Here is a 72,089-nt window from a genome sequence, read left to right on the forward strand (position 1 = left end):
ATCTCCGCAAATGGGTCATTCGGGTCGCCCACCAAAATATGTCGGTGCGAATCCATCTTCCAAATAAAGAATTTAGGTCAAAACACAACAGCAGCCTAGAGCCAAAATATCATCTGGTATTTCTTTTCTAAATTTAAAACAATCAGAAAGTTCAGATAAATTTTAGACATTCTTAATTGCCAGGGTCTCCATGAAGTTTTGGGGCAAAATATGGCCATTTGACTACCAAAAGTGAACCAATTTCAATTGCAATACGAAATATTGCTTAGTTTGGTTGAAGTCCAAACCTCAAACTACAGTTTCTATGCAGAATACTTTCAAAAAGATGTTAAAAAAATTCTCTAGGCGCTGCTTTCCCAAACCATCTCCTACCCAGAGCTCGTAAAACTCATGTTTTTATCTAGCACCTAAGTGTAGTTTAAAAAAACAAAATCCTCTCTTGGTCCTTTTAGGAATGATTTTTTACTTAAGTGGTTTACACATCTGGCTAAGTAAGCTGTGTATGATTAGAGGCTTACTATGTGGGGGAATATCCCATTTTCTGACCTATGTACATACTCTTAAGTCATGAATTTTCTGGTATTACCCAAAAAAAAAATTCTCTAGGCACTTCTATCAAGTCTGCTAAATCTATACCACTAACATTAGGAGGAATGTCTCTTTTCCTACTTCGGGCAATCAAGGCAAATGGACTAGTTCTCCCTTTTCACGGTGCTATGTAAATCAAACATCACACCATTTTAGAGAACAGAGAAGAAGATATAGATGCTTACAGAGAGGAAGGGGATTGGCAATCTACAGGAAAGCTGGAAAGTAATTTCTTCAGAATCCACTAAGAAAGGAGAATACACGCTACAATCCTGTATCCTTATTTGGAGGGTGCAGACTCCAAGGAGCCGTAGCTGCAGGGGTGGACCCAGGATGTAATATTGGGGGGGGGGCGAAGAATGAAAGCCAGATAACCTTCCCGTTAGGGAAGCACTAATGTTTTTTTGTCACACATATTATATGGGCCCTTATAAGACTCATTTGAGGTCCTACTTCTAAATTATTTTATTGTATTAAATAATAGACCCACATATATTTTGTGGGGCCCACACATTTTTAAAAAAAGAGTAAATTATTAATAATGAAATTTTTTTTCCGACCAAATATAGGTAAAATTAAAGCAACAATATAGAAAAAATATATATACAAATGACTTCAACCCTAAAAAGTTAAATGCAAGCAGAAATTTTCTTTGGTAGGAGATGTAAACCAAAATTTTCTTTTAGGTAAGATATGCAAACCAATGACAATTAGTTACTTACTAACTATAGACATTTTATTCACAATACAAAATCAAATAACAAAATTTGCAAAAGAAATAAAGAAACATATAACATAAAATTAAATAAAAAGAATAACAAAAAAGAGAGAAAAAGAAAACGATAAATAAATTAAGAAAGAGAAACAGTACTTAATTGTGGAGTAGATTTTTTTCCGCTTATAGTAAGGAGAGAGAATAAATAGAAAGAAAAGAGGAGAGAGGAGACAGAAGAGAATAAATAGGGATTGAAGAGTTAGTTTCTTATTATAAATGACATTTTGATTTTTGAATACCTAATAAGATGTTTTTTCAAAAATTTCATTTAACCACGTTTATAAACAGAAGAGAATAAATAAGAAGAAAAGATGAGAGAGAAGAGTGGGGAGAATAAATAGGGAATTATAGTTTTTAATTAGGAATGACATTTGTACCCATTATTTTACCTTTAAAAATGATTCTCAATATTTGGGAGGGGGCCAAATAGGGACATTTCACATATGGGAAGAGAAAAAAGTGGAAAAATCAAGGGAATTATGGGCATTTGTACAAAAATTTAAAAAATCCGAGGGGGGGGCCATGGCCCCCCTCGGCCCCTTCATAGGTCCGCCCCTACGTAGCTGCAAGCCCGCAACTTGACCGGAGCTCGGAAGGGATTACTGAACAGCTTTCTTCCTCCGTGGCAACGATACGGAAGAGAATAAAATGGTTCAACTACGAAATATGGGTTCTTGAATCCATTATTTGTAGGAATTTTGTGTGTGTATGTGTGTGTCAAGAGTGAGTTCGTTAATAGACCCTTCCTCCCTTACAAAACATATTGGATAGACCCTTTCTCCCTTACAAAACATATTGGATTGTTATCAACATAGACTAAGATACACTATTGAAGATAGAGACCCTTCCTCCCTTACAAAACATATTGGGTTTATTATAATTCTACATAGACTAAGAGACACTATTGAAGATACAGACAATGTGTCAAATTTCCTAGTTTATCTCAAAGCTCTAAGGATAAAAGAGTTCAATTATACATGTAATAGGAAAGAGGGGAGCACTAAAGAGTATCAATTGTGTACTGAAACACTGTAAAACATACCTAACTGCGTCATTCAAAATTCGATATTGTTAATTAATTTTTTTGGATATGGGTTCAAGATCATTTACCTTTGAGATCTTGAATACAATAGATCTAGACATAGGATGTTCCTCTTCACGTTCTCGTTCCTTTACGTTTCTGTTCCCTTGATTTGTTTTCTCGTAGGTTATTTCCGCACTTTCAAATCGGCGAACCACAGTGATGGAGGTTCAGGATTAACTTCTCTCTTAGGAGAATTCACAGAGCAAAGGATTATATTTTTCAGTAATCTATTCGGTATTCTATCCCTCTATTTATAATGTTTTTCCTTCAACCCTAATTCCTTAATTAAAGTTTTACTTAGATTCAACTAAGTGAGGGGAAACAATATCAGAGTCCTGCTTAGACTCAATTAATAGAGGAGTAGTCATCCTAGACTACATGACCACATTCCCGCCACCTATGGTGCAAATTGTAATGAGACCCACCCACTACAATTAACATCTCCCACTCGCTACAAGGTGGCAGAGTTATCCAAATGCTCTCATCAACTCTAATCCTTTCAATGCAAAAATAGAACGTGCGACCTAAGATATGTATTTAGGGTAAGAGTGCTATATCAAGTCTCCATCTAACCAACATAGCACATCACTCGAAATGATCTCATTATACCCTAAACAATTCAATTATACCTAGTTCCACACTCTCGATCCCTCATAGTGAGCAATGTGAACTATCTTCATATAATGTACTCATGACTTTGTCAAATGACAAGTTGCCTAGGCAATGAGTCACATCACCGTTGGGTATAGAATGAAAAATTTTCTCATAGCCCTCATGCCATTTGGATTATCCCCAACTGCTTTCCCAGCCTTGTCTTGTGAGACCGCATCATCCATGATTCTAAGGAATAAGCTAAAGTAGCATCATTGGGTGTTCTCTTTGTGGCATAGTCTAAGGTGAAGGATACATGAGGATCAACAAAATGTGATCCCGATGGCTCACACAATGACGGCAGCAGATCCATTCAATCACTCTCATCATCAATCGATTTCAAAGACATACAACAAACCCACATGCTATGGCGTAACTCCCACTGATATGGGCATCACAAAGAAAAAAACATCATACAAATCTTGGATCAATCGCTACCTAAAGCACATAACCTGATTCTTTTACAACTAGTTGTCCAACAACCAATTGTAAAAGATTATCATTCGGCTTCAACTTAGGTAACATGGAAATGTGTTGTCTCCATGTTCGACTAGTGAGGTCTCATCTTAGTCCTTACTGAGGCACCCCTCATTGGTTTGGAAGCCCCCTAAAGCCTTACAAAATCATAGGCTCATCTTGCTAGCTATCCATAAGCGCCAATGTGAATTACCCATGTGAGTGGGTCAATTCAATATCTGGTGACATCTTTATAAAAAAATAAACGTGTACATACAATATCACTTTGAATATGTTCAATATAAGTGTCCAATTAAGAAAATACATATTTCATCATCTTCAATCCCAAGTTCCTCATATGAACAGGAAAAATATCTCTAGCAATAAGCTTCATCAAGAGGTTTAGCCAACTCATTTGTCAGTGGAGATATAAATTAGGACTACTTCATATTTCTGCAACCATATCGTGAATGTAGTGATATCAAACATGTTCGGCCATCCTTTTGAATTTTGGGATATCCTATTAGTGCTGCTATGCTTCCTTAATGCATAAGTATAGCATTGCTCAAGCGAATATCTATCATAAAGCATTGCTAATTAGCAACATACTCTGACTCAACCAAAGATGGGGCAATGTGGGTCTATTTCTTATCATATCAAGCAACAACCCTATCTCTCAAAAGTGGATCCTAATGTGGACTTACACCATCTCTTTTAGTGGCAAAAATTCTTTAACCTCTCAGTCTCAAATGTGAATCACTATAGGCGAGCCTGAGGTTTATAGCCCTTTTAAGATGTTAAAGGATTCTCTTTATTACTCATCAATGACCTAGTCCTAGATTGCTCTATAATGAATAACCATCCCAATTGCATAGCCTACATGAGTGCATATCATCACGTGCATCAGACTGTATATTGCATTGGGTACCTTGGACATATGGTTTCTATCTCTCTTCATTAATCTTGGAACATTGGTCTAGACTTAAAACACATGCCTTGTCCATTGGAGTGCATGTGGGTTTCAAGTTGCTCATATGGAATCGCTTAAAGGATTTTCCTTATTAAGTTTGGTAAGACTTACTATACCAAGGAATTTCCTAATGCATTTCCTTACCAACATTAGGCATAACACAAAGTTGGCCCCATCCATGTCCTTCATCTCAAGAAAATACGGAACAACCACTTCTTAGTGGCTACAAAAAATCTCCAATATATAGGATATCGTCAACATAATTGGATAAAGAAATATTAGTTTACTTAATAGAGGTATAGAATGTCACACACCACCGGCCGGTCTCGATTTCCCACCTGACAACCCTTGGGTGTGATTCGTCACAGGATCCACAATCTTACCCATAAAAAATAATTAATCCAAGTATAGATAATCAAGAGCAATAGCAAGTTCAATAATTAATAAAAAGGATTACAAGAGTCCAAATACTCCAATACAATAATCAAAGAAAAAATCAATGTTCAAAAAGAATAACGAGTTTAGCGGAAGCAATCAAAATAAACTAAATAAGTTTCTTTCCAATGTCTTTCTCTAAAGCTAAATACTGGTTTTCTAACATAGCAAGCAAGGGGGTCTCCAGTTCTTCTCCATACGATCTACAAAATGTCAAGCAATCTGCCTCCTTCGGCCATCAAGGGGTACTATAAGCACACTTCAAGCATCTGTAGGAGGCTTCGTGCATGATATCTCCATCTCCCATTGACGGTGCCACATCTTCTTCATAGGTGATGGTTCGATCATTTGAATCCTCTCCAATTGCGAATGATGTGTAACCATCTGTGCAGTTAGTATAACATACAAGAAAAAGGAATGAGTTCTGACGAGCTCAATAAGGATAACACATTTCTCATCCACATGTCAAAACAATCAATAATACATATATGATATGAATGATATGCAATAGTATGAATGATACTAAGATCTAACTATGCAAGTATCTAGATAGTTTACATGCTTTAAGATATAACACCAGCCCTCCTCTGGGTAGGTCTAGTCACTCTGATCCCTCATGGACTAGTTACCTCTATTGGGATCCTAGGTAAAGGGGTAAAGTCCTCATCAGGCATCCATGGCTGGGGATTAATTCAACACCATGACCATTGGCAATGAGTACTAGTGCATGTCGGGGTTTCTAATCCAATGCAAGTCATACTAGTAACACACTACATGAAGTCCAGATACTTCCCCTATTGCACCAACCAACTCGATTCTATATCCTTCGCAACCTAGGAATGAGAATCCTCACGGACTGGCTACCGCTGTTGGACTCTGATACAGAGAAATTATGATTAGACCAGGTTCATACCTGGTCCGACCCTCGACCCCGGTCGAGACGGAGGGAACCAACTCGCTCCCGAGCGAACCGGATCCAGAAGATGGCTTGCTGAAGAAGAAAGCTTATTCGGCTACAAGCGTGCCCTAATCCTACTTATGGATTAGGGTAATTACCCTAATGATGGCAGACTCGAATTGACGGCTGCGGATAATCATTATCGAAGGGATAATCATCACATAACCTAAAGGTTATCTCAGGAGTCCTCTACTAGTCCAAACTAGTAGAAGTCTATTGCTCAACGGATCTAACTATTAAGATCCAACGACTACCCGAAGAAGGCTCAAGTGCATCCAACGAAGGAGATTCGAAGGTACACTCTATATAAACCTCACTACCATACGAGGTGAGGGGACCGAAAACACACAATCTGAGACTCAGGTTCAGATACATACTGATAGACTTAAACTATCAGCGCTCTGCTATCTAGATCACCTTTCCCAGTTCTTCGTTCCTTAGCTCTGTGCTTCTAGCAGAGCCGTTTGTGATTAAGTTCATCAGCTGACTTAGCCTTCGGAGGTGGACTCCCGACCCCAGCGGTCGGGCCACATCTGACGCTTTCGTTTTGCAGGTCATCACGAGGAGATCTAAGGGCTGAGCAGATTTTGGACGCATCAGACTCCACTCCCTAACCCTATGGTCATCCACATATTGTTGGGGCGGAATGCTCTCATGACTCCTCACGACACCCGGTCCATTCCTTGGACGTCCATGAGCCCAACCCTAACATATGCAACCCTACCATTGCATGAACAATAGTGGACCACTGACTCTCTGCACAGACTGGTAACCGCTATAGGATGAAACAGAGTCACATCACCATTGTCATGGGTCATCTGGCTTAAATTCCCTACCGAAAGGGTAGTAGTATGTGCGGTACCTAGCCATGCAATTCTAGACTCCCTAGGTATGTCATTCAGTAATCATGATAGTACTAGAGGCATCAGTGAGCAAGTGTCTCATACCACAGCCCTCTAATATCTCAAGCCAAGATATCCAAATGGAATACCCTTTCCATCAGAACTACACTACATCATTCACCATCATACCATAACCAGTTGCTGAATATCATAAATGATAAAGTACATAAAAGAACATCACAAACAACAAGAATACAATAGTATTTTCATGCTTTATACAGTTACAACAAGGTACATGATTAGTAAATAGTAAAGAAAACAACTGATTCATCATGTACATGTCATTGCATATAGACAAGAATGTATGTCTTTACTTGTAAATAAGTAAAAGCTTCCTAGATTGTAAACCAAACACAATTAGAAGACCTTCAGTAAAGTCAAAGAACACCTAAACACAGAGTTACAAGATTATATAAGAGACATGAGTCAAATCGAGTAAAAGCCAAAAGTCACATTGCTACTCTGACCTAGCCGGTCGCTTGGCTTAAGCAACCGCCTTAATCAACTACCCCCAAAACAGACTACTTCCTACTTCGAAATTCAGACTTTTGATCATCCAATTTCAATCCGGTTTTAGGATGATCTCAATCCAAATTCCAAACTTAACAAGTCTATAACCAAGGAGCAAAAACATAACCATAAAATTAACACAGATCTATCACCCAAATCATCTCCCCTAATTAGATCCATCCTTTATTTGAATGCAGGGATTCGTTTTCGACCTTTCAAGAACGTTGAAAAGGGGATACAACCAATCACAATTAAGTTACCCTAACATGATGGAGATAGATCCAACACCAAACCAAAGTTGAAAGAAGAGAATGGGTGAATGGAGATTCGCATACCTCAACCAGATTCATAGAACAGAGGGGGAATGATTCCAAATCTCAATCCACACTTCGCTCTCCTTCCAGCACGTCTCCACTACCACCTAACCAGCCAAAATAGCAATCCTGAATACAATAATACGTTAATAGGGTGGGGGTTGCTATTTATAGAGAATAGGGGCAAATTAAGGCAATTTTCCACAAGCAGAACCTGGCGATCACTTGGGGCGGTTGATTGGCCCAATCAACCGCCTTAAGCAACTGCCCCCTAGTACATTGTTGTATTTGGGTGCTTTGCTCAAGAGGTTGACTCCCAACCTCAACCTAACCCTAATCAACACATAGGGGAGGTCTTACGTTCATTCTAAACATCTCCAAACACCTCTTGCCTTCTACCAAAAATCCAACTTCCCAACAAGGCAGGTTCTTCATCAGGAGAATCCAGGTCCATGGGTTCAGGGTATGGATTATGGACTTCTATCTAGGCACTACACAACTTAACCAGGCTTGACCTTCGGGTTATCGGACCTACAATACGGATTCCAGGTTAGAAATATGAGGGTTGTTACATAGAATGATTAAACTTCATACATCACCACCTAGACGATTGCTTAAGTTCAAAGAATAAATAAATGAGACAGCATGCTTTGCGCCCTTATTCCTTGACCACAAAACTCATTAGTCAAGCCATAAAGGACTTATCATCTAGTTCTCCACTATGGAAAAAATTATGAATATCCAACTAATAGATTTCCAAGTCCAATTTTGTGGACAAGCATAAAACAAATTGAGATAATTTTCACCACAAGGGAGAAGGTCTCTCATCTTTGTAGCCTACACGACGGTCTATTCCCTCTCTTTAGGCATATTCTTATGCCACTATGCACTAGGCATGCACTAGAAGACAAATCTCATGTTCCATAGATGATTATCTTATTTCCTTAGCTTAAAGTGAGTACTTCACATAATGAAGCAAACTCTTTCTCATCTCATGAAGCACGGCTAATAGCATTCTTTTCAACCTCAAAATGATGAAATATGAACAGGTTCTTATGTGCTTCTACCCACAAAGGGATCTTGAGTATTTGATTGTATGCTCACACTTGGTAGTGCACTCCCACTAGATTGATGATCAATTTCATCTTCTCTAGCGATTACAAGATGGGTTTTAATTCCCCACCCTCACCTAAACCAGATGAGGTACTTTTTCAATCTCTTTCTTATAAGTTCAAGATGTAAGCGTCTTTTATGATAGGAAATAAATCTCCAGAAAATGAACATTACAAGACTTTGCCTATGATAACACATTGTTATGGATGTCGGCTGTAGTCACAAAAGAAGTCCCCCCAGTAAGATATTGAGAGGTTGACTTGCGCCATTCCCATCTTAAACATATTTAGAAGTGAAAACTTTCTCTATTCCCTACTACATTATTATTATTTGTTACACGGAAGAAAGAATTTTTAAATTTCTCTCTCATTAATTGTTTGCAATGTCCACAAGGATAAATCTTAGATACCTTTCTTAAAATGTTCCAGCAAGCCTTACAAGCTAAACAAGGCCCACATATCAATTGATTGGCCTTAGCGAGGGGGTCAAGAAGACCTTCTCTAGCTAGCATGTAAATCTTGTCATGATTCATATGTTTAAATCTAGCATGCTCAAAGAATATACAAGATCACAATTAACATAGATCACAAAAGATGAAATAGAAAGAGTTAGATTAAAGAAAATCTTACTTGATGAAACCATTCTATAGTCACAATGTTCAAATAAACTGCCATTGGAACGCATTTCCAAAACAACTATCAAATATTAAGGAATTTAACAAAGACACAAGTGTGCCAAATTGAAACTAGATTACGTCAAATTTCTGATGCTTTTGGCAAGTCGTGGAGAAGTAATATGCACTCAGTGTGCAAATCAAGCTTGGGGTACCACCACACTGTACTACTTCATTCATGCTAATTCCCATACATATAGTTTGGGAGCCATCCAGAAAAGTTTTGTAATCTATAAGTCCCCTTCGATCTCTAACAATACGTCTTGTTGCTCCTATACAAAATCCATTCAAAGCCGAGTATGAGCAACAAAAACATGTATACACATAGTAATATGTAGAGAGAGAGAGAGATCATAATGGAACCTTCTTTGACTTTGTGCAATCATGAGCGAAGTGTCCCATCTTTTGGTAGTAATAGCATTTGACTTTGCAAGATTATCTATTTCTACCACGCTTGCCCCTTTGCTGCTTCATAGATTTGCCTCTACTTGGTACTAGGTTCAAAGCCTTAACCTGATTTCTTGCTTTGCCTTATCTCTTGTGCTTAGACTAAGATGTCTTGCACTGCTCCTTTTTGGTGACAAGGACTTGTTTTAAGATCACATCTTGGTGCTCCATCTCTAGTTCCACATAAGCGGCAACATCATTGAATGTTTTGATGTCATTGTTATGTGTGAGAACCATTTTTATTTGGGCCCAAGAATTAGGTAGTGTCTTAATGATTGCTTGTACTTGTTGCTCATCTGTAAGAGTGTTCCCAACATCATCCAATTTCCTAATCATGTCTTTCATAATACTTAGGAGCTCGAGCATGGTATGCTCGGGGTCCTTACAATACACATCTAACTTCAAGGTCATGGCCCTTAACCTAGTAGTTGACGTACCTCCAAACTCTAGTTTTGTTTGGTCCCACATAGACTTGGTAGTAGAGTATTTCTCATATACACTAATTAAGTCTTCATGCATACTACTAAACATGAAATAGCATATCCATCAATCCTTTTTAACCAAGTTTCATAGGCATTCTTCTGTTGACGTGTCAAGCAAGTATTATCCTTGTCGGGTTTCTTCATTTCAAAGGTCAGTAAGTCTAGGTAACCTTATTTATTGAGCACAGATAGAACCATACGATGCCATATGTAATAGTTGGTCTCATCCAATTTACAACATCTTTCAAGGTTAGCTACATCATATAGATTGACCATCACTACATTCAACAATGCACAATATGACATTAAGTTGAATGCGCAATAGGACATTTAATACACATTTTTATATTTTGTTCAAAAAACCCTAATTAAAATTAATAATTTTCACACCCACACTGTGAGACCAACAATTCGCTAAGCTCATAATCAAATATCACATGAGTGAATTGAAACATATAATTTCAACTAGTTTCGAACAAAAAGAGGAATATAAGATTCCACTACCACAGGATTGTACCATACATACAGATGCGCATGGATCCCACTAAAAGAACCCAAATTTTGGTACTTCTAATGACACACTGAGTTAATTCAAGATTGTGATGCGCAGTGTGGTGGCAATCCTTTACATGGCTTCCAAAAAATAATTAAAATTACAACCCTTTAATTACATCTCATGAAATCATATTACAATGCTACTAGGATGTACCACAATTTGCATCACTTTCAAATACTAACTCTAGCGTACATACATAAAAAAATGTGTCATTTCATAAGCACCAAATAAAAGGTCTCCTCCAAAAATAAATGAAATAAATATTTATGGTCTATTTGGAAGAGATAGATACTGCATCCAATAGATGGAGAGAATCAAAGGCCTAAACCACCACGGGAGGGTATAACATTGCCAACATAAAATTACACAAACATGGCAATATCCAAATCTCAAAAATGTAGTCAATGCATACAAAATAATTGCATCAATAAAATTTTAGATAGAATTTCCATGGCTATTGTATTCTGACATGTATTTTTCTTCCACGAAGTCGATCATCTCTATGAAAGGAAAAATAATTAATTGATTGAATATATATATATATATATATATATATATATATATATATATATATATATATATATATATATATATATATATATATTTATATATATATATATATATTATATTTGTTTATTTATTTGTTTATTTATTTTTAAGGTCTAATGCTACTAACTACATCTTATGAGATTGACAACTCTGATGGTGGAGTCCAAACCCATCACCTCTTGGTCAACTTCTCATAAAAGAAATGTTAATAAGTCAAGAGAAACTCAAAAATGATCCAGGACATTATGGAATTTCCTATTCATTAAATCGATAAAGGTTGTTAGTGCATTAGTCAACCCAAAAGGCATAACAAGAAACTCATAATATATGTATGTAGTCCTGAAAGCAGTCTTTGGTACATCTTCTTCCTTTAACCTCAATTGGTGATAGCCTAATCTCCAGTCATACTTAGAGAATACCTTTGCTTCTTGTAGTTGATCGAACAGGTCATCAATCGTAGGTAAGGGGTACTTATTCTTAATAGTCACTTTGTTCAATTCCCTATAGTCAATGCACATTCTCAACATCCAGTCCTTTTTCTTCACAAATAGGATTGGGGCTCCCCAAGGAGAGACACTAGGTCGTATGAATCTCTTATCCAAAAATTCTTGCAACTATCTTTCAATTCCTTTAGTTCTTGTGGAACATTCTACATGGGGCTTTAGATATTGGAGTTGTACTAGGGATAAGTTTGATGGAAAATTTCACTTCCCTTCTGATGGTAGCCCTGATAAGTCTTCTGAAAAGACATCAGGAAATTCTTTCACCACTGGTACTTCAAGTAAAGCCAATTACTTTCAAATCTTGCACATAAGCTAAATACCCTTGGCATCCCTGCCTAAGCAATCTCTTAGCTTGAATAGTTGAGATCATTCTTGTTGAAGAAGACTATATTTTCATTCTTGAGAATTGGATCTCAGGCTTCCCTAAAGGTCTTAGTATCACCTCCTCTCATAACACAAAATACTGGCATGGTTTGCAACTAGCCAGTCCATTCCTAAAATCACATAAAAATCCTTCAAATTTATAACTATCATATTAGCCCTCAACTTTCTTCCCTCATAGTCTAATTTGCAAGATTCTACCATTTCAGTTGCTTCCATCACCCTACCATGGTGTAGCTACATATAACAAATAATTCATTGGTTGAAGTTCCAGTCTCAATTTCAAAGCAAAATCATGGGATATAAATGAGTAGGTAAAACTGAAATCAAAGAGGGTGTATGCAGTCTCATCAACAATTCTAAGCATTTCTGATATTACATTAAACCAACATAACAAATTATAAACAACAAAGAAAACATTTCAGCCATCAGTCCATTTAGTATTTCATTTCATTAAACATAAACATTACTAACTAAATTAATAACACAAACATCATACCTGCCACTACCATCTGGGAATCCTCAGCCTCTTTTTGTGTCATAGCAAAAAGTTTCCCAGAGTGCTTAGCTCTCTGCAAATCTTCAATTTCCTTTCCTTTCCTTTTTGAGATACATGGATCCCAAAATTTCCATTTTATCCTTGTTTGGGCTGCTCCCTCGAAGTGGGGTAATCTCTAGCTAAATTGTAACAACCCCTATATTTCTAACTCAAGATCCATATTACATGTCCGACATACCCGAAGGTCCAACCGAAATAACTTGTTGAGAAAACAAATTGAAGTCCATGATCCATACCCTAAACCCATGGATTTGGATTCCACCGATAAAGAATCTGCCTTACTCGAAATCAGAAGAAGAACTTGTAGAAACCCAGATGAACCAGGAAAGTCAATCACCAACTCAAGCTCAAGTTGTGATTAAAGATGTCCGGGATCAAGGTAAGGACACCCCCACATGTTGTTTAGGGTTAGGTTTGAGTTGGGGATCAACCGGTTCAGCAAAGCACCCAAGTACTGGAAAGTATAAGGGGTGGTTGCTTAAGGCGGTTAATTGATCAACCAACTGCCCCAAGCAGCCCCCTAGGTTTGCTTGCGGGAATTAAACCCTATTTTACTCCAGACCTCTATATATAGCCAACCACATCTTATTTACTTAATATTATATTTGTGGAGGCTGCTATGGATGGTTAGGAGTCAGAGAGCATGTGTTGGAAGGTGAAGGACGTGTGATTTGTGAGGAAGATCCAATCCTTTGTCAGTTTAGTGAATCAATCGGAGGTAAGTTGATATCACACTCTCTATACCTATTTTCTCTTCTCCTAAATAGTGTGAATCCTTCCTCCTTAATTCTGTGGTAATTTATTTGTGATGGTTCTATTCTCCCATCAATGATCTTAATTGGATCATGTCCGAAAACGGATCCTTAAGTCCAAATAAAGGATTGATCTAATTGAAGGAGATGATGTGGTTACTAAATCATTTAATTTTAGGTTTTTAATTTGTGCTTACGTTGTAGGCTCTGTATAAACGAAATTCGGATATTTAGGGCATCCTGAAATTGGATTAAAATTGGGAGTTCAAAATTAGGAATTTGGGACTTGAGATGTTGTCTGTCATACGGGCGGTCGATTGCCCAACCAACCACCATAAGCGACCGTCTAAGTCACAGTTATCCCGTCAAGTTGGTTGTTGCTCTGTTTTTACTCCTATCTTTATTGTATTTTTATAACCCTATTCTAGGTAGTCTCTAAAGTTCTATGGACTTTCTAATTGTGAGGTTCGGTTGCAATTACAGTGATTTTTACGCTTCTACAGGTAAGGATACTTTCTTGCATATATGTGTTGACATGATCTATATTGAATTCCTGTATCATTGAATGCATTTGTGTTATTGTAACTTGTTGTAATAGTATGTTCATGTGAATCATAGTTAGTTAAATGTTGTGATGATCATTAGATATACTTAAATTACTATGGATGTTGAATACTTATTTATATGATGATGTGATGTAACTATGGTGGAGGGTATCCATATTGGGTATCCATTGCTTGGGATATCAGGGGCTATGGCATGGTACACTACTTACTGATGTCCCCAGCACTATCATGGTTGTTGGATGACATACCTAGGAGGTCTAGAATGCATGGTTAGGTACCCATACATGCTACTACCCTTTCGACAGTGATATTGAAGCCGAATGACCTATGATGTCGGTGATGTGACTGTCTCATCCTACAACGGCAACTAGTCCATGCGAAGATTCAGTGGTCCACTATTAATCATGCATTGACAGGATTGCATATGTTAGGGTTGGACTCATGGACATCCAAGGAGCGGCCGGGAGTCATGAGGGGACATGAGAGCATCCTGACACAACTTGATTTATCATGACATGGCCCAATTTGTTATGGGCCCAATGATATAATATGAGTGGGCCACACATGGCCTAGCCTAACTTAGCAAAAGTTATTAATGGGATACACTTAACCCACATTCTGAAAAGAACGGAGATTCTAGAGGACTCTTACAACTAGAAAATACCTTGTCTCTAGAAATGTCCCTAGAAATATCTAGATCTACTAGGATTTTCCTAACCATTAGATTATTGACACCTGTACATAATCATAACCATTCATTGTATCCTACTTCACCTATAAATAGGGGAGGGAATCATTTGTACAAACCATCAAACAAGTTATCAATACAAGTTCTCTCAAGGTTCTCTTTAAAGCTCTAAGCTTTCTTCTACTCTCTCTAGTTGGGTTTTTGGTTGACTTAGTGTAAGTAAGTACTAAGTGCTGGCGTGGTTGGCTTAGTCAGGAACTAAGGCCATGACGATCCGCCCAACAATATGTGGATGACCATAGGATTAGGGAATGAAGTCCAACAGAGGTAGCCAATCCGTGAGGATTCTCATTCCTAGGTAGAGAAGGATACTGAACTGAGTTGGTTGTTTCCATAGGGAAAGTATCTAGACTACATGTAGTATGTCACTGTATGATCTTGAATTGGATTAGAAACCCTGACATGCGTCAGTACTCATGCCAATGATCTTGGTGAGAGAGTGCTGACCTAAACCCTAGCCATGGTTGATTGACGAGGACTAAACCCCTTTCCCAGGATCCCAATAGAGGTAACCAGTCCGTGAGGGATTAGAGTTACTAGACCTACTCAGAGGAGGGTTGGTGTTATGTCTTAAATCAAGTCTACCATTTAGAGACTTGCATAGTTCGATTCTAGCTGCATCCATACACTTGCATATCATTTTTTATATATGTTGTGTACCATGATATAATGTCAATATGGATGTGAGATGTGTTTCCTTACTGAGTTCGTCAGAACTCATTCCTTTTTATGTGTTGAACTATATTATATAGATGAGTATATTGGATCAAAAGAAGTTCCCTGTGACTGGAATGACTCTTGTGAAGATGTTATGGAGGCATCAATGGGAAGTGGAGATGCATACCACGAAGCCACCTGCAGATGCTTGAAGTGTGCTTATAGCACCCATTTATGGTAGGAGGAGGCAGATATCACATCATTTCGAGAAGTCAGTGGAGGAAGGCTAGATGACTCCCTTCACTACAAAATTTGAAGAAAAGACCATTGCCCTTAAGGCTGCGTTTGTTTGCTGGAAAAAAAGGGGTGGGAAAGTTGTACTTGTGGGTCCCATATGTTAGTGGGGTGGGAAACAGGATAGTAAAGTGTGGAAAAGTAATGGGTAAATATATTTTTCCAGTTTCAATACTTGTTTGGTTGGATGGGGTGAGGACTTTCAAGTTTTAATACTTGTTTGGTTGAATGGGGTGGGATTGTAAAAGTAATTTAAATTAAAGATATATTATCATTATTTTTTTTCTCCCTATAGTTTACTCATATGTATATTGTGTACAGGTAAATACTCAGATGGGAGGTGGGAGGTGGGAGGTGCTCTGAGTGATGCGCTCTCTCTCTCTGTGTCTCTGCTATGCCGGTGAGTCGCCACAGCGGATCCAAGCGGATTACTCCAGCGGAAAGTGCAACGGTTGCAAGGGTGTCCGTGTCGTCTTCTTCGGTGGGCGCTCTCTCTTTCTCTCTCTCCTCTGCTCGCACTCTATTTCTCTCTCTGCTCGCTCTCTCTTTCTCTCTCTCCTCTGCGCTCTGTTTCTCTCTCTCCTCTGCTCGCACTCTATTTCTCTCTCTGCTCGCTCTCTCCTCTGCGCTCTCTTTCTCTCTCTCCTCTGTGCTCTGTTTCTCTCTCTGCTCTGCTCGCTCTCTGTTTCTCTCTCTCCTATGCGCTCTATTTCTCTCTCTCCTCTGCTCGCTCTCTGTTTCTCTCTCTCCTCTGCTCGCTCTGTTTCTCTCTCTCCCTCGCGCTCTGTTTCTCTCTCTCCTCTGCTCGCTCTCTGTTTCTCTCTCTGCTTTGCGCTCCCTCTCCTCTCGCGTTGTCTTTCTCTCTCTGCTCGCTCTGTCTTTCTCTCTCTGCTCTGCTCTGCGCTCCCTCTTTCTCTCTCTGCTCAGCCTCTGCCGCGGGCCACTTCCTCCGTCATTTTCTATCTCCACCGAAGCTCCCGCCAAAGTTGCAGATCTCCCGCCAGTCTTCTCAATTCTCCCTCATTTTTCCCTCAAAACCCCATCAAAATCGTGGGATTTTGAGAGGGCCTGGGGTGGGAAAAATGAGCCCGACAGGGATTCCACGGTGGCCAAAGTTGTCGCCTGAGTTTCCCACCCCAGGCAACCAAACAGGTAAATATTCGGGGTTTTGTGGTAATCGGGTACAACTTTCCCACCCCTTTTTACCCACCCCACTTTAACCCTGCAAACAAACGCAGCCTAAGAGAACTAAAAGAAAGAAACTAAATTAATTTAACTTTTGCTTCCGCTGAACTCTATAAATTTTGGGACATATCACTTTACTCTTTTTCTTTGATTCATTTCCTTTTGAGTTTGGACTCATGTAATTCCTTTTATTTAATTATTTGGATTATTCTTGCTATTGATTATTATTGGATGCATTTATTATCATTGATGGTAAATCGTAAATCTTGTGACTGCAAATCACACCCACGGGTTGTCAGTCAGGACCGATACCGGATAGTGGGGTGTGATAGAGGTGGTATCAGAGCCACAAGTTTACAAAGTCAATGATAGTTAATACAAATGGTAGTTGAGCAATCCGAGTCATAGATCCGGAAGTGACTCATAACACTAGAAGTGAATAATAGTTACAACCATACGCTAGAAAGTGAAACGATAAAATAAATGGATTTTTTTTTTTTTTTTTGGCATAAGTTACCATAAATAAGGTGAAACATTTTCTCATATAATGACCATCAAGAAAATCATAAAAGACAACAACTAAAAATGCAACAAGCATAATTGAATTTCATTAATAAGATAAGTTCTACATAAACTGAAGTGTGACTCACGCTTTACAAGTCAATATGGGTAGGAAATGGAAATATGGTAGTGAAATAAAAATAATAATATAAAATCCTAAAGTCAGATTGTACTGAGTCAAAATGAGCATAAATATGACTGAACTACTCCGGTGGTGGTGGTGCTGGCCTCAGCTAGTGGAGAATGTCTAAGTAATATGCTAACTAGTCGGTCTTCACTACTTGATGTTGCTCTAGGTGCTCCACCCGAGTGAGTATCTCACCTAAGATTGCACTCCGGCCCTGGAAGTTGCTAAAGTTTGTGATCTCTCTAGTGTACCCTTAGCCTCAGATGGACCCCCTATCTCGAATTGGGATGGTGGCGGTGAGTCTCCTTGATCATCATCCTCTGAGTCCTCATCCCCAACCTCGACATCCCCCACTGCATCTGCACCATGCTCTAGATCGGCTGGCAACTCCGGTGAATCAGGTCCACCCAATAAATGCATCTGAGAAACCAGTCGGTGACCAATGGTGCCACCAAAGCCTACAGGTAAAGCCTCCTCCCCCTGGAAAGTCGACCCCGTAGTGCTGGAAGATGTGAGTCAGAAGCCTTCCATAGCAAGGTTTTCACCCCCTAGATGTGTCACCCTGTATATCATGGCATTCTGAATGACGAATGCCAAGTCTATCTCATAGTGGGTGTACACTGTGAATGTCATCAAGGCCTACATGAGGGATATTTCACCCTGATGACCTGCCTTGAGTAGCAGATTCCTAGAGATAATCCTGGAGATAACGCTGCTGCAAGATGGTAGCAGCTCAATCACTAACTCGACACTGCTGTAGATGTTCCTGCATATAGTAGAAAAGACAAAAGCCCTCTCCTCCCAGTGAATAACATAGTCTAACTTTGCCCCTAGCTCGAACCATCTCCTCGTTGAGTGGATGTAGGGAACATGTACTATGTGAGCGAGAGTCCGAGTGGAGAAACAGCTGTCAGTGTCCTTCACCCTACTCTAGATAACGAGCCTAGTGTCCATGTCTCCCACTAGCTCCTCATGAAAGGTCAAGCTGCTATAGAACAACTTGACAAGCTTGGGATAGGTTGTATCATTCAAGTTTAGCATGCTACCCCACCCTACAACTGTGAACCTCTCCGCAATTTTTAACTCCTCTAACTCTCCTATAACCACGAGACAACCCAAACTCGACCCACCGATGACCAAAGTGGCCAAAGTATAGCTCCTGAGCATCCTCTGACCTGAAATAATTTGGATGCACAGGATCATGGGCTTCACCTAGACCACGTCCACAACCTCGGTCGCGAATGGGAACTCTCCTACCTCCGCAGGCAACCATCTATGTGAAATCTGAAAATTTTGAGATAAGAGGAAAATGGGAGTTAGAAATGTGTCTATGAGATGCCCACGAGTGTCTAACTGCATAATGAATAGTAGATCTATGCCTAGACATATTTAATAAAAGGAAAGATAGGGTTTTATACCAAAGAAAACCTAGAAAAATGAAGCATTGGTGAATCTTTCATCCAAACCACACAAAAAAAGGGTTTTGACGGGTAGAATACCTGTGCGGTGCAAATGGAATGCGTAGAGAGCAGATTTGTTGTCAACGGAGTCCCCAAAAATTCTTCCTTGACCTAAGACCGAAGTTCCCCAGAGCCCAAACTGTTTGGTAAAGTGTAGAATGAAAATGAGAACCAAAAACCAAATTTATTCATCTTTTTCATTGTGGATGCTTGGGCGGTCACTTATATTGGTCGATTGAACAATTGACGACCCAAAGCGACTGGTCCAGTTGTTGTTGCCTAATTTGGGTGGATTTTGGCCCTGTTTTGGGAATTTTGGATTTTGTGCTAAACTCAACCTTTTTATACTGATGTTTACCTGAAATTGAAGTATGTTTAGCATGAAGAATCATTTCCTGGACTTAACATTTCAGTGTTGTCAATTTTGAAAATTTGTAGAATGGTTCAGTTAAGGAATCACAGTGTACTAAATGGCCTGAATGAAGAAGGGAATGGTGTGAATGGCTAGGCAAATGTTGGAGAGAACTGATTAACCTCTTGCTGGTGGAAACCCTAATTTTCTGAACCCACTTGTTGTAGTCTCCATTCAGGATGTGATAAACATTTTGGGAAACATGATGCATCAACAACAGAATGAGTTCAACAATATGATGCAGGATTTTATGACTATGCAACAGACCGGGCAAGCAACTCATAATCCTCTTGGGACCTGTATTGCCGCAGTAGGCGCCAATGTTGATCGTTTTGCTTCTGGACCTCATTCGAAATTGATGGAGCATTTCATTAAACTTCAAGTCCCTGCCTTTTATGGAATCACCAAGGATGTTTTGTTTCCAAATAAGTGGAATAGAGAGATGGAGAAAGATTTCCACAACCTCAACGAAATGAAACTCAGAAGGTCCTGTGTGTTGAGCAAAGATTACAGAACGATGCAGATGCTTGGTGGAATGCTACTCGGCCAATTTTGGAAGCTTTGCATCATAACATTACTTGGGAGATTTTCAAATAAGCCTTCTACAAGAATTACTTTCCTGAGTCTGTGAGAGATGCTAAAGAGTCCGAGTTTATGGCTCTTATTTAGGAATCTAGTACAATTTTGGAGTTTCAACAACAATTTGAAGAGTTGTTCTTCTTTGCCCCTAAAGCCACAAGAAATGAACTAGAGAAGGCAAAGAAACTCTTCAAATGATTGAGGCCGTCACTAAAGACTTATCTTGCCATTCAGCCAGTAGAAGGATACGCTCAGATGGTGCAGAATACTAAGAAAGTTGAAGATAATGAGAGAGAGCACTATCAGATATAGAGATTAGTGGCGAACAAAAACAATCTAGTGGACTGTAACAAGAGATTATCTAGGCCTGCTCCATATCCTGGCACCGTATTTAGCCTAGAGGTGCTAGCTCTGGTTCGAGTTATGGATCTAGCAATGGACCGGTACATCTAGCTGCAGGAGATCAAGCTACTGGACCAGTGTATGCTAACCCCCGTCTAGCGGTGAATAATTAGAGACCTGTAGTTCCTACCTCAACATCTCCAGCAAGCGCCAAAGATGTTACTTGCTTCACTTGTGGAAAGGCAGGTCACTATTCTCGTAACTGCACTCAGCAACCTAATCCTCAAATGTTAGCTATGACAAAGCCGGCTTAGAATGCTCCTGCAGGGAAAGTTTTCTATGTCACTAGTATAAACTTGAGACTAATCATGATGTGGTAACAAGTATTATCCCAGTATCATCTATCTCTTCTTTTGTACTATGTGATACAGGCGCATCTCTTTCATTCATTGCATCTTCACTTGTGTGTCATATCCCTGTCACACTTGAGAAGCTGAAAAGGGGACTTGTTATTAGTACTCCTACCAGATCTGTTGTGAGATTAGATGAAATGGTAGAATCATGTCCAGTAACCATAGCTGATAGAAACTTGGAAGCTCGATCAGTGAAGTTGAATATGAAAGACTTCGATGTGATACTTGGGATGGATTGGCTAATGAAGCATAGAGCTATCATCTTATGTTCTGAAAGGAAAGTACTTTTTCATCCTAAAGATGCTCATCCATTTGAATATCAAGGGAATCAAGGAAAGCTGAGCAAGAAGATTGTCGCTACGACTGTGAAAGTCAGAGAATTGACTATGGATGTCGAACTACTCTCCTCTTCTATGGATGCTTCAGAAGGTGAGAAGCAGTTGTCTGATATTGAGGTAGTCAGGGATTTTGTAGATGTTTTCCCTGATGACTTGTCGGGTTTACCCCCATAGAGAGAATTAGAGTTCTCTATTGATCTAATTCCTAGAGCAGCACCAGTTTCAAAAGCCCCATATCGAATGGCTCCAACTGAGTTGAAAGAACTTCAAACCTATCTTAATGAGTTGTTTGATAAAGGGTTTACTCAACACAGTATTTCACCATGGGAAGCCCCAGTGCTATTTGTGAAGAAGAAGGATGGTAGTATGCAGATCTACATAGACTACCATGAGTTGAACAAGTTGGCAACTAAGAACAAGTATCCTCTTCCTAGGATCGATGACTTGTTTGATCAATTAAAAGATGCTATTATATTCTCAAAGATCGATCTAAGATCTGGGTATCATCAATTGAGTGTAAAGTCCAATGATATCTATAGGACGACATTTAGGACCAGATATGGGCACTATGAATTTAGAGTCATGACATTTGGTCTTACTAATGCAGTGGAAGCATTCATGGATCTGATGAACCGAGTATTTCAGGATGTCTTAGACAAATTCATTATAGTTTTCATTGATGACATTCTGATATATTCTAAGAATGAGGAAGATCACGTTGAGCACTTGAGGTTTGCCTTACAACGGCTGAGAGAAAAGAAGTTGTATACCAAATTCAGCAAATGTGACTTTGGTTGTCCAAGGTTGTCTTTCTGGGACATATTGTCTCAGCTGAAGGTATTAAAGTTGATCATGCTAAGGTGAAAGTTGTGGCAGGTTGGGACAAGCCCAAGTCGGTCACTAAGATCAGAAGTTTTCTAGGTATGCTGGTTATTATAGGTGCTTCATAGAGAATTTCTCTAGACTATCGGCCCCTATGACGAAGCTTACCAGGAAGGTAATCAAGTTTGAGTGGAGTGAAGCCTGTGAAAAGAGTTTTCAAGAACTCAAGAAGAGGTTGACTAACGCTCCAGTGTTGACTATACCAGATGACTCTGGAGGTTTGATGGTATATACCGATGCCTCTAAAGTTGGTATGGGTTGTGTTCTAATGCAACATGGAAAGGTAGTGGCTTATGCATCAAAACAGTTGAAGAATTACAAGTATAACTACCCTACTCATGATTTGGAATTAGCTGCAGTGGTTTTTGCTCTAAAGATCTAGCGTCACTATTTGTATGGTGAAAGGATGGCAATATTCACAGATCACAAGAGTCTCAAGTATTTCTTCACTCAAAAAGAATTGAATATGAGACAGCGTAGATGGCTAGAACTGGTGAAGGATTATGATTGCGATATCCAATATCATCCGGAGAAAGCTAATGTGGTTGCCAATGCTTTGAAAGAGCAATTGACAAAGTGTAGATCTGGCTTCTCTTAGTAAGCCTTTGTTATTCTCCATCATTGAACTTGGACTTGAGATTGTGCCAGAAGGTTTCGAAGCTATCTTAGCAACTATATCGGTTTGACCGAGTCTAAGGGATAGAGTCATTGCCTTGCAATTGACTGAGTTGGAACTAAAGAAGAAGATTGATTTGATTTCTTCGAAGTCTAAGGAAGTGTACTTGTTTTTAGAGAAAGAATTTGTGCTCCAGCAGTGGAAGACCTCAGGACAGAGATTTGGACTGATGCCCATTAGTCCATCTTCACCATTCATCTGGGTAGTGTAAAGATGTATCAAGATATGAAAGGATACTTCTGGTGGCCTGGTATGAGGAATGATGTGGAAGATTTCATTGCCAAGTGTGGAACTTGTCAGCAGGTGAAAGATATCAGGCAGCTTCATTTGGTCTTTTGCAACTTTTTCCTGTACCTAGTTGGAAATGGGAAGATATCGCCATGGATTTTGTTACAGGTCTACCCCGAACAAGCAAAGGGAATGACTCAGTGTGGGTGCTAGTGGGCCAAGTGACTAAATCAACTCACTTCAATCCAATGAAGATCACCTATACTATAGATAAGTTGGCAAGGCTATATGTTGATAATGTGGTGAGATTGCATGGTGTACTGGTCATCATTGTGTCAAATAGAGATCCAAGGTTCACCTCTCGTTTCTGGAATAGTTTGCAAAAAGCCTTGGGAACTTAGTTGAATTTGAGCACAATTCATCATCCGTAGACTAATGGACAATCAAAAAGGACCATTCGGATACTGGAAGACATGCTTCAGACAGGTGTTATTGACATGAGTGGTAACTGGGATGAGCACTTAGCTTTGGTGGAATTTGCATACAATAACAGTTACCATTCGACAATTAGAATGGCTCCATCTAAGGCTTTATATGGAAGAACTTGTAGGACTCCTCTCTATTGGGATGAAGTTGGGGTAAGGCGTATTCTTGGCCCTAATCTAATTGAGACCACAGGTACTATGGTGGATACAATTAGAGAAAGAATCAAGGCTAGTCTCGACAGAAGTCCTGCACGGATGGAAGAAGGTTAGATTTGGACTTTTATGTTGGAGAGCGGGCATTCTTGAATGTCTCACCTATAAAGGGTTTTATGAGATTTAATATCAAAGGGAAACTCAACCCTAGATATATTGGACCCTTCAAGATTACTGAGAAGGTTGGATAAGTTGCCTACAGGTTGGCCCTTCCTCCATCTCTAGCTGGTGTGCATGATGTATTCCTATGCTAAGTCCTTGCTATTGCATAGCAAACTCAAAACAGTTGCTCCAGCATGAACCTGAAGGTTTAAGTGCGGATTTGACCTATGATGAAGAACCGGCAGAAATTTTGGACCGAAAGGACCAATAGCTAAGAAATCGAACCATACCCCTGGTGAAACTCGAATGGAAGAATCATTCATTTGAAGAAGCATCTTGGGAAAAAGAAGATGAGATGCGAACCAAATATCCCCATTTTTTTCAGACATACAGGTATGCTGTAAATTTCGAGGATGAAATTTATTATAAGGGGACGAGGATGTAACAACCCACGTATTTTTAACCCAGGATCCACATTGTAGGTCTGAGTACCCAAAGGTCCAACCGGAATAAGTTGTTGACAAACTGGATTGAAGTCCATAATCCATACCCTAAACCCATGGACCAAGATTCCACTGATGAAGAACCTGCCTTACTGGGAATCAAAAGAAGAACTCATAGAAACCCTGATGGACTAGGAAAGTGGATCACCAATCAGAGTCAAGTTGGGATTGAAGATGTCTGGGATCAAGGTAAGGATACCCCCACATGTTGTTTAGGGTTGGGTTTGAGTTGGGGATCAACTGATTGAGCAAAGCACCCAAGTATTGGAAAGTACTAGGGGGTGGTTTCTTAAGGGGTTTATTGATCAACCAACTGCCCCTAGCGACCGCACAGGTCTGCTTGCGGGAATTAAACCCTATTTTTCTCCAGACCTCTATATATAGCCAACCACATCTTATTTACTTAATATTATGTTTGTGGAGGCTTTTGTGGACTGTTAGGAGTCAGAGAGCACGTGTTGGAAGGTGAAGGACGCGTGACTTGCAAGGAAGATCCAATCCTTTGTCAATTTAGCTAATCAACCGGAGGTAAGTTGATATCACACTCTCTGTACCTATTTTCTCTTCTCTTAAATATAGTGTGAATCCATCCTCCTTAATTATGTGGTAAGTTGTTTGTGATGGTTATATTCTCCCATCAGTGATCTTGATTGGATCATGTCCGAAAACAAATCCTTAAGTCCGAATAAAGGATTGATCTAATTGAAGGAGATGATGTGGTTACTAAATCATTTAATTTTAGGTTTTTGATTTGTGCTTATGTTGTAGGCTCTATATAAACAAAATTCGGATTTAGATCATCCTAAAATTGGATTAAAATTGGGAGATCAAAATCGGAATTTCAGACTCCAGATGTTGTCTATAATATGGGTGGTCGCTTTGGGTGGTTGATTGCCCAACCAACCGCCATAAGCGATCGACTGGGTCATAGTAGCCCAATCAAGTTGGTTGTTGCTCTGTTTTGACTCCTGTCTTTAATGTATTTTTATAACCCTATTCTAGGTAGTCTTTGAAGTTCTCTGGACTTTCTAATTGTGAGGTTCGGTTGCAATTGCAGTAATTTTTACACTTCTATAGATAAGGATACATTCTTGCATATATGTGTTGACATGATCTATATTGAATTCCTGTATCATTGAATGCATTTGTATTATTGTAACTTGCTATAGCAATATGTTCATGTGAATTATAGCTAGTTTAGGGCTTTTTCCCTTGACTTGTCACAAATTTAAAAGGCCTCTAGTCATCCCGTTTCTTTTTCTCTTTCCCTTGTGCCTTTGCCTTCTCAATGCCTTCAAATATTTGAGATCGATGCACCACATCAATATATGTCCTCAATTGAAGAATGCCCACAAACCTCTGTATATTAGCCCTAAGCCCTCATTCAAACTTTCGAGCCTTCATCTCTTGTGTTTATCATATGAGGTGCGTATTTAGAGAGCTCCTAAAATTTTCTTTCATACTCAATAATTGACATAGGGCCTTGCTTCAAATTATGTATTTAAATATCTTTTGTGTCTTAACATGTGTAGGAAAATACTTTCTATCAAATTCTTCTTTAAATATGGTCCATATAATTTCTCCATGTGTAGCCAAAAGGATAGGCTTAGTTGCCTACCACCATGCATCTACTTTACCAATAAGCATATACGTCGCACACATCAACTTTTTAGAATCTGTACATCTAATGGCATCACAAGCCTTTTCCATGTCTCTGATCCACCGCATAGCAATAGCAGGATCAGTGTTATCCCCTTTAAATTCGTCATCGTAAAATTTCTTAAATCCTTTAGGACTCATAAATTATCATCAAAATCTTCCTCAGTTCCCTTTTTCTTCTTTTATTTCTGCCTTGAGCTACTTGAGTGGCTTGATTAAATTTCCAAGTGCTCCCATAAATTTTCCAATCTTGTTGCACCACCAAGGGGTTGGATAAGCTATTGGACCTAGTGTAGGAATCCCAGCTGCTCCTATCCCCTGACTAGTTCATTTACCTTCTGCTATTGAAGCCATTTATTGTTTACCAAACAAAATTTTCATAAACTCTCTTAACTCAAGATTCATAATTCATTTCACATAATTCAACTTGATAATTGCAGAAATATCATCATATCTCAATTCTACAATTACAGTTATTCATTTTTTTCAATTTAGTCATCTTAATTTATGACATTACATAGTCAATCATTTCACTTTTTTTTCATTTTTTTTTTTTTTTCTTTTTCTCACTAGTCAAGTCCTAGATATTGTTAGTCAAACAATTGATTCTCAGGTCAGTCCATTCACTGGATCAAAATTAACTTTCTCCCAGTCTAAACCTTCTTTACTCAATTTCCTATGTCATCAGTCATTCTAGTCTACAAAATCTAGAGCTTCAATACCATCTCTGTCATGATACCAATTTTCACAAGCTTAGTGGAGCCCACATTATAGACACCCAAACGAGGCACGTGACAGTTCCTCACAGTGTCAACCTGTTAAACACCACCAAAAAAACAATGTTAAACTAAACATCTCCAAGGACAAAGACAAATAACATGTTGACAATTTGACTCATATACATATATATATATATATATACAGTCTAAAGTCCAGTTTTACTTACATTTGAGTTTTCAACTGGTACCTAGTTAACGCATGCAACCTCAAAATAAATATATACATTCCACAATCTAGTTCAACAAACATCAATTGCAAAAAAAGTTTTATATCTTCCACTTTAAAGGTGTTGTTGAATAGCAACACCCTTGCCCTTGCCATATATTTGGAGACATGTCAACATTTATGATAATAAGCTTTACGGGCTCAGTAAGCAATATACTCAACCATGTAAGCAACCAAATAAATCATCATACATCCATTTACCAAACCAAATTATTATGATATAATGCATTTTAGTTTTCTTTTCCTTTTCCTTTATTTTTTTCTTCATTTCTTATCTCTCTGTTCTCTACATTCTCTCTTTTCTCTCTCCTCTTGTCTCTTTCAGCTCTCTCTCCCCTCTTTATTTCTTCTCCTCTCTACGTCTTCTCTCCTCTTTACTTCTTCTCCTCCCTCTTCTTGTCTCTTTCAGTTCTCTCTCTCCTCTTTACTACTTCTCTCTCAGTTCTCTGGTTTTCTCCTTCTGTTCTCTTTTTCTCTTCTTTCTCTTGCCAACGTCACCTATGAGGTGGTAGGTGAAGAGGACAGGGGCTAGTAGGTGGTGCCATCTCCTCCACCCTTCTTTCTCTCTATTATCACAAATAATTAGTGGGTATCTTTATGGGTTTTTGGGCCACTTAGGGATATGAACATTTATATCTCTAATCAAAAAATTGCATTGATCATTTCTGTTATGAGGTGGTAGAGATCAATAGATGGACAGGTTACGCCTGGTTATAGGTCAAGGGTTCAAACATTATTCATCCTATAAAAAAAATTATAGGGAATTTGGAACATATTAGTATAATATTAGAAAATTATTATGATAAGATGCAAGGCATCATAATTAGAATATTCATTTAATAAGAAAATAATATTAAAATAATGACCCCAAGTTGTGAAGGAGATACTACACAATATAATAATGAGTTGCCCCTAAAATTTATACCACCTCCTAAATACAATTTATCAGGTCTCTAATCAAAGGACACCCTTGCAGTTGATGGAAGCAAGCTTATCATTCCAAAAAACAATAATCTTGAATGGAAAACCTCACATTCAACTTGTTTTCATCTCTATTTACTATTTGCAACTTCTTCTTCTTCCTATCTTAAATCCTCATAAGGTTTGGGAAATAGGGTTCATGAAGTGTTTTTAAAGTTAAGATTTAGAGGTAATATTGAAAATAGATAATAAAAACTACATATCTAATACTAATGGTGTTAGTGATAGGGGTTTGATTGATAAAGTAGATAATTTACGAGTTCTTAGGGGTAATGGGGGGAGGGGAAGAGATTCAAAATTTCTCAAAAACAAAATATTATCTTTTTTTTTTTATGAGAATAAACTTAGATTAAAACGAAGTTAATGCTGAAAGCACTTACAAATACTACATATAGTGCTGTTACAGTCATCCATCTGTAAGATTCCTGTTTCTGCATAATATTCAAAATATAATTGAAGCATTGGGTTGTGGAAATCCAAAAAAAAAACCACATGTTTTGATATAGTAGCCAGGTTCATTAACTTGGGGAGTTCCTTGAGAGGTCATTTTGCTCCTGTAGGGTTTGGTAAAACGTTTGTCCGAAAACAAAATATTATCTATTAACAAATATTATCTATTCACATTATATAATCAAAAGATAGGTTAGAGAATTGTGAATTATGACAAGAATAGGTCACCTCTAGGCATTCCTTTATTGGCTCCGTGTAAGTGCATGAACCATGCAAGCATAACTTTCCTCTCATCATATATTTACCGCTAGAACCCATTGACAGTAGAGACTTACTCATAAAATAACAGATCTTTCTTGGAATACATGCTTTCAATGGTAGCACCACAAGCACCATCATTGTGACGCACTACCTAAACAAGATTCTATTTAAAATAATCAATAGTAGGTGACCTGTAGCAACTTTTTCTATTCACAATTATTACTTTCCTTTAAATCCCACATTGGAACCTCTTTAAATTGACTGAAAGCAAACCTCATTGAACAGATCACTCAGTATACCAACATGGGTTCCATAAACCATCCCCAAGTATGCACATATGAGGATGAAGAAACCTGTATGTTTGCAATGCAACTAGCTAGCTCTTCAGTTACACCTTTGGTGTTCAAAGCTATCTTGGAGTTAGGTGTTCTTGAGATCATGGAAAAAGAAGGCTCAGGAGCTCAGTTATCTGCTTCAGAGATTGTAGCTCAGCTCCCAACTCAGAACCCAGATGCCCCAGTGATGCTTGATCGCATGTTGCAACTACTAGCCAGTCACTCAGTTCTTACTTGTTCTGTTAAAACACTACCAGATGGTCAGGTCCAAAAGCTGTATGGCTTGGCACCTGTTTGCAAATTTTTTCTTCCGGATGAAAATGGAGTTTCTTTTGCTTCTTGGTCGCTCTTGAGCCAAGACAAGCTAGCGATTGATCCAAGGTTTGTACTCTACCTCTACTTCTCCTAGTATTCAAAATTATTTTCACTTAAAAGAAAATTGCATAGATACTCTTTTGGGTTTGCATATTATTATGTCTTACATCCCCTTGAATTTATTCTTCTATCACAAACGTTTTCCTGTGCCTAAACTGTTGACTTCACTTTAAATAGAAATTGAAAGACAGTTGCTGAATTTAGTGGGGTGGAAAAAAGTTTGAAAAACTAATTTTTTTCATAAAATCTCATATTGGGAATTGTTTAGTTCATTAGAGTAGGAATATTGATGAACTGACTTTCTCACTCCATCCATTTTTAAAACTCCACTAAATAAGTGAAATTTTGTAAAAAAATGTGTGAAAAACAACAAAGTATGACTCACATTTCAAAATTTTCTACAAAATATTTTTGTTTTCTTTTTTGTTCTTCCACCCATTATATATGGTCCCAAATATTTATTTTTCGCACCTCTTTTTTATCAGCACACCTTTGCAAACAAAAAGTGCCTACAAGAAAAAAAATGGAAAGATACTTGATATCAATCACTACTGCTCTTCGAACACACTTTTTTTCTTTTCTTTTCTTTTTCTTTTGAGAATCAAACCGAGTTTTAAGCTAAGTATAAAAGCAGTATAGAATTTTGAAAACACAATAGATGTTAAGTAATCACATTTTACTAGCAAGGGTGAGGTTGATATGTAATCTGAAACATTTGGGCTGTAAAAATAATGAGCCTACAAGTTCATTAGGTGTAGATCTAATTCGCTCCTTAATTAATAATACATGAAAGTGTTTGAAATCGAATACTGAAAAAAGAAAATAAGCTTTATTAATAATATTTGGTTTTACACATTCATTAATATTGATTGATTCTAATGAGAATATTTAATTGTTAAACATAGGCACTACCTCAAAGATTCAGTCCTTGAAGGTGGAGTACCATTTGAGAAGTGTTATGGAGACGAGGCTTTTAGTTTCTTTGGAAAGGATCCAAAGCTCAATGATCTTTTTAACAAAGCCATGTTTGAGAATAGCACTATGGTCATGAACAAGATTATTCAAACATATAAGGGATTTGAAGGACTTAATGTACTTGTTGATGTGGGTGGTGGAGTTGGAGGATCTCTTAAAGTAATCACCTCCAAGTATCCTACAATTACTGGTATTAACTACGATTTGCCTCATGTAATCGAAAGATCATCACCAATTCCTGGTATGTTTCTCTTTTGGTTATCATTTTCTTGAATCTCTTCATTTCATTTTTCATGAAGGCTTTAATCTTCAGATGGTTATTCATAATCCAGGGATGAAAGAGCTGATGAATTCCTTTATCTTGTTATTCTTTAAGATTCACTAGATGTAATTTAATATTGAGTTCAATGCGCATTCAAGACGACGATACTGTGTTCTGAAAAATCATAACAATTATGTTTAGAGAACTTTTTGCTCCTCTTTTCATATGTGAAATATCAACACTTCGCCCTCACCCGCCAGATTTTATTGAATTTTTTCTAGAGACACCTCTCGGGTCCCCTTTTCATGTGTAAAGTATCAATACTTCAAGAATAAAGACTATTATTAGAAAAGTCATTGACAATAATTAAATTTTAGAATATTAAAAATATACATAAAAACTAAGGCACAAAATTCACTATATTCATTTCCCTTAATGTTAAATCCTAACTTCACAATGTCTAGAAGTATATAATATAATAAAAAGAGTTTTTGAAAAAGCACATAAAATGTTAAAGTAAAGCAGATGAGAATGACAAATAAACATTAATAATATAGTGGGTGGAAGTCTAATAATGCATTTGGTATGATTTCTTTGGATGCATTATTGACTGAAACATGCCAAATGCAACCTAAGTTTTTTCAGACTATTTTTTTGACCTCGTCACTTCTTTTAGAAAAAAAGGTAATATATAAGTGTCATATGCAACCTTTCAGAAAAAAAAATTTTTAATTTTACTCAAATTTGAAAGACTGCCCCAAAAGCTTTAGGACAGTCCAACGCTAGCGCTTGGTAGCTTGAAAGGTTTCTATGACATTTAAGGCACTCTAGAAGTCAATCATATAGAATTCATTTTGTCATGAGCGAAATCCTTTATACAGTTAATTTTACATGATTCCTTTTAAGGGTTTCTTCGACGCCCTTGTACAAGAACATAATCTGAATCCAGTGAGAGTAATAGATCCCTTTGTTTGTTACTAATAAACAAGCTTTACTAACTAGGTGCTTGAAGAAAGAAATAGATAAAAGGAAGTAATGTTGAGTATCTCTCTCTCCCTCCCTCTAATAAGGTATTGTAATAATGCGTAATGCAGGAGTCAAACTTGTTGGAGGAGATATGTTTTCCAGTGTTCCAAAAGGAGATGCCATTTTCATGAAGGTAGCTTGGACTATGAACATGTTTTCTTTTTCCATCTTTTAAAGTAATACTTAGTAGTTAGTACTATACCTTTTAATTGTTCTTATCATTTTAATTTATTTTATAATTTAAATATAAAAATTAAAATAATTAATTTGATAATGTAGACTAAAATATTAGTTGGGCAAGAATAATTAGTACTAAATTAGAGATCCCATAATTCTTTTCAAAAATAAAATCTGCTAAAATAAAACTTGTTTTTAAAAACATTTTATCAGATTTTTTTCCTTTTAAATTTATTTATTATTATTATTATTATTATTATTATATATATATATACAAACACCTGCTATCAGATTTCTTTGCCTTTTAAATTTATTTATTTATTTATTATTATTATTATTAAAAAAAATTTTATCCATTGTTTTATGCATCAAAATTTGAAGATTTACTTAATCATATATTTTTAGTACGTGTGGCCGTGTGTTACATATATATATATATATATATATATATATATATATATATATATTTTAAATATGGGATGGGGTAGCTGAACGGACGTGTGAATATTTTAACTGAATGACTCTAAAGCTATACTGTCAGATATGTTGAGTAATCTGAATCATCCAACAAAATTCATATTTTTTTTCTTATTATTTATATGTTAATTAAGATAACCTTCTATCACCAGTTAAATTTAAAAATTAATAAATAAGGCTCAATTCTCGCTGGTGGTTAGAGTAACAGTTAAATTTCTTCTTCCTTTATTCCCTCTCCATCTCCATCGGCTCTGAAAATTCTTTCAGAATGTTCATTAAGTTTGGACCCTCTGATTGCAGTAATTCTTTTACTGTCGTCTTGAAGAAGTGAAAAAGAAATTTACATCTTCCTTAAGATCTCATGACTCTTTTTTGTTTCTAATTCCATCTCATAGAGATTCCCACATATTTATGTTTTAGTGAATCTCCTACCAAAACCAGTTTTTTTCCTATAAATTTCTATAAAGAAAATCAATTGTGTTAAACCTATAGAAGAACTATATTAGAGAAGAAACCAAGGAAGAAAAAAGTGTTGAACCTGTGGAAGAACTATATTAGAGAAGAAACAGAGGAAGAAGAAAGAGATGTTACCGCCAACGAGAATCAGCAACAGGTGATATTAGGTTAAACTTAACTAACCCATAAAAAATGGGAGAAAAAATAAGAATATTATTGGACGATTCAGATTTAATTTAACAAATCTGACGGTGAATATTCAAAAACCGTTCAGTTAACCTATTTACACGTCTGTTCAGCTACACTTTAGCCTTTACTTTACAAGAGTTGGTAGGGACTTTAACATTTGTAAAGAGATCGTTTACAATTGTTTTCTTTCTTGATTGGGGAACATATGCATGCATGCTGCAGTTCATACTTCACGATTGGAACGATGAATTGTGCTTGAAGTTACTGAAGAACTGCTATGAAGCACTACCATCAAATGGAAAGGTGATTGTGGTTGAATCAATTTTCCCTGAAATCATAGAGACCAACCATCGTACGCAAGCAAATTGCCAACAAGATGTGATGATGATGACCCATCATGGAGGGAAGGAGAAGAGACAAAGGGAGTATGAGAACTTAGCAAAAGGAGCTGGATTTGGTTTCAAATTGGTCTCTCGGGTTTATAACTATTCACTAATGGAATTCTATAAGAGCAATTAAGAAGATATTCTACTTGGGTTGGCTGAAATGCTTGTATTGCCAGCAACACTTTCATTACTGTGTCACTTGTTTTAGTTTTTACCTTTTATTTCTCATTATTTGTGTTTTTCTCTATGAATTACTGTTTTCAGTTTCTTGTTAGGTGGAAAGGGAAAATTTTAAATAAAATTCTTTTTTTTTTAATTCTCTAAATAATATGAAAAGATAAGGTAAAGGAAAATGTTGGGACACCATAATGTAAAAGCTAGGACTCACTTTGTCTGTTTTTCTTCTCCTTTTGAAATGATCCTCATTGTTAGCAAAGTTTTTTTTTTTTTTTTTTTTTTTTTTTGGGGGGGGGGGGGGGGGGGGGGGGGGGGTGGAATTAGCAAAAGGGAAAATTGGTCACAACTATAACCATCACTAGATTGAAGAATCTCCTCTAACTCCGATGGGGGGATTTGAAAAGAATGTTATGGAACTCTGTAGGTAAAAGCACCTTTGACATCCAATCAACAGCAAAATTGGCATTTCTTTGGACATGAGTAATGGTTGATCGATCATTACGAATGAGCAGTGATCTAATGGCAGTAATGCTCGTCATGAACCTACCAATCAACATTTGGTAGGATGAGAGAGCGAAACCACCTTCATTGAATCCAATTCTACGATTAATGGGAGAAGCCCCTTCTCGATGGACAACTCAACTCCTCCCTTGACAGCAAGGAGCTCAGCTTCCATATAGATTCCCAAATCCATGACTCTGTTTATTGGGCCGCCAAAAGGAGATTGAGCAAACTAATTGTAAGCCGATTTAATAGTGAACAAACCATCACTCAAGGATTGCCAGATGAAAACATCTTACCTGTCAAAAAGATTTTGATTTTTGATTGAACAAATGTTATGAATCCAATCATGTATGGTGAAAAAATTTCTTCTCCATGTTGGTAGAGTAGAGGATCCAACTCACTTTTTCCATCTCTATTCCTTTAGAATGGGATTTATTGCCAAAAATTCCAGATTTATATTAGGTTCGATCCAGCTATCTAACGAGAAAAATTTTGAACTCAGGGGCGGAACTTCCTTGGGGCCAGGGAGGCATGGCCAACACCCAACAACCCCCTTTAATTTTTAATTCTTTTAAAGAAACTTTTCTAGCCCCCTTTTCATGTGTGAAATATATCATCACTTACCCCTTCCCAATATCCCCTAAAAAAACTGAAAACTTTTAATAATAAAGATAATAGATAAAAAAAAGTCATTGTATTTTGCTAAGCAGCCTACAACCAACGTTTAAAGTATCCAACAATGTAACCATATTAACAGATACATGTACATATTGAATACAATCAATACAATACATCTCCATGTCTCTTTATTAGATCGTTCTAAAATAAATTGGCCAATATAATACAATACTCAACACAGGACGATATGTCTATTAAAATCACTTGACCAATTCGATAATGATACTTTAAACCTTGCATACAGCATCCTTTCTCCGTCTTTCTAATAAAATTTTGAGGGTGTGGTGAGCTAGATTTCTGGTTAACATTGACAATGAGAATTTGGGAGAACAAATCCTAATGTTTAATGGATTCCCTAGTAATTCTTAAAGAAGTACTGCACAGTGTTCTCTCAATCAAGCGAACTCTGCGAGTTTACTGTCTTCTAGGGGTCAAACTAGATCAGGGAAAATTAATATTTAGCAGCACTGATCATCCAAGGTTAGGGCAGAAGAAAATCAATATTTCTCTCAATCAAGTGAAATCTGTGAGTTTACTGTCTTCTAGGGGTCAAATTAGATCAGGGAAAATGAATATTTAGAAGCACGGATCATCCTAGGTTAAGGCAGGAAAAAATCAATAAAAAAACTTCATTAAGCATATGACAATACACTGGTAAGGGGATATCTTCCTGCCTCAGTTTAAATGTGTACTGCTATTTCTAGTCAGACAAATTAAGCATACAGAATTAGAATTGCTGCACCACATAAACATAAACATATATCTAAATAGTGCAAAAGTTTAGCAGAATGAGAGCATGCAGAAACATCAGGAGGGGTGAGTTTCCTGCCTTTCATTGGGTACATGGCAATTCTTACAACTCCTACTGTGTCAGGGCATGAGCAGTAAATTCCCCCACAGTAAGCATTTCTCCATAAGAATAATATAGTATACAATTTATAATATATCAGCTTCAATAGCATTTTTCAGCAGTAGAGAAATAGGGTTGTTTCCAGGTTATTTGTACAATTTGATGTTGAATACAACATTGGAATTTCTGAACAGCACCTCTCTAAAGATAGATATATGCATTCTCATCTAGTAGTAAGTGTTTCCATTAACTTAGAACCAACACTGATGATGACACTATTAAATGCACTCCTGAAAACCAAAACAAAGTGTCTGAATCAGTGCCATGTTACCTGGGTAATGGGCGCCATTCATCCACATCATACAGGAAAGGCTTTCTCCCCAGTGGCATCAAACAGGACTTCTGTTGACCACGCAAGCCATATGCACATAGAGGCTGCTCGAAGTAATCATGTCCGCACATCAAGATTTTTAAATCAATTGTACAATGGTCTGATGCTCGCAAAAACCCTAGGAGCTTTCGGTTAGCCTCTCCTTGATTCCAAGTGTCAGCAGACAATTCTACAGAAGCCACAAGTACTATCTTCTCCAAACTCTTAGAATTTCCTAGCAAAAATTTCAGCAGCTTCAGTTCATTTTCCCTACCACCAAAATCCTTCAGTTCAACCACCTTGAGATGATCACAGTGACAACTGATGCCTAACTTCTCTGGTTCCCAGCATCGGCCCACCGACTTGTCCTGCACATGCCTCCATGACCAACTGAACTCGGAATTCAAGGCATAAAAAAGCATGGCCTATTATACTAATGGCTAACTAAGATAATTAGATTGTTATACTTCGATTTACCTTATCAATTTTTACTTTGAGGTATTCAAGATTAGGAGCACTTTGGAGCAAGTGGGTTATAACTGAAAGATGCCTTGCACAACACCCTGCAGTAAGCTTCAAAGATCTAAGATTGCCAAAGGTGGGCAGATGATCCAACAAATCACGCACAGGAGAAAGAATCTGCAACAGGGGTGAAAATTAAAATTTAACACCTTCAGAAATCAAATAAAACAAAAGAGATACCCACTGTAATTGCTAGAACTTATTCTAAAACGCGACAATAGGAGCAAAAAACAACATAAAAACAAAGAGAGATAACTCGGTAACTTTGACAAATACAATCACATAGAAAGATGAGGTTCAGAAAGAGTACCTCAATGGTGTTGCTGTTTGTACCAGACAACTTCAAAACTTTTGCATGAGAAACCCCTTTAAGAAGATTAATTGCACTGTAACCCTCAGTATTCCAGAATACCCTCAGTTCATGCCGAGTAGGCCATAAGCGAATACTTGCTTCAACCACAGACTGTGGATTCTCCAATGAATATCCAAAGGCAACACCATCATGGTACTTTAAGGATACAAGATCTCTAGTCGAAACCTTGATCTTACAGTGACTTAAACTATTTTGACCACCAGCACCACAGTCCACTGTCAAGAACTTCAGTTTAGGAGCAGAAATGTGGAGGACTTCAAGATTTCGTAATCCACATTTTTTCATGATCAAATTTTCTAAGGTCGGACAGTTGAAAAAGAAATTGTGGGTCAAATGTTCATCTGAAAATATAACAGAATCCAGACGCATCGTTTTAAGGCTAGGAAGATAAACTGAAGTTGGGAGATTGAGATCCGAGCAAGCCAAATTGAGTTTCAATACTGTTAATAATTCAGAACTAAATAAGCAACCGGGAAACTCAAAAGGAACCCTAGGGCGTATGAAAATATCGAGTTCTTTGACCTCACGCTTTATTGCAGCTCGGATCCATGAATCAATCCGAACCGCATAACAATCTCCTCCCAAAAGACGGAGCTGCTGTATATTTAACAAATTTTGAACCAGGACATTATCCACAAAATCCATGAATTTAACCATTAAATCTTCATTCATTTGTATGGAATAAAACAGGTCATCCTCAAAGTCTAGCTTGTCAGCATAAGTCCACAAGTATCGCCATCTCCTTGACAATATGCTAGTACTTACTGCAACCTTGGTAGGTACTAAGGAGAGGATGTGATGAAGAACTGGATCAGGTAGCCCACTTATTCTATCATAGTTGACTTTCTCTTGTTTCCCAAGTGGCTCTTGATTTTGAGCTCCCACCTCCACTAGATCACCTACTCCCATTTTTTGTGGAATTTTCAACCGATGATTGTCTGATACATTTCACATTCCAAGTCCAGTAAATAAGAATGGCAAACTTTGTGTTGACTGACTAAGGAAAATGACCAAATGATCCCTAAACAATTAAACAAGATTGTATGTTCCAAAGGCCTAGAGTAGTTCTATATATCCAAATTTTAAATTAAGTTGGAATCTTCTGCTAAGACATTCCAGACATCAGATGTAAGGAACCTTAACACATAAGCACCTACCTGAAATCAGTCATTCAAACCAGATATCATCAGCAACAATATTTGGAAATAAATTGTACTTGTAGTTACAAAAACAAGAAGGCCCAGAGAAAAAGGCTATGGTCTGAAAATGGAACAACTTTGACTTCTGAAAAAACCAGAAAATTCAAAAAACAGCCAAAACAACATCTATGTTCCACTTATGCTTCTTCTTCCTTAATTAGTTCCATTGGACTGGATTACAAGGCGTACCTGGCCTATCAGATGATTTGGAACTTATATCCCTTCTATTGCATGTGCGTGTGTGTTTTGGGGGTGGGGGCAAGGTAAACTGACCCCTACCCCCACATCATCAGCATAATGAGTAGTTAAAAACGCATTTGATACTCTCACATCACTTAAGAACCAAAAGCCAACATGTCATAACACGATCCTGAATAGGTATAGAACAAATGTAAGGTCTCTAGAAGTCATTACCTTCTTAGGTCTACACCATACTTTGAAAGAATACGCAATGTAAAAATAATGCATATAAGTCCTTAGAGATAGAATACTTAAACAGAAAGACAATGCCAGCATAAAGCCATAAAGGCAGTCTGACAGTTGCCCAACTTTTGCTATGCAGCTCTTTGCATGGGAATGCTCAATGCACTAATCACAGGAAGGTCATCGAAGTCATGGCTATATGGTGCAGTTGCATGTGCATGTTTGGACAAGATTGTCTCTTGCTCAAGACAAATCAGCTCCAACACATGATTCCAGTCCAATAGGGATTGGCACAGGATCTCATTTGTCAGGGTATTGTTGTAATTTGAGTTTAACTTTCATTTTCTACCAGGAATTAAGTTTTGGAGATTTATGTTGACAGCATGTATCTTTGAAACACATAATTTTAAAATAGTAAGTAGGTAATAAAATTTAAAATACTCAAGTCAGGTGCCAATCTATAGTCTTTAATTTTATTAATAGTACACAGAGAAAGCTAAATGTCAATTTGCATTAATTCTTTTCCTATTGCCCCACTAGCAGAGGCCCAAGACTTCACAGTCTTCGTGTGCCAGGTATAGGACCGGCAGTACTTATCAGTAAGTCATGTCTGGGGGGATCTTTAGTAGTTGCTATTTTGTCTTTTAGAAATAGGTGAAAATTTAATAGTAGTCACATATTTTGTTAGCTCTCTACAAGATGGTTTCTATTTCATCATATGTTTCGATGGAGAATGTTATAGTGTAGACTGTAGAGGAATTCCCTTCTTGACACTATGAAATTCTGGGTTGCTGCTTTGTGTTAAAACACCATTCGTAGGTTCTGGAACAGGGGTACTTTTGGGTAATGAAATAACTCATGTGGGAGGGTCACATGGGACAGGAGCTCGAGGGGGTTTATATAGCGTGAAATTGTAATTAGAGATAGGGGGAGGGGCGAGGAGTTTAGGTTTTTGGGGCAAGCTTGGCATGCGGTTGTGAACTGGGTCGAGTTCACTGGTTTTGGGTTAGAGATAGGGATCGTGAGTCTTCGTAAGGGAAATTAGAGATTGTTATTGGAATTCAAATTACTTTTGTTTGTTCATCAATTGTGATCCAATTGTTGTATTCATTTTGTTGAGCTCCATCAAGAGAGATTTCAGGGGTGAGAAGTGATTTGTTGCCAGAAATTGCAGGTAAGCAGTGAGCGGTTTGCCGGTAATTGCAGAGGTCATTCCAGGGTCTTATTAACATGGTATCAGAGCCAATTTGATCCCAGGGCATGGTTAGGAGTAGAATGGAAGCAAGAGTGGAAGATCTTGAAAAATCTGTTAAAGGATTCAGATCCAGTTCAAGGCATTGGATTCCAAGATTGGAGTCCTAGGACGGGAGTTGGAGAAAGAACAGCAGTGTAAAAACGAGTTCAAAGCAGAGTTGAATGCGTACCTGAGGAGCGGTTACGCAGGGATTTTATGGCTGGGTTGAAAGAGGAGTTATGGGCCAAGATCCGCAGGTTTGCACCATCGAGTCTGGCCCATATGACGGATCTGATCCAGTCAGATTGAGGAAAAGAACCATTCCCTTAGTGGGCCAAGGGAACCCAGCAACAACCAGCCCATAAGTCCATCTATTCCTAATGCAGCCTAGCGCCTTTTGAATTTAAGTTCAGTCCTTAGGAGTGGGCCGAAGCCCAACCCAGCAACAGGAACTTGAGTGGTGTTGGAGCCAACTCAGTTGGGTCGACCGGGCTAAGTCAAGCCCAACCAATTCCTGCGCTGATTAGCCCCTTGTCTTCCCCAACCTCTTCTCAGGCGGCAACAATCCCTACTGGACAGAATCCACACTCGCAGTGGCTGACGCCGGAAGATATTAAGTCGAAGATGGACAAGGGCTTGTGTTTCCACTGTGATGCGCCCTATTCCAAGGCCCATCAGTGTCCCTACGAGCAACTTAAAGTTCTGATTGTTCATGAGGAAGAAGTGGATGCAACGGCGGTTACAGGCAACTGCAGTAGTGTGGTGACAATGTCTTTTGATGGAGGCTCAAGTTCACCTTGAGGGCAAGGTGAAACTTTGGGGGGAAATATTGTTAAAACACCATTTGTAGGTTATGGAACAAGGGTAGTTTTGGGAAATGAAACAACTCACGTGGGAGGGTCACATGGGAAAGGAGTTTGTGGGAGTTTACATAGCGTGAAATTGTAATTGGGGGGGGGGGGGGGGGGGAAGGAAGAGTGTAGGTTTTTAGGGCAAGCTTGGCTTACGGTTGTGAACTGGGGCGAGTTCACCGGTTTTAGGTTAGGGGCAGCGATCATGATTCTTCAAAAGGGAAATTACAGATTGCTATTGGAAGTCAAATCGCTTTTGTTTGTTCATAAATTGTGATCAATTGTTGTATTCATTTCATTGAGATCCATCGAGAGAGATTTCAGGGGTGAGGAGTGATTTGTTGCCAGAAATTGCAGGTGAGCAGTGAATGGTGGCCGGTAATTGCAGAGGTCATTCCAGTGTCTTATCACTTTTCTGCTATTAGTAAATCACAAGAGTGACAACCATTTACATGCTAACAACCATTTACATGCTCACCATTTTAGACCAAAATATTCTATGGCCTTGTGCTTTATTCTTCCTTAAGAAATGCAGGACGGCTGTGACAAACAGTGAAGCCTACTGGGAAACCAGTGCCAACAGTGTAATGCTGGCAAGGCATGAGTGGGATGCACTTGACCTAACTTCTTCTCTCGTCTCTTTCTGGTTTAACACAAAGGTATGTAAATCAACCTCATCCTAATTCGAATGCTATCTTGTTGAAAATGGCCAAGGACTGTTGAAGCTACTTCACATGTTAAACACTCTCCAGCTGAGCTTTTGGTTTCTATTTATGCCATTACTGGCCAGCTACAATGGAGGATGGGTTCTCTCACATCTGACCATCTAGATTGGGCAGTTTTAAGGTTAATTATTCCTGGACCTACTTGTCATTGAATTGGAGTCTTAAAGTTTTCTACCCTATGGGTTGGTTGTGTACTGGAGTTACTGAACTTGATATGAATTTATTTATTTTTCAAACAGTTGATCTGACAAATCGCCATTGCATTGGGTAGGCTATACATATGACTGATGAGGAGATAGAAACAACGGAATACCCAATGCCTCCACCACCATCCACTTTAGGATAGGGTTTTTGGACTCAAAACTCATGACAACTAGGTGCCAATGGAGCAGCCTTACCAATATACCAGGGTCTATTTGTAATGAATGTACTTCATTAATTAATAAAGAATGGGATACATCATATATATAGCAAGTGTAGGAAACACAAAAAGACAAGATGCTAGCATGTGTACAAATATGACTCATAGGATCTACAGAAGGGAAAAACAAGAACCAAGAACACAGACGGAGCAGAAAAACCCAGATCGAGAACACTCGCCAGAGTCAAACAGCGAATGATACCATGTAATGAATGTATTTCATTAATTAATCAAGAACATGATACATCTATATATATATATATATATATATATATATATATATAGCAACTGTAGGAAACACAAACAGACAAGATGAAAACATGCGTACAAATGAGTCATAGGATCTACAGAAGGGAAAAACAAGAACAAAGAATGCAGACGAAGTGGAAAAACCCAGATCGAGAACACTCACGAGAGTCAAACAGAAAATGATACCATGTAATGAATGTATTTCATTAACTAATAAAGAATGGGATACATCACATATATAGCAAGTGTAGGAAACACAAACAGACAAGATGACAACATGTGTACAAATATGAGTCATAGGATGTATAGAAGGGAAAAATAAGAACCAAGAACGCAGGCGGAGCGGAAAAACAGAGATCGAGAACATGTTCTCGCCAGAGTCAAACGGAGAATGATACATGTAATGAATGCTTTTCATTAATTAATAAGAACGAGATACATCACATATATGGCAAGTCTAGGAAACACAAACAAACAAAATGCTAACATGTGTACAAATATGAGCCATAGGAACTACAGAAGGGAAAAACAAGAACCAAGAATGCAGATGGAGCGGACAGACAAGATGCTAACACGTGTACAAATATGAGTCATAGGATCTGCTATCTATCACTATTATCTGATGATCAGATATAATGTTGTTTATAAATCCGGAAACTAATTTCTATATTGTTAATCTGCTAACAACTTGAGATAGTTGTCATCTTGTTTTAAATGTTCTAGCAATAGATTGTCACTTTCTTCCCTTTATACAAGCTACAGGATTCCCTTCCCATGGCTAACTACTAGTGAATGTCTACTGACAGGTCACAAGCTGCCTACAGAGTATGGGTTCGATGGATGGATCTGCTTCTGGATGATGTGTCTGGGTAGTAGATCCAGGGGTATATATGCAGTATTAGACGTAAGAGAGCCACTACTTCTGTTCTTGTTTTTATGATTATAACTATTTTTTGGATGAATTACTTTTGTTCTTGTTGCTTCTATTACTATTGTTATTATATTCATTTATTTTTATTTTTATTTTTATGTGAAGCTGCTACTTTTGTTTAAGTACTGCTGGTTACCTTCAAATGAATGCTCCATTCAAGGGTTTTCCTAAATACACCCATAATGCTAAAAGAAACCAACTGACATGGACATATGATTTTCAGAATAACAAGTATGTATCTTCCATTTGCCTTTATTAAGTTTCATCCCCCAGGCTGAAATGATAAGAACTGTATTTCGAAAGCTAGGGTTCATATACAGACCATGAAACCGCTCCATGGTGCAGTTCAGACATCGTTTATGATGAGGCTACCAGAGTAGCAATTTTATCAGATTAAATAGCTCATAGTTAGTGGATTTAGTTACCAGGGTAACTCAAACTTCCTCTTTTGTTTATCGATTCAAAGAATCAATTTGAACTCAGCAGAGCAGACTATAGGCTAATTTCACGGATTCAAAACGAAATATCACTTCTGCTGTGTCAAGATATAGACAGATAGTTTTCTATATACTAGTTCTGAGTGCAAAGTATAGAAGAGTAAACCGATCGTACCTCAAGGATGTCTAGATTGAGATGACTCCATGGACGATTTTTAAGGTTTTCTTCGAATGAGTGACTCACCTTTACCAAGAGGTAGAAAACAGAGTAGCTTTCCTTTTAGTCAGAAAACTTTTAAAATTAAATTCCTTTGCCAGATCCGAACCGAGTATCTAGGATGAAAACCGAGTAGATTTAACTAATCAGATTTCCACTTCATTAATTTTCTTTTTTGGGGTAAGAACACTTCATTAATTTAATAATTTCAAAGCATACCAAGAAAATATCTTCTTCTTTTTTTAATCTTTTTTTGTAATGATCTTTATTTATTTCAGGTTACAATATTATAAGTTTTTTGTTGTAGAATACAATATTATAAGTTCGGCTGACCATTTTTTAATGGTAATGAATGTTGAAATTTGTTTTTAGTCAAAAATAAATTTATATTAGACTCTCTGGAGAGAGTTAAACCAAGCAGAGTTTATAGTAGAACTGTAGAAGAGGGTGGGATATCCACCAAACCTTAGACAAACAAAACAACTTGGAACCTGATGAGTAAGGACTAAAGAACAAACCATAGACTGGATGGTTTGACGAGTAAGAACCAAACCCTAGTGGCTCCAATCGGGCCTACGCTCCGGCTCTAATAAATCCAGGGTAACCATCAAGGGAATCCCCATCCCCATGGAATTGGAAGATGAAAGATCCTAAGATTCAACTCTAAACCTAGGACAGTCGACTAGGATCGAAGCCCACTTGTCGAATCCGACGGCCACCACTTAGAGGTAAGTCCTTGATATGGAGAAAATATAACCGAACCTGGTTCAATCTTGGTTCAACCCTCAACTCCGATCGGGACGAAAGGAATCGACTCGCTTCCGAGCGAGCCAGGTCCAGGAGATGGCTTGCTGAGGAAGAAAACTAACTCAGTCACAAGCACGCCCTAATCCGCTACGATCGGAATAGGCTATTCGACAAAGAGACGGGTAGCAGCATTTGGCGGCTGTCACTTATCGCTATTATATGGATAACTACCATATAATGATCATATTATCAAAGGAGTCATTTACTAGTCCAACCTAGTAGGGATCTATCACTCAACGGATCTATCCGTTCAGATCTAACGACTATCCGAAGAAGGCTCAAATACATCCAACGAAGGAGATTCGAAGGTCCACTCTATATAAGACATCACCTACTCACAAGGTAGAAGGACACATACAATCTGAATCGTATTCTCGTTATTCATTCCTTAGCTCTATGCTCCAGCAGAGCCGTTTGTGATTAAGTTCATCAACTGACTTAGCCTTCGGAGGTGGACTCCCGATCCCAGCGGTCAGGCCACATCTGACGTTTGTTTTTGCAGGTCATTCATCAGCGATCTAAGGGCTGAGCAGATTTTGGACGCATCATTTGGCGCTGTCTGTGGGAAATGCTTCAGAAAAGCCATGGTGATTAGATCATCGGCGGCGGCAGCGGCCCAGCGAGATGCCGGTGTCCAAATTCCGGAGCAAATAATCCAGATATCCCAAAGGGAAGTCGACCCCTGGAGGTACGGGAAGATGGCGGACAAGGAGGTAATAATCCTTCAGATCCACTCCAGTATCAACTGGATCAAGTGAAACTCCAGTTGTTGGAGGTAAGTCAAGCGCTCCGTGTGCTGATCAGACAAGTGGTGGCACCACAAGCACCTAATCACCGTAATGCTGGAAGGCGTGTGTTACAACAGGAGCAACGACTAATCAATGAACAGAATGTCGGTCAAAATTTCCTGGAAGGCGACTGATGGCGAGAAAAAGAACCTAGGAGAACTGGAGAACTCCCTAGGCGAGACGATCGGTTCGACGAACCGTAAGGAAGTACGACCGATCCAAATATAAGGTTGGGTGCAGGAGTACGAACTCACTCACCAACCATCAGACGTGTGGCTCGAGAGAATGATCGTGTCGTCGGAGATCGATCCGCACATATTGGTCAAGAATTGGCCAATATCAATCAAAAACTCGGACAATTAGCGAGAGGGAGAATAACTTATGATATTTATTCTGTTATTCGAAAAACTCCATTTGCCGGGCCCATTGCCGGATATCAGTTTCCTCACAATTTCAATTTGCCGACTTTTTCCACGTTCGATGGTTCAAGAGATCCCACTGCTCACATCAGTTATTATCAAGAAACTATGGCTGTTGCGGGTAATTCCGATGAAATCCTTTGCAAGGTTTTTGGTTCATCCTTGACCGAAGCAGCACAGAAATGGTTCTCGAATCTCCCGTTGGGAAAGATAGTGGATTTTGAAGAATTGGCGCACAAATTCATAGGACGACTCCAAAGCAGAATCCAAATCAAAAAGACTGAGGAGACCTTATTCACTATCAAACAAGGGAAAAGTGAATCGATTCGGGAATACCTGAAAAGATTCAACAGGGTCACAATGGAGATAGAGAATCTAGATGAGCAAGTGGCTAAAACTGCTTTGTTCACTGGACTCACTAACCGACGACTCTTGGAGTTATTACTTCACGATATGCCTACCACTTATGTTGAACTGGTGCAAAGATGCCAAAAGCAGGCAGAGGTCACGAAGATCCTAGACACACGCCAGGGGGATAATAAAGCCTCTACAAAAGAACAGAAGGCCCTTGAGAACAGAAGGCCCCTAAGAACAAGAAGAAGCCGAAACAGAATGTTCTTGATCGAGTCGGAAAGCCTCACCAGGCGTGGCGCCAAAGATCTCCCAGTAAAAGTGAGTATACTCCATTAAATACTCCTCGGGCTGATATTTTAAATATTATCAAGAAACAGAATATCTTGAAGTGGCCTCCAAAGCTTCCCACCAAACCTGGGGAGCAAGATCGAGAAAGGTATTGCCGTTTCCACAAGGATTACGGTCATTATTCCAATGATTGCAAGCATTTAAAAGCAGATATTGAGAGATTGATATCTCAAGGGCATTTGTCCAATTTCGTCAGAGGAAGATGAGTGGAATCATGAGACGCAGGTAACAAAAGGGACCGCTTGGTTAGCCCAGAACAACCGACGGAGGCTCCAAAATCTAAGAAGGGTAAGGAGGTGATCAATGCCACTCGGTCACCCATAGGGTTACAACCGGTTCCCAAAATGACAAGGGAACAAACTAAACTATGGTCTCGACAATTCAAATAAAAAAGTTAAAAAGGGAATGAAGCGATATTCCATCCCTAACACATAAGTACAAAACTGAACTGCTCCAGATAAATCCCAATCTCGGACTACTAGTCTTTATCAACTTGTACATCATGACCAGTGGTGTACTGGTCATCAACTTGGTCTTCAGAGTGTTGATTGTCAAAGTCGACAGTAATAGTACTTGCAGTAGAGTCTAACAAAGATGTTGCAAAAAGGAGTGAGTTCAAAAGAACTCAGCAAGGCAGTTATTCCATAAAACATAAGCCATATGATACAAACCACAACATGATGCAATATGTTATGAAACACATGATGCAAGTATGATTCTAACTCTATGAATGCTAGTTCTAAGGTAGACATGCTTTAAGTTATAGCACCATACTTCTTTGGGTCGTCAGTCACTCCCCCTCAACCAATTCCGTATCTTGGGTCTACCGTGATAGTTGGGTAAAGTCCTCTCAAACCATGGTAGGGGATTTGGTCACCACTCTCTCACATCACCATTTGGTATATCTACCTTCCGCCAATGTTGTAGAGGGAATTTCCACCTCATCTCCGAATGTTGATCATTTATTTTATTGGTATCTTTTCCGCACTCTGATGTCCTTTGTGATCCTTCTGAGATCCTCTTTTGACTTTTATTATTAAAATAATTGAATACAAAGAATTGTTCTTGCTTTTGATTATATTATTGTGCTAAGTGACTATGATCGTTCCTAAACTTGATCGGCGGGACCGTGATTCACTCCCTGGGTAATCTAGATAGGGTACCCCCTTGGTGGATTTAGGGCGGGATGTGACAATACATGTAAGCCTCCATCCTCTCTAGTGTGGAAGATATCGCTAACAATTGAAAAGCCACACCTAGAGCCTCAAAAATCGTATGTGATGGACCTCCAACCTCGAAGAAGTGTGGGGTGAGAATCTCCTCGTGTCTTATAATATTTTCATGACCCTGATCCTCGATATCATCCTGGTCCTGAGCCTCATCTTCAACATCCTCATCCCCGTGCTCATCCCCATTATCATCCTCATCCTCAGTGTCCTTGTCCTCATCATCATCCTCGGCATCCTCATGTTCATCCTCCAATCTAGCTGTATCATGAAGCCTCATCTTCCTGATCAACCATGAATCGATGTCCTCCCCTAGCTCCTGATGAAGTACCGTAGTATCCTCGAGATCGACGTCAAAGTTGACCAAAAGCTAAGTTCTTGACCCCAGGATACTCAACTCGATCGATCATGATGTGATGCATGATGTAGGCAAGGTTGATCCGAAAGCTGGTGTAGATGCTGTAAATGACTAAGGCCTCCATCACCGACACCTTGCTGTGGTGCCCTGCCTTGATAGTAGTTTTCTTTGGAATCTTTGTTGGAAATTGATTGAAGATGAAGAATTATTCCTTCTATCATTTCTGGTCAGATTGCCAAGAGAATAGATCTTATGTCTATTTCAATGGCGGTTACTCTCAGAAGGAGATTTCTATTTTCAGATCTATGTTAAGTTCTGTTTTTTCGTTTTCTCGTTGTTGAAGAGGATTTTGTAGTGCTCTAAGAACGTAATTTAGACTTGAGCTCATCCAAAAATCTGTCGAAGATGAATGATCAAAAGTTTGAATTTTAGACTTGGAAAATTGCCCGAAAGGCTCAAGGTCACTTGAGCCGGTCGATTGAATTGACCACCTGCCTTAAGCAAATGGTTGGGTTCCGAAACTTAATGAACATAATTTTGGGATTTTCTGGGATCTACTAGAATTGGTTGTGAGGACTTAGCACGTTTATCCATATTTTTTGCTAAGTCAGGTAAGGACACAATTACATATATAGTTGGATTGTTTGGTCTGTTGATTTGCTATTTATTCTAAGCATGTCAATGACTCTATAGCTTTCTGTAAGTATTGTTATGCTTGTTTACTTATTAATTATGAATCATTATGCTTTACTTATTTTCATGTTGTGGATTGTTGTTTGGTGCAACTATGACTTGGGGAATACTTGGCCCGATATTCTTGGCTTGGGTCATCAGGGGTTGTTGTATGGGACATTGTCTCTGATGCACCCAAAATTTTTCATAATTGTTGTCCTTCATGACTAGGATGTCTAGATGCATGGTTAGGTTACATGTACATGCTACTACATTTCGGCAGGGGTATTGAAGCCCAGTGACCCGTGATGGCAGTGGCTGGGTCCTTTAGGCATCCAAAAGATGGCTTGGGTGTTATGAGAAGACACAAGCTCATTGTTTTCATGCAATAGTAGGGTTGCATATGTTAGGGTTGGGCTTATGGGCATCCAAAAGACGCCTTAGGTGTCATGAGGAGACTTGGGAGGCTTTCGTCCCAACAACATGTGGATGACCATAGGGTTAAAGGATGTTGTCCAAAAGATGGCTTGGGTGTCGTGAGGATTAGCATTCCTAGGTGGAGAAGGATATTGGACCAAAAGGGCACTAAGCATGAGGAAAGGTATTTAGACCACATGTAGTGTGTTACCTTATGACCTTGCATTGGGTTTAGAATCCCCAAAATGCATCAGTACTCAAACCAATGGTTGTGGTGAGAGAAGGTGGACCTATACCCTAGCCATGGTTGATGATGTGGACCATACCCCTTACCCGAGATTCCAAAAGACAGCTTGGGTGTCACGAGGAATTAGAGTGACGAGACCTTCCCAGATGAGGGCTGATGTATATTTTAAAGCAAGTCTGCCTAAATAGAGACTTTCAAAGTTAGAATTCCTAGATGCATTTATGACATAGCATTTCATCTTTTCATTTTTTTAATCATATGTGAGGAATATGAATGTAATTGTTGCCTTACTGAGTTCGTTAAAACTCATTCCTTGTGATTTCTTATTTTCTTTCTTAGATGGTTATGCAAAAACAAAAGAAACCTCGTATCTATGGGAGAACCCCACTGAAAAGATACTAGAGACTTTAGTGGAAACTGGTTACAATGAGCATGAAGCTTCTTGTGGATGCATGGAGTGCTCCTATGGCGCCCATTGACAAGAATAGAGCTCTACTTGATTGTCGTTGGGATAAAGGGATGAAGGAGGGTCTTATGGCTCCTTCCATATAAAAATTTGAAGAGAAATACAATAAAATGCTGAAAGATAATTGTAAACCATAATCAGACATTTTTTTATTTTGCATTTGCTTATACATTCTTATTTGATTCATTCAGTATTCATTCTTGGGATTTTGGAACCTTTATTCCTTTATTAATTATTGAACTGTTCATTTTCCTCTTGATTATTGAATTGTGTGCCTTATTTATTATGTTTAGTGTAATTGAGATTTTAAGGCTGTGGATGACACCCACGGGTTGTTGGGGTGGAATCCGATACCATCGTGTGGGGTGTGACAAATACTCTATCGGGTGTTTCCTTAGTCCCTATAGGGTGCAACATAGAAGTGGTTCTTAAACCCTCCCTCTGGCTTGATAACCCACCTTTGATGAACTCAAGAGGATGTTCGTCGGTCAGTTCCAGAGTGGAATCATGACTAAGTGTTTACTATCATGGAGGAGAAGAATGAATCAATTAGAGATTTCCTACAACAATTCAATAAAGTCTCAATGGAGACCGAGAACTTGGATGAGCAAGTCACAAATATGGCCCCATAGAATCCCTCCTACAAGACAAGCTGAAACATATGTTGAGCTCTTTCGGAAGTGCCAAAAGAAAGCCAAAGTCTCTAACATAATTGAGGCTTGATGGGGAGAGGCAAAGGTGGCGAACAAAGAGCAAAAGACTGTTGACCAAGCTCAAAGCTTTAAGTCTAAGGTGGCCAACTAAGGCAGAAAAGGTCAATCAAACTGGAGAAACAAATCGCCAAATCAAGAAGATTACACTCCTTTAAATGTGAAGAGGTCTGAGATTTTAATGCAAATTAAATCGAGACCTCCTCAAGTGACCAACTAAGGTGATCTCGAAGCCCAAAGAAAGGAATATCAATAAGTATTGCAGGTTCCATAAAGACTACGGACACTATACAGATGATTGTAGGAATTTGAAAGTTGAGGTCGAGAGGTTGATATCCCAAGGACATCTCATAAGATATGTAAAAGGTTCAGGGAGTAGCTGAGGAAGATAGTTGACTGAAGAAAGAAAGAGAGAACACTTGAGGAGCAAAGATGGGAGGAATGAACAACCTGCTTTCAAAAAGGGATGAGAGGAGATAGGGATCAGTCCAATCTATACCATTTTCGGGGGATGGACTCTTAAATCCATTTGGAAGATGAAGGCGAAGTCAAGGTTCGTTGGTGCGGCTGAAGTAAGTAAGAAAAAAAAAGCATGAGCACTATCTTGAACCCATAATATTCATAGATGAAGATCTGAATGGAATTTAAACACCCTACAATGATGCCATTGTCATAAAAGTGGAGTTGGCCAATCAGGAGGCACATCGTGTATTGGATACATGCTCCTCACTAGATCTCCTTTCATATAAAGCATGTCAGAGACTGAAGCTAGAGGATGATCTACTTTCCCCTTGCTCGAGTCACCTATATGGATTTGCTGGATCCTCGGCTATGGCATAAGGGACAATACAACTAGATCTTACAATCGGTACCTACCCCTGAGATACAATGGTGAGATCAATTTTCATGGTTATTCAGGATTTGACAACTTATAATATAATCATTGGAAGGCCAATGCTCACCCTGCTAGGAGCGGTTGTATGAATCAAGCACATTAAAATCAACTTCCCAACTAAGAATGGGGTAGGTGAGGCTCTATCCAATCCAAAGTCATCACACCAATGTTATCTGAATTATACGAGGAAGAATGAAAGTGGCCCCGCATCAGTGGCAACGATGACCATAGAAGTTTGAGATGACCAAGAAGAGGAGACCATGCAAAGTGCCGAGCCAGTGGAAAAGCTTGAGTGAGTAAGATTAATCTTTGAAGAACTGAGTAAAGGAACCTTCATCGGTTTGTAACAATCCTCGTATTTCAAAAAGGTATTAATCGAGTGTTAAGGAAATGTCATGTCAGCATTGCCACATAAATGCCACCTCAACCTCCATTGGTTTTGATGATAACAAACACAAGGTACTAATGTGTGCTTTGAGTTGTATAGACTTTAGATTAAAGGAGATATCCAAGCCCAAGTGAAGAATGGAGTCACCATGAATATGAAGACTAAGTCAATTGAGCATGGAGTATAAGAAGACTTAAAGGGTAAGAATGAAGATCAAATGAAGCTCAACATGAAGACTTAGTACACATAGACCCTAGGACAAACTCATGTGCATTCAAACTTGTAATTGCATCTAAATAATGGAATCATGTGCATTAGAATGACCTGGGATATGTTGGGAGTTTATGTGTGCAATTAGGGTTGGCTAGGAGGACAACCCCCCACATATGTTGTTCTAGTCGGTGCACCACCTAAATGAGAAGGTGCACCGTCTGGTAACGGTGCACCGTTTAAACTCAAATGGTGCACTTCGAGAAAAGGAATGCATCACAGAAGGTCGGACAGATTGGTCTGTTTGATGTAAAACCCAGCCCTAACCTTGACCCGGAAACCTTGTTATTTGTAGGTCCGATGACCCGAAGTAAAGTAAGAAGTCAGCTTTGGGCCATCCCAGTAGAGGACTTGGTGTCTGGCTTTGAATCCATGAAAGTTGATGATGAGGTTCTATTTATGGAAACTGAATCCTGATGAAGATCTAATTAGTTGATGGACTTGGAGTGCTCTCTATCTTGGTTTGAAGGCATTTCTACCTATTAGGTAAGTCACTTGACTTGTGTGCAAAACCCCTTTAGGATTGGATTTGATCTGGACCTTCAATTCCCTCGTTTTGGCCTTGTTGTCAAGATTGGTCGACCGATTGGTCGATCGCTGGCCAGTCGACCAATCCACTCGACCAATGAGTGCTCTCTTTGGCAATTAGGTTGTTCTTGCTCTATTTAAGTCCAACCTCGAGTCCACTTCGTATTTGCTGCCTCCAAACCCTCTGGAACGAACCAAAGACCTCTGCAAGTCATCTCTCTTGCATCCTTGGTGTTTTCTTGACGGATCTTCGTCGGAACTCTTCTTTTTGCATCAAAAGGTATGTCTACTCTCTCTTCTTCTCCTCCATCTTTGTTTTTCTTTCCTTTTTGAGTTGAGACAGTAGAAGAGATGCTGCATTCTCTGTTGCAAACATCTCTGAACATGTTCTCATGATCATCCTAAGGATTTAAGGCTAGAACAATGATCTTAACCATGATCATTGCAAGCTTTTGAAGGATTCATGATCAAACCATGATTTAATCTCTGTTAAACTTCTAATCTGAATTCTGATCTCTTTGGATCATCTTTGATTGATCATGTTAGTAGTAATTACTGTGTTTTCTTTCCATGATCCATAATCTATAGATTTCTAGATGTTCTCTTCTACCATACTATGTGTTCTTCATGATGCATGATAGTTACATATATGGTAGGTTTTATTTCCTTATTTAGATTTATGCTTCTAAGCCTTATTCCATGAAGACCTATGTATGTTTTCATGTTTTCATTACCGAAAGCAATGATCCATCCTCCTATTGTTCTTGTCTTTGTTTTCTATTTCAAATTCATCAAGATCCATGTTTGAGTTAATTATGGTAACTTTTTGTTTCCTAATTTGGATCTTGATATCTTGATTTGATTGGTGTTTTGAGGTCCCCTATTTGTTAGAATACTACTGATGTAGTCTACCCCTTGATTAGTACCCTTTTGAACCACCAAATTCGGATTTCATATCTTAAAACTCTGATTTTATAGGCTACTGTCTGCATTGGTCGACCGATTGGTCGATCGACCACTCGACCAATCCACTCGACCAATGAGTACAAAGCAACTCCGGATTTGGTCTGTTTCGGATGTTTTGATATCTTTTCTCATTAGGGATCTTTCCTAATATGTTGTATATACTTGTTTAGGACCTTCTTCTCAAGTTTGCCAAGATCTTACTTGATTTCTTAGGATCCCTTTGCGAGTTATAAAAGGTAAGGATGGTTATTTCCTTAATTACATAGATAGCATGAATCTAGTTTCTATATTTGAATATCATTAATATGTTTCCTAAATTAGATTCTTACAATGATATACTACTGTTGCATAACTTTGATTACAGTAGCATTACTTATTCATATTAAATTGATTCATGTATGATTTACTTACCAATGTTATACAAGTGATTGTAATTACCGATTTCTTTCCATATATGAAGTTACCATATATGTGATGATATGAATTGATGCATGTATGCTTACGTATGGTTTGGAAAGGAGAGGTGTCCTTTCGACACTTCCGTCCTTGGACTACTACGGGAATATTATGGGATGTTTCCCGGAGATGCCCTCCGGACACCTTCCTAAACTGTTGGATGACATATCTAGGATTGTCTAGTAGTGTTTGGCTAGGATGTCCTGTTATGTCGACCCTAATCGGAAGGGTATTGAGACCGAACGACCCGTGGTAGCAATGGGGATTCATGGGCGCTCAAGACCGGTAACCAACCCGTGAGAGGACAGGAATCACATTGTGGGGGCCATTTATTGGTAGGGTTGCATATGGTTAGACTTGGGCTCACGGGCGCTTAAGATCGGTAACCAACCCGTGAGAGGACGTGAGAGCTTCCCGTTTACCATATGTGGATGATCAATAGGGTTGATGAGTCCGTAGTCCGAGTTGGTCGGTGCCATAGGATACGTTGACTCTAGTGTGAAGGATACCGAAAAGGATCGTCGTGGACGAGGAATGGAAGTATCTGGATCCGACTTGATGTAACCAAGTAGAAGACTTGCATTTGGCTAGGTTTTACCCCGACATGCGCCAGCACTTATACCAAATGGTTGTGAGAGAGTGTGTTGACTTAACCCCCCGCCAAGGTTTGTCCCGAGGGATGAAGGACCCATTACCAATCGGCTGCTCAAGACCGGTGAAATGATCCGTGAGAGAATCCAAGATATCTTAAATGGTTGAGGATGTGAGTGGACTTTCCTAAAGAAGTACGGTGCTATGACTTAAAGCATGTCTGCCAATAGAGACCAGCATACATAGAGTTAGATTCATTCATTCATTGTTTGTCTCATGTCATATTGCATTTATGTTTGTTCCCGGAATCCCGCCATTTATGTTATTATGGATTTTTAATCGCCTTTACCGAGTTTCTTCGAAACTCATTCCTTTATTGTACAATGTTGTTAGACTATCCTGCAAGTGCTGAGTACTATGACGGTCCCTATGAAGAAGCGCAAGGCGAAGAGGCATATCTCCAGGAAGGTGATTGCGGTTACCACAATTACTCTGAAGATCCCGCGAGTGGTTATGCTCCGTACGATGCTTAGTCCGACCATTGAGTGGAAGCGTCCTTGTGCTATTTATGAGATTTACACTTACAAGGATGTTGTCTATAAAGTGGAGAATAACTTAGTTACCCAATGTACTTGTTACTGGGATTAGGTTTTGTCTAGTTTATTCTTTTAGAGCTACTTTTCCGCTGGATGTAAAGTGGGATTTTTGCTTCACTTTACTTAACTGTTTGATACTCTGATTATATCTATTATTCTGATTTATATATGATTCATTCTTTCCTTATTGGATCTATGGTTTATCTTCAGCACTTTTATTATGATTGTTCATGATTATGTTATTGTTTATGTGGGAGGTTGATCACTCGATACCTGATCTTCGGGCTGTGGATCACACTCTCGGGTATGCCAGATAGGGTACCGGCTGGGAGGGCGTGACAGGGCAGACGTGACACAATGCACCGCTTGAATGAGAAGGTGAACCGTTTGAATTACTTAAGTCCAATGGCTACTTTTTCAATGGTTATATTCCAAGACAATGCACCGTCTCAGTTATAATATGATTGTTAAATCTATCCTGGGGAGGGGGGCTGGGCTAAGGCACTTGAAGGCCATCTATATAAGACCAACTCACCCCATTTAAGAGCTCTTACTTTGCACATTTTAACCACACACACTATACTCACTCTCAAGCTCTCAATTTCTTGATGATCAATTTGTGTTCTTGTGTCGCATCCATACCCATCCCTTCAAGTACATTCTAAGGAAGATAAGCAAGCTTGTAGGAGCAAGGCTATGGTGGTAAAACGCTTTGTGGGGGAATTTCTTTGTGGTGCATACATTCAACTTGAGCATTCTTTCTCATTGTATCACCCACACACAAGGGGTAAAGTGTCATAGCCATTGTTAGGTAATCTCTAAACATACTCTTGTAATTAGTTCTTTTCAATTCTAATCTAGGTAGATTAGAATTGGTTGCCTGTGAACAAAGATTGTAAAAAGGTGCTCTTGCCTCATAACAAATATTTTAAGGTTTTGATTTTCTACCCACTATATTGAAAGGGAATCACTAGTGGAGATCTCTCTAGAGGCCAAGAGAGGAGTGGATGTAAACTTGGAAAGTCAAACCATTATAAAATCCTTGTGTTGTGATTTGTGTGTTTGCAAATTTGCCTAAGTTTATCTTCATTTTCTCAATTACATTTAAATTTTCTTACCTAATCGTATATGTACAATTAATTTATGAAATTAGGCTAATCCACTAGTTTCAACCTATTCACCCCCTCTAGGTTACTTTAACACCGAGTTTCCAAGGGAAAACATGGATGTCTTTGTATGGTCAGCAAAGGATATGCCTGTGATTGACCGGAGCATGGCGGATCACAGACTATAGATTGACTCAAGGCAAGGCCAGTGGTCCAGAGAAGGAGAAACTTCTCCATGGAGAAGCATGAAGCCATCAGAACCAAAGTTGTAAAGCTAGAGTAGTTGGGATTCATAAAGCCGATCGAATGCCCATCTTGGTTGGCAAATGTAGTGATGGTTAAGAAAGCGAATGGGAAATGGTGAATGTGTAGATTATATGGACTGAATAAGGTTTGTCTGAAGGATTGCTACTCACTTCCTCGAATAGACCTATTGATCGATGCCACAGCTGGGTTCGAGACATTAAGCTCTATGGACACCTACTCAGGTTACAACTAGATACTGATACAGACACATCATACTCATGACAAGCATAGAGAGTTTTTACTAAAAAGTCATGCCGTTCGGGCTAAAGATGCTGAAGCAACCTACCAGAGGACCGTAAATAAGATCTTCATAGATCAGATGGGGAAGAATATGGTGGTGTATGTTGATGACATGTTATTCAAGAGCCTCGTTTGGAGAAAGCACATAGAAGACTTGTCAAAGGTGTTCGGAGTGCCAAGAAAGTACCAGATACAGTTGAATCAGAGAAATGTGCCTTTAGGGTATCATCTGGCAAGTTCTTGACTTTATGGTTTCATAAAAGGGATCAAGGTGAATCCCAAGAAGATACAAGCACTAATAGACATGCAACCCCCAAAGATTGTTCGGGAAGTCCAATACATTACCCGGTTGGATAGTAGCATCGAAATGGTTCATTGCAAAGTTTAAGGAGCAATGTCTTCAAAGACTTGAAAAACTTAGGAGGCAAAGAGGCCCAATGGACCGAGGAGTGTTAAACAACATTCGAAGAGTTGAAGAAAAAACTAGGCATACCACCAGTACTGTCCCGACTAGAGAAAGGAGAAAAATTACAATTATACTTGGCAACCTTGCCCTCGTTGGTGAGCGTGATCCTTGTTTGGGAGGAAGGTATTAAGTAGTTCACTGTATACTATACTAGCCATGTCTTACTTGGTGCTGAGACCAGGTACCCAGAGGTCAAGAAGCTAGTATTGCATTGATGATTGCAGCAAGAAAGCTACCAGGTGCACTCGAGTGAAGTCTTGACTAATTTCCCTCTGAAGAAGATATTACATAGGCCAAATTTGGCCAAGAGGATAGTTGTCTTGGAGGTCAAGCTTAGTGAACATCAAGTAGAGTTCATATCCCAAATAGTAATTAAAGTACAAATTCAGGTAGATTTTTTGGTCGAGACAACATCAACATATTGAGAAAGATGATTGTTGGGGCTCCAACCAATGGATTTTTTTTTAGATGGCTCAAGTAGCCGGTCAGGAAGAGGAGCAAGTATACTTCTAAAAAGTCTAAGAGGATTCACAGTTCGATATGCATTACAGTTTGGGTTCCTAGCCACTAACAATGAAGCCGAGTCTGAAGCATTGCTAGCTAGACTCTGACTGGCAATGACTTTATGTGTGCAAGAGCTTGATGACTTTAGTGACTCATAGTGTGAAATCCCCTAGAATCCTAACTTGATAAACCTTTATTTTAGATCCACGAACCTAGAGTACTAGTAGAAGATAGTTGTGAGCCATCAAAGTTTAGGTCGTGGGTCCAGAAGTTGAACCCATGGACATGGATAGTGAAGGAGATGACCAGACCACCATTTTGGATTTCAAAATGAGAGAGAAAGTCCACCTGGATGAGTTAAAAAGGCTTTTATGCATGCATGAAAACCAAGGCAAGAAGACCCCCATGCCAAGGTAAACTATACCATTGAGTCAAGCATGATTAGAGATGTCTACCCTCCGAAGCCTTCCAAATACCGCTTTCAAATGAAGAAGATATAGGGGTGGTTGATCAAACTGACTGACCACCCCTACCCAGAAAAGAGTATTTTCGGGTTTTTAGCTCTTGAAACCCTATTTTATTGTTCTTTTGACTCATGAATGAATTGTTTATGCTCTTTAGAGGATGAGAGCTTGGAAGGAGAGAAAGGAGTGGTGTTTGGTCAAATCATTGAGGATTGAGGCGTGCCGAAGCATGGATTGCAGAGATACTCGCGTGTGGTGGTAAGGAGATCCTCTTCCATCATTTTTTCCAAGTTATTTAAGTTGGTGGTTGACATTTATGATGGAGAATGTTGGTAGATGAGCTATTGAAAGTTTTTGATGAGTTGTTGAAGCCTCATGGCATGTTTCCTAGCCCTTTTGTGTGTTGATTGGTTTCATTTCACCCAATTGAGACCAATCGACCTCTTTAAGATGCCCACATGCAACTCTTCATTAACCAATTTGGGGCTTTTGAGTTGGAGACTTGTTTGATTGTCTAGAAGGTGTTTTGGGGACATTTTTGGTGTTCTTTTGAAGTCCTAAAAGTCCCCAAAAGATTGGATTTTGGATTAGAGCAAGAGAGGTCATTTTTTGATTGGGGTCTAGTGGGTGGTCAACCGGTCTTGGTAGGCTTGGCCGACCGGCCCTCCTCGAGTCCGATTGGTTGACATCTTTCGATGTCTAGTCCTTGTATGTTTTGTTCCAAATTGTAATTAAACTATCCTACATAATTTTGCTAAGTCTTGGGGTGATCTTTTGGCTTTCTAATTGCTCACATTCTTGGTTCTCTTCAAGAGTACTAACACTATGTCAGGTGAGGGAGACAATCTTATATGATCATGTGTTTAAATTCACGTTCTATTCATTTACATTATGCTCGTGTGTGATTGTGTGACTTTGTTATAGGGCATGCACACATGAGTAGCAACATGAGTTTATATATTTTTTCTTATTGTTATTTACTTTCAATTACAATTATGATGATAGGGATATGATGAGAATAGGAGAATGTCAGTGTACATGTATATTCTACCTCGAGTTGTGGGTTCGCCCATTGCTCCTGGTACCTTACATTGCATTTAGATTCTTTATGTGCATACTATCTATGTGTCTAGATGCATCGCCATATCATGCCATCACCCTTTCAGTAGGGGTATTGAAACCGAGTGACCCATGACAGTGGGGCTGGGTGTGGTCACCCAATAACCTATTGTAGTAGGTGAGGGGACACAACAGACCATGTGTTGCATATGGATAAGGAAGGCATAGTCCAAGTTGGTTGGAACCATAGGATGTGACCTAGCCCATTTGTATGTGGATGACCACAAGGTTAATTCGAGCTGGTTGGTATCACACCTCAACTAGCCAGTTCCGGACATACCTGAATACCCATGGGGTGATACACTACAAGATGTAGGTTCATGACCAATCCATAATCACATAACACAATATAGCATAATTCAAGAGCAACAAAATAAAAGATAGCAAATCATTAAGTTATTACAGTCATCTTCATGGTAATAATCAAAGTTAATCAAAATCAGAGTTAAAAAGGAGGAAGGAGTTACTATAGCGGAAGTCTAAGTATTGTTATCAAAGTCTTAAGTGGCGCCCTTTCCTAACAACTAAATAAAAAGAATGTAACTAATCGTGACTGAGACAACTATTTTCTCATAAGAAGTCTTCAAAGCCTCAGAATGGATGGACTCTATAAGCATAGTCTGAGTAGGCACACAACTCCCCGTGCACCTCGATGTCCTCTCCTAACGGTCCCTCGTAGAACTCTGCTGGCGGTGAAACTCTCCAAATATATGGGGTCCACATAACCTGTAATAGAATCTAAGAGAAAATATATAGAGAGGAATGAGTTCCATAGAACTCATTGAGGTCAACATAATCATACATCGCGCATCCATCACACACATAGATATGCAATATAATATGATAGATAATAAATGAATATGCAAGTATGTTCCTAGACTCTAATAAATGTAGTCTCTATGGTAGACATGCATTAAGCTACAAAACCAGCCTCCATCACTCTCCCCCACAATACTCAAGCCGTCTTTTGGGAAATCGCAACATTGGGTTTAGGTCACATCTCACTATTGCTAGGGATTAGTTCACCACTCTCTCACCAACACCATTTGGTCTGAGAACTGGTGTGTGCCAGGGATAAGTCTAGCCCAATGCAAGGTCAACTACATCTCGTGCTACATGTGGTCTAGATACCATCCCTCATGCCTAGTGTCCTTTTGGTCTAGTATCCTTCTCCACCTAGGAATGCTATTCCTCATGGCACTCAAATCGTCTTTTGGACTACCATTCCTTAACCCTATGGTTGTCCACATATGCTAGGGCAGATGCCTCTCGTGTCTCTTCACGGCACTCAAGCCATCTTTTGGATGCCCCATGAGCCCAACCCTACCATTACATGATACCAGTGAGCCTATGTGATGCTCATAGGACCTAGCCACTGCCATCATGGGTCACTCAGCTTCAATACCCTTGCTGAAACGGTAGTTTCACTCATCAAGGTTTACTATCCAATACATTTAACACTTACTAACCATGTACTTTTTATTCGTGCAAAGTCTCATGCAGTTCATAGGAAAGTATTTGGCATTTGTTGTAATATCCAGCCCTATTCTAACCCTGACCCTAACCCAGATCCACTGTTGTATTTAGGTCCGAAGACCCGAAGTGGTGGTAGAAGAGACTTATGGACCCTTTTGATTGATAATTTTGAGTCGGAGACCGAGCCCATGGACATTGACGATGATACCCCTTGCTTGAGTACATTGTCGGTGTTTAAGGAAAGTCTACGCATCGAAGAAGAATGATTTAGTTGAAGTACCTAATGACCTCCAGTGCACAATCCGAAGGTATTCCCCGAAACTAGACTTCTTGATTGAATTGTAGAAGAAAACCCCATTCAATTTGACCTTGTATAGCCCTCCAAATCCCTGCCTGAAGTTGCTGAACTATACCTGTTTTTCTGCTGATAAATATTTTGGTCAATCCTCTTTGGTCGATGCCATCGACCAAGGACTATCAACCAAAGTTTCCCAGTCAGCCAAGTTAATGATTCTTTGGAATATTTTCTATTCTATTTATACTAGCCTCATGTTTTGAGCCCTATTGCAATCATTTTCACTCCTGAGAACGTGGGGGGAGCTTCCCAAAGCAACTCCTAGGCATATGTGAAGGATACTCCACCAAAACTCATTGTTAATCATTGTTTCTTGTCTCCATCTACAACTACAAGGTATGATTCATCATTCCACTCTCTATTCTATCTTTTTCTATTCTTTTCTTTCCCTCTTTTGCTATTGAGACCTTGGAGATGGTGCTGCAACCTTGCAACCATCACTCCAAGTGTCCACCCTTGCTTAACCTATGATCCTCTTAGCTATCTATTGATGCTATGCCCCCATCTCAAGCCTAGCATATGTATTCCTTGATTTTCCTCTTAACATCATGCCTTTTGTACAAAACTGAGTTGTATGGTATGCTATGTACATGTTTATCACTAGCATATGATTCGAATTTGAATTTCTATAAGTTCCCTTAGCTAATGCTTGCCTTTTCAATGTCAATGCAACCAATTTCAATCCATGCTATGATGCTTGTCTCTTGAACTTGGTAGCTCAATTTGGGGCTTTCTATTTGGACCATTGGATTATGTTAGTTCCTTGATTTGTAGTGCCCTTATACTGTTCTTAAACATTTCTCCAAGTTCTGGATCGATCCGAACCCCGGAAAACCAATTTCGGATCAAAACCCCCAAGATCCACTATTCTATCCCGAAGAAGTTTTGGTCGATCCTCCTTGGTCGATGCCATCGACCAAAGACCATCGACCAAAGTTGTTGCTGACAGCAACCTTAGCCAGTTTTGACCCGTTTAACATCCGATCTTCCCGATTTCTTCTCTAACTTATTATTGATGTTTGTTTAGGGTCTTAACATTTCTTTTGGACCATTCCTTGTTAATTCTCAATTCATCATCAACTCAACCTAAGGTAAGGATGGTTATCTCCATAAACATATAGGCCATAAACTTATGATTTGTGCTTATACTTAAAGAACATAGTCTCTTGATTATTTTAATTATTATAAGACTGTTATACATGTTTTACGACAGTAGTATTGCGATTCATATACTCTTGTCATATTAATTTATTATTCTTGATTACTTGTGTCTATGATGAATCATTTCAATATTATGATTTAACTTTTATCGTGAAGATGTATTGAATGCATGAGAAAGGATGAACTTGAATATGTGATTGCCTACGTATAACTTGGGATTGGGGAGTGTCCTATTAACACTTCTGTCCTTGGGCATCGGAGGGAATAGTATGGGATGTTCTCCGAAGGTGCCTATCGACACTTTCTCAGGTTATTGGATGACATACATAGGATTGTCTAGTTGTGTGGCTAGGGTTGTCCTTGTCGTGTCAGACCCAAATCGGAAGGGCATTGAGACCGAACGACCCGTGGTAGTGTATGATTTGATGGGTGCTCTAGGCCGGTAACCAATCCGGTAGGGGACATAAACCATGCTATGGATATCCGAAAGGGGCCATTTATTGGTAGGGTTGCAAATAGCTAGACTTGGGCTCACGGGTGCTCAAGACCAGTAACCAATCCGTGAGAGGACGTGAGACCTTCCCGTTTACTATTTGTGGATGACCAATAGGGTTGATGAGTTCGTCATCTGGGATTACGCTGACTCTAGTGTGAAGGATACCGGAAAGGATTGCCAGGGGCGAGGAATGGACTTATCTGGATCTGACTTGATACAACTGAGTAGATGACTTGCATTGGGCTAGGCTTTACCATGGCATGCGCCAGTACTTATACCAAATGGTGATGTGAGAGAGCGGTGACCGATTCCCCTACCATGGTTTGAGAGGACTTTACCCAATTACCACAGCATTCCCAAGACACGAAATGGGTTGAGGGAGAGTGACTAACAACCCAAAGAAGTATGGTGCTATGACTTAAAGCATGTCTACCTTAGAGACCGGCATTCATAGAGTTAGAACCATACTTGCATCATATGTTTCATATCACATTGCATTATGTTATGTTTTGTATATGTATGATTTTAAATTATGGAATAACTACCATGCTGAGTTCTTCAAACTCATTCCTTTTGTACAATGTTTTTAGATTATCCTACAGGTACCAAAGATTCTGATGGCGCCTTCTTCGAGATGGACTTTGATCCCGCATACTACCCTCCGGGTGGTAGCTTCAGTGAAGATCAGAGTTTTGGTGCCGAAGAGGATTACTCTTCGTACCAAGGTTAGCCCCACGATAGTGCGGGAGCGGCAGAGCTGGACTTACTTCATCCACACCTATGAGGAGACAATTATTAGGATAGAAGAAACCCTAGTCTAGTGCCCCATTTCCCTGATTTATTATGGAACAATTGGATATGTAATTAACTTTCTCTGGATTACTTGTTAAAACATGGGATTGTAATTAACTAGATTATTGCTACTTTTCCGCTGCTTTGAGAGAGTGATTATCACTTATTCTCTCATCTTCATGATTTCACTTATACATCGACATTATTTGTTTTCTGCACTCTGATTTATTGAATCTTATCTTATTCATGATATCTATTATTAGTTGCTTTTACCTTGATTATTATTGTTCATGATTGTGTTATCGCGTGTGTGGGAGGCATGGTCCCTCGATCCTTGATCCTTGGACTGTGGATCACATTCCTGGGTATGCCAGATAGGATACCGGCTGGGTGGATGTGACATTTGTAATAACCAGGAATATAATCAAGTCAACATGATAATGTATTCCTCCCCTATTAATGACAAGAATGATCTCCAATGTCCAAGAAATCCACATATTTAAGAGTGCAAACAATCCATAAGAACCCCAGAAACATAAGGACTAAGTTAGGTTTAAGTTGGAATCAAACTAAGCATCAAATGAGCCCAACTTGTGCTCCCTAATAGGGGGCAAAGAGTCAAGCTCACAGAGGCCAATCGGCCACCCCCCACTGGCTACAATCAAAATGGTCAATTTCGAGGTCATTTCAAAACCAAATCACTTGGGGATTTTTGGGATTTTAATGGAACAATAGTATGTCCCAACTCTAGTCATCCTAATTAGTCTCGAATCAAAAAGGCCCAATTTGGTTCTCAATGAGCCGCCATGGGCATCTCAAAGAGGATGAATCGGTCTCAAAATGAAGGGATAACGTGATTCATCGCTTAATGGGGTTGGGAAACATAATGGGGAGCAAGAATAAGCATTCAATTCATACCAACTCCCACCATTCTCATTATTATTGCAAACAACTGTCATAAATACCAAGAAAGAATAGTTGCAAATAGGGTTTTTAGAGTCCTCCTACCTCAACACACGATTATCCTTGTGATTGGCACTTCGGCACTACCTCATGTGCAAGAATTTCACCAAACTCCAAGCTCTTCTTGTCACATCCACCTAGCCGGTACTCTACCTGGCATACCCGAGTGTGTGATCAAGCCCCGAAGACCAAGTATTGAGGAAATCATGCTCCCACATATACAATAACATAATCATGAACAAGATGTAATCAATGTAACATTATATAAACAATGAGATCAAGATGAGAATAGAGGATGACAACATAATCAGACTGTGGAAAGAAATGATACCAATATAATAATCAAAATGTAGAGTGTGCGGAAAATCACTCCACAACTACAGTGAAAATGTAACTCGAAACTAAAAGGAAAAGATTACAATTGATTCCCAAAAGAAAGGAAAGAAAATAAATAATCAAACTAAACTAAGGTCTCCTCCATCTTATAAACAATGTCTTCATAAACATAAACTAGAGAAACTAAACACGGCTGCTTCCATTCCAAAATAGGGCTAATCCTAGTACGCAGCATGATCACACAAGGGATCTTCACCGTAGTGTTCGTAACAGCTAGCACCTTAAGAGTAGTATGCATCATCGACTTGCGCTTCATAGTACTGGCCATCATACTTGTCAGTACCTGCAAAATAGTCTAACAAAGATATTTTCAAAAAGGAGTGAGTTCAAAAGAACTCAGCAAGGCAAGTTATTCCATAACAACATAAATAAAATGATAGCAGAACATAGAAAATGCAATATGATATGAAATAGACAATGCATGTATGATTCTAACTCTATGTATGCTGGTCTCTATTGGCAGACATGCTTTAAGTCATAACACCATACTTCTTTGGGTAGGTCTCAAATCACTCTCTCTCAACCATTCTGGTATCTTGGGTTCTTCGATGGTAATTGGGTCCTGCATCCCTCGAGACATTCCATGGCTGGGGTTTAGGTCACCTCTCTCTCACATCACCATTGGTCTAAGTATTGGCGTATGTCAAGGTAAAGCCTAGCCAAATGCAAGTCATCTACTTGATTATATCAAGTCAGAGTTAGATACTTCCATTCCTCACCCCGGGAGATCATTTCCGGTATCCTTCTCACTAGAGTCAGTGTATCCTATGGCTACAACCAACTAGGACTATGGACTCATCAACCCTATTGGTCATCCACAAATAATAGACGAGAATCTCTCATGTCCTCTCACGGGTTGGTTACCGGTCTTGAGTGCCCATAAGCCCAAGTATAATAGATGCAACCCTACCAATGAATGGCCCCCACGATGTGATCCATGTCCTCTCACGGGTTGGTTACTTGTCTTGAGCACCCACAAACCCACATTGCTACCACGGGTTACTCGGTCTCAATACCCTTCCAAATCGGGTCTGATATTGTCACATCCACCCAGCCAGTACCCTATCTGGCATACCCGAGTGTGTGATCCACAGTCCACAAGATCCAGTAGTTAGTGAAATCATCCTCCCACATTCACAACAATATAATCAAGAACAAGACTAAATCAATGTTAATAATATTATTCAAATGAATATAGATAAGTAACGAGATAATCATCAGAGTGCGGAAAAGATACCAACAGATATATAAATCAAAAGTAGAGTGAGGCAGAATCTCACTCTACGAGTACAACTGAATGTAGTTCGAAAATCAAATGGGATTACAACCGATTCTAAAAACAGGAAAGAAAGATATAATCTAACTAAACTAGAGTCTTTTCTACTTTATAAAGGATGTCCTCATAAACGTAGTGTCACATCCTCCCAGCCGATACCCTAACTGGCATACCCGAGAGTGTGATCAACAGCCCTGAAGATCAAGTAATGAGGAAATCATCCTCCCACATATACATTTACATAATCATAAATAGGAAATAATCAGGGTTTAAATAGTATAACAAAAGATTAAAGCCAATAAATGAATAATCAATATAATCAGAGTGCAAAATGATACCAGATGTAGTCACATCAAAAGAAGTAGAGTGAGGCGGAAACTCACTCCACAAAATACAGCGGAACGCAGAATGTAAGTCTAAAAGAAATAATATCTAAAACAATGGAACTAAGATAAAATTCTAACATCAGGGTTTTCAATTCTATAAATAACGTCTTCAAAGTAGTGGACTTCATCAATCCATTTGAGACGTTCCACGTATACGTTGTCTTTAATCGTAGTACGCATCTTGATCAACTGAGGGATCATCAAAGTAATCTTGATGGTTGCCAACACCTTGCGTGTAGTACGCTTCATTGGCTTGCGCTTCATCGAACTGTTTGCCATAGAATTCAGTACCTGTAGAATAGTCTAACAATGTACAAAAGGAATGAGTTTCGAAGAAACTCAGTAAGGCAAGTTAATCCATAACAACATAAACAACATGTGGCAAAACATAACAAGATGCAATGCAATATGAGACAGATAATGTATGTATGCAACTAAACTCTATGTATGCTGGTCTCTATGGCAAACATGCTTTAAGTCATAGCACCATATTTCTTAGGGAAGGTCTCAATCACACACACACACCCTCAACCATTTAAGATATCTTGGGTTCCCTCAACCATTTAAGATATCTTGGGCAGCCGGTTGGTAATGGGTCATGCATCCCTCTCGGACAAACCATGGTAGGGGGTTAAGTCAACACACTCTCTCACAACCATTTGGCATAAGTACCGGCGCATGTCAGGGAAAAGCCTAGCCCAATGCAAGTCATCTAGTCAGTTACATCAAGTCAAGTCCAGATACTTTCATTCCTCCCCTCTCGGGATCCTTTCCGATATCCTTTCCACTAGAGTCAGCGTATCCGACTCTCTCAAATACGGACTCATCAACCCTATTGGTTATCCACATATGGTAAACGGGAAGCTCTCATGTCCCCTCACTGATATACTCATCGGTCTCGAGCGCCCATGACCCCAAGTCTAGCCATATGCAACCCTCCAATACATGGCCCCCACAGTGTGATTCCCGTCCTCTCACGGGTTGGTTACCGGTCTTGAGCGCCCGTGAATCCCCATTGCTGCCACGGGTCGTTCGGTCTTAATACCCTTCCGAATCGGGTCTGATATAACAAGGGTATAACCTAGCCAAACACTGCTAGACATTCCTAGGTATGACAACCAATGATTCAGGAAAGTGTCGATGGGCAACCTCGGAAACATCCCATACTATTTCCGATAATGTCCAAGGACAGAAGTGTCAAATGGACACCTCCCAATCCCAAACCAAACTTAATCAAACACATTCTCAGATCATTCATGACATACACAACCAGTAGTTCATCATATAAAAGAGAATGTAAAAGCAAAATCAGATTAAGTAGTAATAAGTAATTCATATAACATGAATAATAAAAAAGATGATATAAACAAGTGCTACTGTTCTCACAGTAGGAGATCAGAATTAAAGTACAACAACAGTAGGTAATCTCATAGTTTCACAAAGTAGAAACCAGAGAACAAGTAATCTATGCAGTTAAGGAATAACTGTCCTTACCTTCTAATTCGCAAAGGAACTTAGAGAATCAAGTAAGACCTTGACTAAACCTGAGAAAAGAGTCTTAAACAAGTGTTTACTATGAGTTAGGAAAGATACATGGAAGGAAAGATTACAATTCAATCAAAATAGACCAAGAATGGGGTTGATGTACCCATTGGTCGATTGATTGGTCTACTGCCCCAGTCGACCAATGAGTCGACCAACAAAGACAGTAGCCTACAAAAATCAGAATTTTTAGAATATGAATCCGAATTTGGTGGTTCAAAAGGGTACAAAATAAGGGGGAAACTTTAATGAAAACATCTAAGTCTATAGAGGACAACAAACCATTAATCAAATCAAGTTTCCAGGTCACAACTCAGGAATCAGAAAGTTAACCTAATTAGGTTAAACATAGATTATGACAGAAAAATATAACATGATCAAGGGTAAGGGAATAAAATTAATAGGTTACAATTCTAGTAAAGAAAATAAAGTGAGGGTCTTCTAACATTATCAAAATAGGGGTTCTTGATCTTACCCAAAAAATTAGGGTTCACCCTTTTTGATTCCCATGAAAAAGGTTGAGATCACAGGAGGGAGGGAATTGATGATAGGCCACTTATAACAAGAAGAATTAAAGAATATTGAGTTTAGATCAACCTCCACATTACCCATGAGGTTTCCCTTACATGGGGGTTTTACCAAAAGGTTCCCCTGATGACCACACAAGGTTAGGCTGCGTTTGTTTGCTGGAATAAAGGTGGGGTGGGAAAAAAGGGGTGGGAAAATTCTTGAAAAGAGTAGATTTCTTACTTTTCCCTTAAATCCCAAAATGGTATATTGTTTGGTTGCTTGGGGTGGGAAAGTGGGAGACAAGTTTCCTTGATTCAAAGAAACTTGTCTGCTGATGTGGCAGCCCAACTTTCCCACCCCATGCCATTTTAAAACCCACATATTTGGTGGGACTTTGTGGGAAAGTTGGGAAAAGTAAAAAGTGGGACCCACCCCTATCACTTTTCCACAAAACCATTTCCTTTCCTTTCCTTCTCCCTCACCCCACTACACATGGGACCCACATGTTTTTTTTTCCCACCCCACCTTTGCAAACAAACGCAGCCTTAGGGTTTCAAGGGTTAGGGTTTCCAGGATTCAATTGGCAAGGGTTGAGATCATGATGATGATCATGGATCTCAAGGAACATGATGAGATCATGGAATAGATGGTTGCAAGAATGCAGCATCATCTTCCTGATCTCAATCAAGAACAGATTCAAGAAAAGAAAAATCAGAAATAGAGAGGAAAGAGATCATACACATACCTTTGATGCAGGAGGATGAGGATTGCTTGAGTTCTTGCGAGATATCAACCAAGGATGCAAGGGAAACGATTAGATTAGGGTTCTAACTCTTTCTAGAGGCTTAAGAGGCAGATGAGGCGGAGTATTCCCGAGATTAGATTTAAATAGAGTAGCCACGATTCAAATTTCAAAAACAGAATCAATTGGTCGATTGATTGGTCGACTAGTCCAGTCGACCAATCAGAACAGCAACTTCAAAATAGGGAATTGAAGGCTCAGATCAAGTCCAAACATCAAGGGATTTTGCACACACCTAAAGTGACATACCTAGTAGGTAGAAATGCCTTCAAACCAATACAAAGAGCACTCCAAGTCCATCAACTAATCCAATCTTCATCAGTGTGCAGTTTCCATAGCAAGGGCACTGACATCCATACTCAAGGATTCCACTCCAGCCATCAAGTCTTCAACTGAAATGGCCCAAAGTTGACTTCTTGCCTTACTTCGGGTTGCTGGACCTACAAACAACAGGGTTTCCGGGTCAGGGTTAGGGCTGGGTTTCACACGTAGACTTCATCGATGATGCTCAAACACTCCCACTCCACAGTAGGGCTAATCCTGGTAATAAGAGAGACCACTCGAGGGATCCTTACAGTAATCTTCGTAATCGCCAACACTTTGCGTATGGTACGCTTCTTCATCTTGCGCTTCCTCATATTGCTCTTCATAGCCATCAAAACCTTTAGAATAGTCTAACAAAATATATTGTACAAAAAGGAGTGAGTTTCAAAAGAAACTCAGCAAGGCAAGTTATTCCATAATAGCATAAATAACATAGTATCACTAACAAAACAATAAGTGATATGATATGAGACAACAATGCATGTATGAGTCTAACTCTATGTATGCTGGTCTCTATAGGCAGACATGCTTTAAGTCATAGCACCATACTTCTTTGGGTATGTCTCATCACACAACGCCGATTGGTAGTGGGTCCTTCATCCATCTTGGACAATCCATGGTTAGGGGTCAAGTCACCTCTCTCTCACATCACCGTTTGGTCTAAGTATTGGCGCATGTCAAGCTAAAGCCTAGCCCAATACAAGTCTTCTACTTAGTTACATCAACTCAGATCCAGATACGTCCATTCCTCCCCTCTCGGGATCCTTTCCGGTATCCTTCACACTAGAGTCAGCGTATCTGACTCTCTCAAATATGGACTCATCAACCCTATAGGTCATCCACATATAGTAAACGGGAAGCTCTCATATCTTCTCACGGGTTGGTTACCGGTCTTGAACGCCCATGAGCCCAAGTCTATCCATATGCAACTCTACCCACAAATGGTCCCCACAATGTGATTCATGTCCCCTCACGGCTATAACTCACCGGTCTTGAGCACCCATGAATCCCCATTGCTACCACGGGTCGTTCGGTCTCAATACCCTTCCGATTCGGGTCTGATATAACAATGGTATAACCTAGCCAAACACTGCTAGACAAGTCCTAGGTATGAAAACCAATAATCCAGGAAAGCGTCAAAGGGCAACATTGGAAATATCCCATACTACTCCCAATGAGGTCCAAGGACAGAAATGTCAAAAGGACATTCCCCAATCCCAAATCATACCTAAGCAATCACAATCATAATTCAGTCATATCATCCACGACAAATATCTCATCATATGAAAGAGTATAATAAGACAAGCTTAAATAAATAAGAAAACATACATGAGTAAGTAATCATACATAATCCAATACATAAAGTAAATAAGGAATAAGATTCTAATGTACTTGCAGCATTCATATCATAATAGAAACTAACATAACATTAGCAAATCTAAGTAATTCCTAATTTAGAAACTAAATCTATGCAAATCTATGTTAATATGGTAACAACTTTCCTTACCTTAAATAGATCCGAGAATATTCCAGACGGACAAGGGGATGAATCCAAAGTTAGCAAATAAACCCTAGAATAGCATCACATAATCATTAGGAAGTAGTCCTAAAAGAATAAGCATGAATCGAATCGAATCAAATCGAACGAAGAAAACAGATTCTGCTGTTGCGGGTTGATTGGTTGGGTAGCATTGGCCAGTCGACCCAGGCAATCTGCCCAAGAGCAAATCCAAAAATAAAAAGGGAATCTTGATCCGAAACCTATGCTACACAAATCGGAATGCGACGAAACTTGGAGGGATTGTCTAACACAGTAGTCTAAGCCTAAAAATCATAATTTAGACATCAAACCACCATTAAAACATTACTTACTAATTTAGAACCATAGTTTCTATTTTGGTAAAAATCATAGTTTTCATTGGAAACATGCTATGAATGAAAGAGATGAACTAGAGATGATTAGATCTCATTCTAGTACAAGAACACAGTAGATCAGAGGTATGAATAATCATAGAGAAGCATCTATAATGCTAGAATGAATCAAAATAGGAAATAATATCATAGTTTAAGAAGAAATCATAAGAATCATGTCAAGAATGAATGAGATGATCATAGTACAAGAGAATGAAAAGAGATTGTAAAGATATGACTACAAGGTTGCAACATCTTCATCATAATCTCAGTTCAGAGATGAGTGTGATCATAGAAAGAATAAATCATTAACACAAAAAATAGATTACTAACCTTTAATTGAAGAACAAGAGAGAGAGTTTGCAAGATTGCAAGATTAGGTCTTCTT

The 72,089-nt window shown here is 39.0% G+C and overlaps 2 protein-coding genes and 1 pseudogene across 5 annotated transcripts; 2 read left to right on the plus strand and 1 right to left on the minus strand.

Annotated features, from left to right (window-relative positions):
* Nucleotides 1–21,580: 21,580 nt before the first annotated feature.
* Nucleotides 21,581–23,557, plus strand: LOC149002440 (uncharacterized; annotated as a pseudogene).
* Nucleotides 23,558–29,060: 5,503 nt separating this feature from the next.
* On the plus strand, nucleotides 29,061–33,738 carry LOC149002441 (caffeic acid 3-O-methyltransferase-like). Its single transcript, XM_089138517.1, has 4 exons — nucleotides 29,061–29,501; nucleotides 30,401–30,711; nucleotides 31,827–31,891; nucleotides 33,280–33,738. Exons 1-4 carry the CDS (start codon nucleotides 29,089–29,091, stop codon nucleotides 33,574–33,576), a joined length of 1,086 nt encoding a protein of 361 aa, XP_088994643.1. The 5' UTR covers nucleotides 29,061–29,088; the 3' UTR covers nucleotides 33,577–33,738.
* Nucleotides 33,739–34,929: 1,191 nt separating this feature from the next.
* Nucleotides 34,930–43,762, minus strand: LOC149002442 (F-box/LRR-repeat protein At3g59200-like). Of its 4 annotated transcripts, none has more exons than XM_089136929.1 (4): nucleotides 43,563–43,760; nucleotides 36,855–37,855; nucleotides 36,500–36,661; nucleotides 34,930–36,390 (listed from the first exon to the last, which is right to left on the minus strand). In XM_089136929.1, exons 2-4 carry the CDS (start codon nucleotides 37,824–37,826, stop codon nucleotides 35,980–35,982), a joined length of 1,545 nt encoding a protein of 514 aa, XP_088993055.1. In that variant the 5' UTR covers nucleotides 37,827–37,855; nucleotides 43,563–43,760; the 3' UTR covers nucleotides 34,930–35,979. The 4 variants fall into 4 exon arrangements, with proteins under 4 accessions (XP_088993055.1, XP_088993054.1, XP_088993057.1 ...); XM_089136928.1 differs by having other exon boundaries at nucleotides 36,855–38,074; nucleotides 43,563–43,759; XM_089136931.1 differs by having other exon boundaries at nucleotides 36,235–36,400; nucleotides 36,855–38,074; nucleotides 43,563–43,762.
* Nucleotides 43,763–72,089: the final 28,327 nt, after the last annotated feature.

The sequence above is a fragment of the Hakea prostrata genome, chromosome 10, assembly GCF_041222555.1.
Source record: "Hakea prostrata isolate BN-2017 chromosome 10, UWA_Hpros_2, whole genome shotgun sequence".
Taxonomy (NCBI): domain Eukaryota; kingdom Viridiplantae; phylum Streptophyta; class Magnoliopsida; order Proteales; family Proteaceae; genus Hakea; species Hakea prostrata.

What these genes read in the sequence shown, in the direction of transcription:
- LOC149002441 (XM_089138517.1), top strand. Translation starts at nt 29,089, where the DNA reads ATGGGTTCCATAAACCATCCCCAAGTATGCACATATGAGGATGAAGAA. An exon ending in AAGCTAGCGATTGATCCAAG is followed by an intron (nt 29,502 to 30,400) that starts GTTTGTACTCTA and finishes TGTTAAACATAG; the next exon opens with GCACTACCTCAAAGATTCAG. An exon ending in GAGATGCCATTTTCATGAAG is followed by an intron (nt 31,892 to 33,279) that starts GTAGCTTGGACT and finishes TGCATGCTGCAG; the next exon opens with TTCATACTTCACGATTGGAA.
- LOC149002442 (XM_089136929.1), bottom strand. Translation starts at nt 37,826, where the DNA reads ATGGGAGTAGGTGATCTAGTGGAGGTGGGAGCTCAAAATCAAGAGCCA. An exon ending in CAAACAGCAACACCATTGAG is followed by an intron (nt 36,662 to 36,854) that starts GTACTCTTTCTG and finishes CCCCTGTTGCAG; the next exon opens with ATTCTTTCTCCTGTGCGTGA. An exon ending in TCAAAGTAAAAATTGATAAG is followed by an intron (nt 36,391 to 36,499) that starts GTAAATCGAAGT and finishes AGGCATGTGCAG; the next exon opens with GACAAGTCGGTGGGCCGATG.